The sequence below is a fragment of the Equus quagga genome, chromosome 3, assembly GCF_021613505.1.
Source record: "Equus quagga isolate Etosha38 chromosome 3, UCLA_HA_Equagga_1.0, whole genome shotgun sequence".
Taxonomy (NCBI): Eukaryota; Metazoa; Chordata; class Mammalia; order Perissodactyla; family Equidae; genus Equus; species Equus quagga.
Window position 1 is genome coordinate 149,953,804 of NC_060269.1, and position 70,875 is coordinate 150,024,678.

Consider the following 70,875-nt stretch of genomic DNA (forward strand, 5'->3'; position numbering starts at 1 on the left):
GGAGTTCAGCTCAGCCTTTGCTCTCCTGTACTCCAGCGGAAAGCCGCAGGATGCCAGCGCCATCACACCTCGGGTTCCTGGAAAGGCTGGCGGAGCGCCCGGAGCCTCTGACAGCGGGAGGCAGAGTGGGACCAAGCACGGGAGGGCAGGCAGAAATCCGTGCATGAAGTGGCCAGACCTGGGGTCCCTGACCCCGCTGCTCAGCCGGGCCACCGCCTCCCTGCCCTGGCTGCCCGTGGGAGGTCCCAGAACTGGACATCGGGACACCCATCCCTCCCATGCCACTTCCCTCCCCCAAGGAAACGTTGGGGAAAATATTCCAAACTTCCTAAAAGATCAAGTGCTGAAGGAAAAAGCCACTTGGGGTTAAGAGGCATCGTAAGCTCTGTTCACCGCAGAGGACCAGGTCCAGGTGGCCGGAGAATGAATTCCAAGGAGGACGTGGTAGCAGTCGAGCTGGGCCTGCTCAGCGGAACCCTAGTCCACCTGCAGACCTGAGAGTGTGCGAATAGATTCTGAGGTCGCTGAGTGTGGGTTGCTTCATTGTGCAACAGCCGATTGCTGTTAATCAGCTGAAGCCACAGCCAATTAACACAGAGAAGTTAAGTGACTCACGGAGGGACACACAGCTGTTAAGCAGCAGCCCTGCGACTTCCTTGTCCAGAGCTCCTTCTCTCCCTCGGGCTGGGGCTGGGGAGGAGTAGCAGTAAGCCCCCAGGATGCAGGGCTCAGACTATTTGGGGGTAAAAGGAAGGAATTGTGGCCTTGTGGGCAGCAGTATCCTCATCACACCAGGGAGCAGGGAGCACCAGCCCACGCGGGACTGCTCCTGGCCTGGTCCTGGGAGAGTGCGGGGCTCTGAGGTAGACCCCAAGGTGCATGGGCAAGCTGGAGGGCTGCCCTGGGGAGCTCTTGGGGGCACCCTGCCTCCCCCAAGACCCGCCGGCCTCAGCTTGCTGACGTGACAGCTCTGGGTCTGAGACAGCAAAAACCAGGCACTGGGGCTACACGGAGTCTTTGTGCAGAATCGCAAAAAGATATGCTCCAGGTCATCACAGCCTGCTGGCCTCTGTGTGAACTAAAAGGTGCCACTTCCTCCAGGTAGGAGGCACAGCCTTTTGGCAAAAAGAGCAGGGCTGGATTTCACCCAGCTTTGTCCCTGGGCCAGATGCTTTGTCCAGTACACAACCTGAACAACCAGACACAGCAGACCCTGGAAGAGTGGGGAGGGTGCCTGTTTGGCTCCTGCTGCCTGACAGTGAGCTCCACCGCTCCCATCCCCCAGCAGGCATGCATTGATCCTACTCTGCCCACCTCGCACCAGGACAACAGCATCAGCACACAGTAGGCCCGCAGCAGTTGGTGTGTCCAACGAATAAACCAGCAGTAACGACAGGGAGTTGTCTACTTGAGGCCTCTGGGACTCACCCCATCGGCTTCTGTCTGCAGCCTTCCCCTCATGTGTGTGTGGTGGAGGACGTTGATTCTGGGGTCTGGGCCAGCGTGAGGCAAACACCAGGGCGCCCCAGTCCTCGGAGGGGGATGCAAGAAGCGGCAGCAGCCGCTGCAGGCAGTGAGCACCCAGCTCCCCCAACTGTCCCTCCTCCAGCCTGCACCTGCTTCCTGCCGCCAAAAGGCTCTCAGCCGCCAGCAGACAGAGCTGCTCGTCCTGGAGCTGGGCCCTGGAGGGCTCGGGGGCCCCAGGGAGCGCTTGGCTGAAACTCACAGCGAGGGGAGAACTGATGTGCAGGTGTTGGGGAGGAATGTGGAGGAGGGGGTTGGGAGGAGGAGTGGAGGGCAGTGAGCTTCAGGCAGTAAATGGGGAGATGGGGCCTCCCTGAGCTGCGCAGCGTGGCAGACGGGAGGGCTCTGAAGCATGGCAGAGACGCGCTGGTTCCGAGAGCGTGGCCCCCATGAGCCGAGGAAGCTTCTGCTGGAGCTGAGGCCTCTCCCTGTTCTCATCTGGAAAGGGCGAGTGATGCTGTTCAGCCCAAGGGGCCCCGAGGGGCTCCATGAAGCCAGGCATGGACCCCTGCACAGGGACAGGCAGAGGCCAGCTTTGGACAGATGTTCCTTCCCCTTCCTGAGGTTGTGGAGGTGTGCTGTCAGGGACATGAGTCACCACTTGTCCCCTGATCACGATTTCCCTCAGAGCTGGAAGGAAAGTTCTTCAGATCTGTTTCTTTTTATTGAAAAGTCAGTGCCCTGAAACCCACGTTATTCCCCTTTCACCTTGGCTACCAGGAAGCTCAGACCTCATTTTTCCATTCGATTGTCACAGCTGCCCATAGCCTCAGTGTCCAGCATAATTATTCTCACCTTTCCCCTCTTCAACTACTACTTGACCTTATGTTTTCACTCTTCTGCAATACAGATCTTTTTATTGTGTCTGTGTATTTTATTTTAAGTCTCTTTAACTCCTTCTTGGAAGTAGAGAGGGACCTACATAGGATGCTTGGGGGGATGGATTAAAGGGGTACAGGCGTGAGGCCCTGTGTGCCAGGCACTGGGATTTGAGCTCCAACAGAAAGAAAATTGATTTCAGAGGCAGAGCCAGACAGACTGGGGCCTGACTCCCGGCTCCACAGTCTGGGCATCCGTGAGCCTCAGCTTCCTCAGGTGCAAAACGGGGACAAAGCCCCAGCCCTTGCAGGCTGCTTGGCAAGGAAGCTCAGAGACACAGTACGGTAAAGCCACGCGCGTGCCCAATGCCGGGGGGGCGGGGGGCACTGTGTCCTGGCCTGGGAAGACGGATGCCACCTGTATCAGATTCGTTCACTTAAAAAAGGAGCAAACGAAGTCAAAAGGACTGGCTCGCACAGCAGAAACGAGCTTTCTTCCAGATAAACACACAGGGACTTTAGGAAATGGAAGACCCCCAGCCCAGCGCGCCTCCACGTGGAAGAAGAAACCCTCAAAGGCATGGACAGCTTTTCAGAAGGAGGCAATGAGAGGACCAGGGAGCTTCAGGTACAGAGAAAAGCTCTCACCAGGTTCCTTACAGCCCCTGGAAAGACAGCCTTCGGAGCCTGCGTGCAGTGCCATCGCTTTATCTTAGTCTGTCACCCCACCCTCCTCATGAGTGGCATCCGCCTGAGCAGGGTCCCCGTCCGCGGCCCCAGGCCGCCCGCATTGCTGCTACGGCTCCTTGTCACCTCGCCTTAAGGGACTCTTTTTCATTCTGCTTTTCAGAAAGCACCTGCACGGAGATCCGCAGCAGTAGCCTGTCCCAGGCCCTCTCTGGGGCGCTGCGCGAGTACTAACCTGCTTACTCCTCACAGCCACGCTAGGAGGTCGGTATCCCCACTCTGCAGACTAGGAAACCGAGGCACAGATTAGGACCGACGTGAGGGAAGGGCTGAAACCCAGTGCCACGCAGCGTGTGTGTGCTCAGACCTGCCCAGACCGTGACTGTCCCTCGTTGGGTCAGGAAGCAAATGCCTGTATTTAACTCTGGCCCCCCACTCAGACACCCCCTGGTGAGGGCAGGGCCCCCATCCAGCTATTTCACTGCTTAAAACCACACCGGGCCCACTGTAGGGGCTCAAAAAGTAAAAGCTGAATTGAGTCAACACATCAGAGGGTAGGTGTTGGGGGGACCGTGGGCAACAGGGACCCCCAAGCATTGCAAGTGGGAGCAAAAACTGTACAACCTGGAAATGGGGCGGGGATTGGGGGTGGCCAGGTCCTCTGCTTTGACCCGGCACTTCTCCTTCCAGGAACCCACCGTCAGATGTGTGTACACGCGTGTGAAGAGCTGTGTGTACGAGCATCTCCAGGGCAATACCAGTTTCAACAGCAAAAGCCCAGAAGCAACACAAACGTCCGTTGAAAAGGGACTGGAAAATCCACACAACGGAACACAACGCCACTGTCCAAAAGATGAAGGAGAAGCTACGCTCTGAGGCGGAATGATCAGCAAGATAAACTAGATGAGAAGCGGAGCGGGGGCAGAGCGTGGGTGCCCGTGTGTGCCTGTGCGTGACTGCAGAGGACACAGGACGTCCCTGGGAGGATTCGTAAGAAGCTGGGCCTTTGCCTCTGGGAAGGGAACCGGGAACAGAGTGGGAAGGACTCTGTGCTCCTGGATTCGGAAGAATGAATGTTTGACCGACACTAAAACCACACGAGGAAGTCACAGCGGGATCACGGAAAGAGAGCGCCTTCTGCTCAGGGATTACAGAAAGTCATGGACTTGCACCGCCATTTCCTACCCGTGACCGCACCCCAGGCCTTTGTCCATGTGGTTGCCCCTTCCTGGCTGACCCCTGCTGGTCTCCAGGGCCCATCTCAGTTGGCACTTCCTCCAGGAAGCCCTCCCAGACCCCTCACTGGTCAGTGTCCACTCTGTGCCCCTGGACCCTGTGCTCTCCCTGCCAACCCCTGCTCACACCATGTGCTCTTGGTCTATCTGCCTCTCTAGGAGCCTGGAGGATGGGGACCTGGAGGGAGACCCCTGTGACCCAGCCTGCAGCCCCACCCCTGCCCCGGCAGGACTAGGAGAAGTATCTGCTGAGCAGGCACTCTGCCACACGAGGAACATCCCAGAAGGGCAGGAGCGTGAACCAGGCAGCAGGGAGAGAAACTGCACTGAGCACGCCTACCACCTGGCCACGGGCCAGGCCAACGCTCTCACGTGATCTGCCAGAAAGCCCAGGGGGCCTTTGCGCGGTCATGGGGGTGCATTTACCTTGCTGGGCTCAGGGCTCCCGCTCGCTCCTCAGCGCCTGGTCAGGCGCGACCCCAGGGAAGGCCACCATCGTTGCTCGCTGACAGCCCTCTGACAGATTGGTTTCCGCTGCAGGCCGCTGGGCTGGCCCATCTGGCTGGTCTCCAGGGGCCTGGGGTCACTCGGTGGCATTCCTGGCATGTGGGGCGGCTGCACCCAGCGCCTGCGTGCCGAGTTCTCACCTGCCCCCTCTTGGTCACCCGAGCACGTCCTGTCCTCCACTTGGGAGCATCAGACCAGGCTGGGCCTCGGCTGCACCAGGCCCACGGCGGGGGGTGGCAGGGGAACCCAGTGGCCCCTTCCGAGAGCTGGGGTCTACAGTCAAAGCAAGGAAAACGCCAGAGTCTGCCATGCACTGTCGCAGAAGCGCCCCTGGGGAATCAATGCACAAAGCAACAACCAGCTGAGGCGACCGCTGTGCCGCCCCAGGCGGGGTTCACAGCTTGGGCGAGTAAGTGGTTTCTGGCTTTCGAACCTGATTTATTGTGGAAGCGTCGGGTTACGCTGCAGAGATTGCCTTGGCTGCCTTGCATGGATTTTCCCAGGCCGCCTCTGCGCCAAGGACCAGAAAGTGAGCAGACGCAGGAGGGAGCGCTTAAGTGACAAGATGCCCAGCGTTCTAGCCTGGCGGGAGTGTCCCGAGACCAGAAATGGCCCCGGCTGCACCCAGCGGCTCAGCGCTGAGGCCCCGCTGGCTCTTCACCCCAACATCACCCGGCTCCCGTCCTCTCTTCAGCGTATTCCCAATGCTCAAAGCTAATGGCATTGTCCCCAGATAAAGGAAGAGAAGGGCCAGAGGAGGAGATCACAAACCAATGGTACTGGCCAGCTCTGCAGGATGCCGCACAATTGGCAATTTCGGGGGTGGTTATGGTGGTCGAAATTGCAAAAGCGATGACAGCAGTGGTTTCCAATCTGGGGGGTCCTTGAGCAGTGATGACGGGGCCACAGGGTTTCCGGAAGGTCCTGGATGATGGAGACGGACAGCATCTTCTTTATTCCCGTTTCCCACACTGATCCGAGGACCCGGCACTCACCCGGCCCTTAGTGCTAGATGCTTATTGAACAAATGACTGGATGGGTCCATTGGCAAAGTGTTCCAAAGATACGTGGATGGACACGGTGATGTGGATGGTCACACAGCCCCAGGGGCTCAGGAAGATGGGAGCAGCTCAGCGTGCTGCCACTGGCTCCATCACACGGCTGTTCTTATGAGTCAATGGCCCCGCAGTTTTCCTCAGAATAAATCCATTCATTTCTACCACTGGACTATGGTTAGTGACAGAAGGTGTCAACAGTAGGGGAAGCTGGGTGAAGGGTCTGCGAGGACTCTCTGCACTTTTCATTTCAACATACGCATTAAAACACATTAAAATACAACCTACATGCTCTGCCTATCACCCCAGGAGCCCTTGGCTCCTGTCCTGGCCCCTTCTTATCCTTACATGACAACCCTTCCAGGAGGGAGCAGCATTGGGAAGGAGACCGTGACCTTTCACCCCAGCCCCTCACCAGACCCTACCAAGGGGAGAGATGGTGTCTCTAACTGGTGAGCCTGCACAAAGGTCTGGGCACGGGTGGCCCAAGCCCCCAAGACTCTCCTTCTGGGCATCCTGCCCTCAGGACGGACACATTCTTCTTTCACCCCAGGTGCCCCCCCACTGGTCAGGGCACAGTCTTGCCCTCAGGGGAAGGAAGGGCGCTGGAGGGGGATGAGGCAGGGACCCTGCGGCTGGCTTAGAAGGGGCTGCTTGGCACACTCCTCCTCCAGTGGCACACCCGAAGTTCAGTTTCATGCCTCAGAGCCTTTGCACATGCTGTTCCCTCTGACTTTAACACCCTTCCCCACCTCACTCATGTGTTGAACATCTCTTTGGGCCTGGGGGCCCTGCTCAGCCCTTCCTTCCTGAATGCCTTGCATTCCTGGAAGCCAGGCAGAACCGGCCCTTCCCTTGGTCTCACGTACACGGCACACGGTTATTGTTTACCTGTCTCTCTACTGTTGCCCTGCGAGCTCCCGGGGCAGGAACCAACGTCGACCCACCTCTTTCGCCTTCACATCTTATTGCCTGGCGTATATTGGATGTCACAAATGTTTGTTGAATGAATGGACTTATTAGAAAGCTCGGATTGGTTTTAATGTTTTAAAATGTAAAACATATAATTACTTCAATCAAGCGTTTCATTTGGTAGGCAAAAATCTCTTAAAACATGGGGAGGGGCTCTGGGAGCAGGAAAATAACAAAACGGTCCTCCGTGGCTGACGACACCGGGAGCTGTGAGACGGGCCCAGGGCCTCCAAACCCCGGGCTGCTGCCATGTGGGCTGGGTCATTCTTTGTGGCGGGGGCCATCTCGTGCACTGTAGGATCTTCAACAGCATCCCTGGCCTCTGCCCACTAGATGCCAGGAGCGGCTTCCCAGTTGTGACAACAGAAAATGTCTCCAAGCATTGCCAGTGCTGCCCTGGGAGGGCAAAACCACGCCCCTGGAGACCCGCTGGCCTGGTCGTTCAGTAGGTTTTGGGACAGCAAACATTCCCTCCGCTGCCTCGACACTCACCAGGCCCAGCCCCTCAGAACTCACCCGGGGCGCCTGGGACGTCTCGGAGCTCTGACAACGCGCAGGAAGCCCTGAGCCAAAGGCAAAACCACTTGCCACTGAATGAGGGCTTTGATTGCTACCAATTTCTTAAAGCGCTCTCTGAAGGTTCTGCTTCAAATATTTATGGAGTCTACGAAAGGCCCCGGAGAGGGAGTGATCCTATTAAATTTATAACTCCAGGGGTGATTTATGGACCTGGGAATTGCTGCAAATGCTTTGTCTAAGCTCTTTGTGGAAAGCCAGGATCCTCGCGGGGCTCAGGAGCTCAGAGCACGGTGGGCGGCCGTCGGCTGGGAGGGCGGGACAGGACATTCCATCTTTTTCTTGCAGACCTTGTGCAGGGAGTCCTGGTCGCACAGAGATGGGGCGTGGTCCAGCATCTGGCGTGGGCCCGGAGGGCAGGGGGAGCTGGGGGCAAGAGCATAATGAAATGGTCTCTGCTTCTGCATGTCTATATAGCCCCTCCGATCCCACACTCTGTCCAGGGGAGAGACAACAACGAAAGCCGACATTTACTGAGCACCTTCTGTGCGGGGCACCCAACGCCCCCCCATGCCCTGGCTCACTGCCTCCCCTGGCAGCCCAGTGAGTCACACGCCAGCATCCCCGGGTTAGGGATGAGGAACTGGAGACTGGGTGGGGGGAGGCCCTCGGCCCGTGTCATCCAGCAGGTACCTGACAGCCGCTGATGGGCATCCCCACAGAGTGGATGCCCTCTGTGAATGTCCTTATTCCCAGTGACAAGAGATGGAGACCTTCCCATTGAAAGGATATCAGTGTCTACTGGATGCCCACCTCGCGCCCAGCACTGCTCAGGGCTCTCAGACGTGCTGTCTCACTCGCTTTCACTCCATGCTCCCAACAGGCCATTATCAGGCCCACATTACAGATAAGGAAACATTCACCTGTTTCAATGACCCTAAATAGCTTGCCTAAATCTATGAGGCTCTGAAATGGCTGGCGCAGTCTTCAAACCTGAGCCCAGCTGCATTCAAAGCCCCACTCTGCCTGCATCTCCACCAGCGGCTCTTATACGTGTGTCAGCCCTTCACCAACAGAGTTTATCAAGCCGCTTCCCTGAAGATGATGCTCAGTGACAGGAGTCCCACGGACGCCTGTGCTCGGTCCCCTGGAAGGGTGTGACCAGAGTGTCTGTGCCTCACCAGTCAGAAAAGCGGAACGGACCACACTCCTCCAGTGGTCCCAGGAGGCAGTGACGGCGGGCAGTCCTCAGGTGCAGTGCCCTTGGCCTCACTAGTGGAAGATGGCTGAGAAAGAGGCTGGCAGTGGAGGAGAGGAGCGGATGACCAGGGAGCACCTCCCTGTGAGCCACGCTGGACCAGCGCCTGCCCCTGGCTGCTCCCGATCCAGTGGGAGAGGCGGGCAGACAGACGTGCGATTGCGCTGCAGAGATCAGGCCAGAAGAGGGGCCCACGCAGGTGCCAGTGCAGCCCCCGGGAGGGGAGCACCAGCTGCACACTGAGGAGCCAGGCTCTCTGCACACGTCACTGCATAGAGTCTCGCGTACACAGAATGCCACACCAACTTAAGGAGTCTGTGCTTCACCTTCAGCCAGATGCAACCACTGGCTTTGCAGGGAAGGGAGCACAATATCGGCAGTGTCATGTGGTTCAGCCTGTGACAGTGGACACTGAGCTCTGACGACGGGCCAGGCATCGTTCTAAGCAATTTACACACACTGATTCATTCAGTCTTTAACCCAAAGAGGTACGTCATGTTATTATCCGATGACACAGATGAAGAAACAGAGGCCCAGAGAGGTTAAGTGACTTGCCCAAGCCACACAGCTAATTGGAGGCAGAAACAGGATTCAAACCCAGGCCGCATGGCTCCCAAGCCTGCACTGCTCAGCACTATGGTCTGCAGATGGACACGGGGACAGGTGACGGGTCTCCAGGGGAAGGGTGCTATGCTCAGGCTTACGTGATGGAGGTTGAACACTTCTGTGATTGCTAAGGGCCTACCAGCTTTTTCAGGATATTTTTGTGTATTTTTAGGGTCCCCTCCCCTGTTTTGTCTTCTCTAAGCTCAACTGTAAAGTACTATAATTGTAACATGTGACAAATTTAGTTACCGTCCTTCAAAAATGACCTCATTTCGCTTCTAGGTCACCAATCCCACAGTGCCTTTATTTAACAAGCTCGTTTTCACCAGAGGAAGCTCTTACCCAGAGCCAGCCCAGGCATCCAGCTCACAACCTGGTGCTCCGCTGGGCAGAGGGCGCGGCTCCCCAGCGCCCGTTACCACGGAACCACGGCGGCCAGTGAAAATGCACCGTGCAGACGAGGACCAGGTGCCCACACGACCTTCTAGAGAAACAGCCCAACAGCCCCCCCTCTCATTCTTCATCCAACAAGGCCTTTCTGAAGGCCTCCGTGGGCCGTGTAAAATGTGGGAACAAAAATGTCTAAACTGACGTTCTGCCATCACGCCACAAAGAAACAAAGTCTGCTCTAGACCTGAAATTGTGTTCAATAAAGGGAGAGCTTTCGTCCAGTGGCGTTTGACGTCTGTGGTGGTAACTGAAGGAGGGTGAAGAACAATTGAGAAACTTGGAAGCATAAGAGTATTAGAAGGCGCTCTGGTTCACCGTGCGTTCAGGGCGGGCCCTAACTATTGCCTCAAAGCCTTGCCCTGGGTTTCTGGCCAGTCTCGCCTAGAGCAGACATGCAAGGGTTTTTTTCTTGCTCCAGATTGGAACATCCAGGGAGGCAGGAGGGCCCGCCCTCACCCCCTCAATGAGGGCCCAGCACGATCTGGCCGCGTAATGCCCAGGGTGCCAGCTCCAGGGCCAGGCTGCCCGGGTTGGAAGCCCCGCTCCACCCCTTACAAGCTGTGAGAGCTGGAGTCAGCTAAACTGCATCCATGGGGCTCCTCTGGACCTCTGCTCTTCTCACAGGTGAAGTGGGGCTGATGCTGAGCTCCGTGCCGGGGGCTAGGCGTGAGTACTAGAAAAGCTGGTAAAAGCCCGGCACACAGTAAGCCGTCAAGAACGGGAGAGGGCGTTTTCTTTCTCACTGTTGCCCTAACCCACATCATCATTACGAGCTCCTGCGTCACAGAGGGTGCAGCCGCGGTTAATCGCTGCAGTCCCCCCTACTTCAGGAGCACTCACCCCTCTGTCTTCCCGGGTCTTGTTCCCCTCGTCTAGAACACCTTCTACCTGCTGATGCTAAGGTAGGGCAAAGATCCAACGTTGGGGGTGACATTCCCAGAAAAAGATCACAGCCGGAAAGAAGTTCTTATTACTAGGCAATAAGACTGTAGACAAGTCATTTAAAATGAAAGTCATCAATCAGAAAAAAACTTTACGAAGGTCAGTAACAGTAGCTGTCATTTATCGAATGCCTCCCTGTGCCAGGCAGTAAGATAAGTCCTTCACGTGCATAATGCCACTGAATTGTCCCAGCAACCCTGAGAGGTAAATATTGTCTCCACTTTTTAGATAAAAAAAATGAATGGAAGCATGGAGACAGGAGAGAAACCACCGGGATAAAAGGTGAAAGAAAAATAATAATAGGTTGAGATAAAGTGCCAAGAATAAGCTCGGTCTCCTCCTGAGTCACGGCTGGGTTTCTCTTGAGCACCTCTTACGGCCCAGGCACACCCTCAGCCCCGCTGCCCTGATTTCGCCCAGGAGGCAGGACCAGCCCCATTCTGAGATGCAGAGTCAGGCACAGACGCACTAACGACTTGCCTGACATCAACTGAATTAGGGCTATGACTTGAATTCAGGTCCGTCAGACTCCAAATCTCAGAAGCCAAGTAAGTTTTCTCTGGGAAAACAGAGTGCGGCTCTGGCTCCGACTGAGTAGGACATTTTGGACCAAACTTCCAGTGGGCATGACTAGAAAAGCTGGACAAAATGTGACAAAACATCTTTTTAAACCATCTGAGAGCTGCCGAGATGGTGAGGATTTGTGGGACTAAAACTGAAAAGCGGAGAGAAGCCAGGAGGAGGGGACACAGCCTCTGAGGCCACATTTCCCCTCAAGGCGATGGCAGAGCCTGTGCGTGACAGTGGCAGCTGAGACGTGGAAAGCTGAGCCGAGCTTGGACAGCCTCACGGGGCTGACCGAGACCAAGGGGGAGGGCCTCTGTGGGTACAATGGGCTTTGGGTCTGGACCCTGGAAGGTGACGCCCTAGGAGTAAGAGTGACCAAGATAAAGCAGACCTCGTATGTCCTGAACTCATCTCCCAGTCAGTTCCACGGTGAGGAACGGTCTGCCCTGGGCTAGCTGCCTGCCAGAAGCTGAAGGACATCCGCTCTGCACGGAGACACGGTCAAGCAGAACCTCCAATTACGTCTTCAGGTTTCCACACAATGTCTAGCCCTCAATGAAAAATAACCAGATACGGACCACATGGATAGACCCAAACCACAAATTCAAACACAGACAATAGAAAGAAACCGGGGTGGGGGGAAGCCGGGGGGCCTTCTGGTGTTGGTGATGTTCATTTACTGGTGGTGGATGTGTGTCACCGTGATAATTCATTGAGTCATAAACATAGGAGTTGTACCCTTTTCTGTATGTGTATTACACTTTCATTTAAAAAGTTTATTTAAGAAATTAGGTGACTGACATCCTCTCACCTTCAAAGAATTCGGTCCAGCTGCCTGTGTTGGCTCCTCAGCCGCAGGAATCGGCCAGGACTCTGAACACAATGGTCTTTGGAGGACGCTGTCCATTTCGGGATCCAGGACGCATTTCTGAGCTGGAAGAGAAGATTCCCAGTCAAGCCTCAGCGGAGAAATCTATTCTGAAAATCTACAAGTCTCTGAGCCATGTAATAACCTTCTACATCCTCTTGCTGTTGCCCAGGTCACTCCCAGATCCCCACAGCCCAACACAGGGGTCCACTCGCATGCCGTGGACTCTCCCAGTGCCTCCTCCATGGCCTCTGACGGAACTGTCATGGTCTGGGTGTCTTAGAAGACTGCCTGCCCGCCTCACTTTTCCCTCCCCGGCTGCCAGATCCATTGCACAGGGGCCACCCCCGTGCAAGCTGACTCATCCTGTAAGCCCCACAAGCCAGCCGGGGTCTGGCACCCGGCAGCCTTCCAGAAATGTCGAATGAATAAGTAACTCAATCAGTCTAGTGTGTTTTCTTCTTTTAAAGGGAGCGAGCTGAGCCCAGAGAAGGGAGGAGACCTGCACAAATTAGAGGCCGAAGTGGGACCAGCTAGAATATATGCCTCTCCAACTGTGAAAACAGAGGCCAACACAGGCTGCAGGGGTGGAAGATAAAGTTACAGGGGGAAGGCCCATCCTGACCAGCGAGAGACTGAGGACACATCTCTCTTGTCTATTGACGCCCTATATGTGCCAGGCACTAGACACTCCTGAGAAAGGCAATGTTACTCTCCTTTTAAAGAGTTTTGGGCTCAGAGAGGTTACTTAACTCATCCAAGATCACACAGCTGGTAAGAACAGAATCTAGTAATAAGAGTTGCTAGATGAGCAGATCTCAAGAGCAGCTCACGGGGCTGGCCCAGTGGCCGAGTGGTTAAGTTTGCACACTCCACTTCAGTGGCCCAGGGTTCATCAGTTTGGACCCTGGGCATGGACCTACACACCGCTCATCAGGCCATGCTGAGGCAGCATCCCACACGGGAGAACTAGAATGACCTACAACTAGGATATACAACTATGTACTGGGCTTTGAGGAGGACAAAATAAAGAGGAACATTGGCAACAGACGTTAGCTCAGGGCCAATCTTCCTCACCAAAAAGAAAAGAAACAACAACAGCTCAGTCACCTGAAGGTAACACCACCCATACTTTCTCTTTGTTTTTACTGAGCACCTGAAATGAACACAACCCTAAACAAATCCTTAGGAACCTCACCCCATCCCTGTGCTGATAGTATATTGCACTTGAACAGGGGAATTCCGTCTGGCCAGGTAGCATCTTAATTTTCTTTCTAATAATAATAATAACAGAGCAGGGACTGGCCCCTTGGCATAGTGGTTAAGTCTGGTGCACTCTGCTTTGGTGTTCTGGGTTCGTGGGTTCAGATTCTGGGCACGGACCTACCCCACTCATCAGCCATGCTGTGGTGGCGTCCCACATATAAATTGGAGGAAGATTGGCACAGATGTTAGCTCAGGGCCAATCCTCCTCAGCAAAAAAAAATATATAAATATGTATATAATGGAACAAAAAGGGGAAAAAATATCACCCATGTTACTGTCTTTCTAAGGAACCACTGTTAGTATTTTAGTATCTCTCTAGCCTAAGTTACCAGTCAGACACAGACGTGCATGTACAGTTACATTATTGTGGTCAAACATTTCCTATTTTTTAAATTTAGTAGAATATCATAATTTCCATGCTAGCATATGGTGCTTATCAGCCTCACTTTAAGTAAGTATATAATATTTCATTGAGTATATGGGTTAATTATCAACACTGGAGATTTTCCCCCAAATTTTTCCCTATTATCAGTGCCCTGGCATGAATACCTGGCCACAGAGCTTTTCCACACATACAATGGTTTACTTAGGACAAATCTCCAGGCGTGAAACCACAGGGCTGAGGAATTTGGCCATTTCTGTCATGCAGCATTTTTCCAATGCGTCCTCCCTAAGCTGTGAAGTGAGGAGGCAGCACCCAGTGGGCGGGAGTGGGAGAACGCGGGGTCCCAGTTCCCGATTGTCTGCACCCCGGTCAGGTCATCCTGCCGGCTTGGCCCGTGTGCGAGCTCACAGGCTCTTCCTGAACGAAACTCACACTGACCTCTTACAGCTGCTGTCTTCTCAGACTCGGCATCCAGGTGGTGGCCTGTCTGGAAGAAAGGACATGTCAGCAGTTATTCTGCACGACACAGTGGGAGAAAGCCTTACGCAGACGACTAGCTCAGGAAGGAAGCAGGCCCACCCCGCTCCCTGCAGAAAGCTCACTCCAGGGTCAGACCCTTTCCTCCCCACGAGCGGGAAAACGCGGACAGGACCGCCCTCTGCCCACGAGCCTCAGGGGAGTCAGGATTCGCTCTTAGGGATTAAGGTGCAAGGACACATTTCTGTTTCCTTTACTCAAATTACGCGTCCAAACGGGGGACTGTGATCAATGTGTTTTAGCAACTTCTGTTAAAAGGGGGGAAGGGAGGGCAGCTGGACGGCGAAGGCCCAGGAGAAATTCTCTCCATGAGGTCCCGCCCACGCCGTGCCAGAGCTGGTCACGGAGCTGCACCTGGGCCCTGACTCAGTCACCCAGGAATTCAGGTCGGGCTGGAACCTGACTCCCCTGCACCACCGGGCAGACGAGCCGTCCTCCTGGGTCCTACAGTCTCACCCGGCTTGTAAGAGGGGATGCGGCCAGGGCAACCGAGCGGGGCGGCCCGGTGGCCCCCGATCAGTTGAACAAGTGCAACTGCTGGGGCTTCAAGGACGGTTAGAGTTGACTCCAGCCAGCAGCCCGGATCTTGCTTCCTCTCAGTCACTTCTGGTGGGGAAGGGGCCCTGAGTGCAGCGTCGCTGTGATCTCCCCCTTCCCCATCTCCAGGGCATCCTCCACGGATTTGCACCGGCCACCCCCCTGCCTGGAAGACCCCTGCTCTCTGTTTCTCTCTCCGGTGAACTTCTATGTACACGTCAAGACCTAATTCAACTGCCCCTCCTCTGGGAAGTCTTCCCTGACTCCACCTGGCAGAGTTCAGCCACCTCCTGCTCACATAGCCACTCCGCGCTGCACTGTGACAGCTGGGCTCTGTGACTGTCCCTCTAGAAGGGGTTGATGGCTCCACTGACTAACACACAAAGGCATGGATTATGGCTCAACCCTCTTCTGACACTCGTGCAAGCACACCACCACAACGGGGAGCCTTCCGTACGAGGCGCAGCCCTGCTGTCTTAGAGTACTCTGCATAGATCCCCAGAATACTGTGTCTTCAAGTACCAGGACCGCTCATACCCCCGTGCCTTTGCACATGCTGGTCTCCCAGCCCCGAGGGCCTTCACTCCATCCTTCCAGCTATTAAAACACTTTTCTTTATCCTTCAAGGCCTAGTTTGGCCCCTTCCTCCAGGAAGTCTCCTTCCCACCCACCCCCTCCTCTCTGCTCACCCTGGTGCTTCAGAGCAATACTTTTCCTTGCACCTGGGTTTAGAGTTCGTCTCATTAGCTGCAGACTCCTTCATCCTAAGGATGGGGCGTCACTGACCTCTGTATCCACAGGCAGCCTTATATGCACTAAACTGGCTCCCGGGGGGCACCCCGCATTTAGTGTGTGACGCTGGACCTCATTTACCCCCGGGGAGGCTCAGAGCCGGGATTTCTCAGGGGGAAGCCTGGCTCTGCCGCTTGCTGGTTCCCAGGTCTCAGCCAAGCCCGCTGAGCTCTCTGAGCCTCGCCTCTCCGTCTGCCGAGCGGAGACACTCACACACTCCCTGCGGGGTTGTGTCAGGAGGAGACAAGAACGAATGTCCACTAGATGCTGGCCACGGAGCGGCGGACAGAAAAAGCCTCGCCCAGCACACTCTGCTCCCCCGCCTCTCTCCCCACATAAACTTTTGGGGGAATACTCTAAACTTCACGAAAGGCAGGAGCTAAAGAGAAAATAATTGCCTGGCTCCTTGGGGGCCCGGGCTTGGGGTCGTAATTTAATGAATTAGGGGAGTTCAGGGCTCTGAGCCTCGCTGCTGCTTTTTAAGATGAGATTCCATCTCTGAAGGGCCATCTATAGGCCGGGTTCACTGACACCCGGAGGAGGCAGCATGTTCCAGGAGGTGGAGGGAACAGGAAGGAGCAGGGCGACAGGAGGTGAAACGGGGGCTTCCTTCTGGCTCTCCCGAATCTTCCCGAGGCTGGGGTGCAGACAACTCTCCTGCTGGTACCCCAAGCTCCTGAGGAACAAAAGTTTGGTTTTGCTTAAAGGGCCCCCAAATCGTCTTTGAGCACCTGCACGTGACGGTGCTGTGCCGGGCGTTTGACACGGGGTGTGGTTCAAACCTCGCAGAGCCCTACAGGAGGAAGCACGCCACCCCCCACTCCAGGCCTAGGAGGGCGGGGGCCTACGGAGGTGAAGGCCGAGCTCCAGGCCCAGGCTGGCGATTCTTCCAGACCTGGGGTGTCTTTGTCTGCCGGGTGCAACTCCGAGCCTGGAGAACAGACAGTGACCCTCATGTCCCAGGGCCTCAGCCAGGGCCACCCATCAAGATCTCTGATGGGACCTTCCCTTTGCTGAGCAGACCCCAGGCTGGACCTGGGGGAGGTCGTCCAGTTACGGGCAGGAGGGCGTGCTGCCACGGTAACCAGTGCCGTCTCCAGGTGGGCCCTGGCACCCCCTCCTCCTCCCCGTTGGCACCCCGGCTTCTGCCTCTGCGGAGGGGACGAGATAGCCAAATAGGAGTAACAAAGGAAGGGGCGTCTCTTTCTCAGCTAGTGACTGTCAGCAGCCTCGGTCCAGAAAAAATAGGCCCCCTGGGGCTGGGGTTGGGGAGGCAGCGGACGGGGCCCTGAGCCCTGCCTACTCAAGGCATGTTTGGCGGAAGGAGTGGATGGAGAACCCCCAGAGAGGGTTTAGGAGCCTAAGAACCGAAACAACCCGTCCTCTCCTTGCTCCCACCTCCAGCTAAAGCAAGGAGGGGGCAAGAGCCCCGTGTTTCCAGCTGAGCACAGTGGGGGAGCAGGCCAAGCGGGCCTCGTGGCATTCCCCCCACCCCTAGAACAGATGCCTGAGCTGGAGAGGACGGGCAGAGCTGGAGGAAGGACACCTGGGCGGATGCAAGGACACTGTGGGACGCTGGGGGCCAGAGACGCCGAGGGAAGGGCAACAGGTCAGTGGACGCCAGCAAGGTAGATGGCAGCCCTGAGGACTGGGCAGCCCCTACGTGTCCATCCTGTCCTGCCCAGTGCTAAGCTCTGAAGATCCGTGTCCTTCCGAAATTCACATGCTGAGATCCTAGCCCCCATGCTATGGTGAGGCCTTGCGAGGTGACTAGGTCATGAGGACGGAGCCCCCCGATGGGATCAGTGCCTTTATAAGAAGAGACACAAGAGCTTGCTTCCCTCTCGGCCATGTGAGGACACAGCGAGAAGGTAGCCGTCTACACGCCAGGAAGAGGGCCCTCACCAGAACCCAACCACGTGGGCATCCTGATCTCAGACCTCTGGCCTCCAGAACTGGGAGAAACGAATGTTTGTTGTTTAGGGCCCCAGTCTGTGGCATGCTTGTTCCAGCAGCCTGAACGGACTAAGACACTCAGACACAACCTTGAGGAAGGGCCACAGGAACCCAGCTGACAGGGGCTCCATTCCCATCATCCATCCCCCCACCCAGGGCGAGAAGAAGAAGAAATCAGTGGGAGGTGGTTACTGACCCTGAGTGACCAGCTGTGGGTGCAAGCAAGCACCCTGCTCCTCATAGGACAGGAGCTCAGATGGACCCGGCTCCAAACCCCAGCCTGCCGCCCCCATGTGTGACCTCGACCAGCTCTGACCACTCGGATCCTCAGTCTCCTCCTTGATAAAGTGGGCTGTTGGGAGGATGAAGTGAGTTAACTTGTGGAAAGTGCTGGCCAGGGAAGGGCTCTGTGAGTCTGGCCACCATCACCCCTTCCAGTAAATAAACGAATGGCAGCCGACCCCCGACCCCAGCCCACAGCCTGTCCACGCTCCCTCAGATGTCCTTGGCTAGCGTGAGCCCCTCCCAACAGCAGGGGCCAGAGAACATGAGCCCCCCGGGGTCTCCAGAGATGTTTCTGGGAGGCCTCACCTCGCAGGAATGCCAGCCTCTCTGCCGGCCTCGGTGCCCCCAGGACCCGTCCCTCTCTGCTCTGGCACAGCCCATCTAGGCCCATTAGTGTCCTCCCCAGCCGGCGAGCAGCCCTCCTGGGCTCCACGCCAGAGCCCAGAGCCTCCCTCGGGAGTTCCATCTGCGTCCTCTGAAAGGACAGTCAGCGCCCGTACAACCCACTTCCTGCCAGCTGCCAGCGGGTGCAGCTGCCACCAGCGCCATGAGGGTCTCAGTGCCCGCCCAGGGCTTTTCCCCAAGGCCCGGGCCTCAGGTCTTCATGGCCAAGTCACTGGGCTGTTGAAACAAAGGGGCTGCGACGGGCACGGCCGCCTGGGGCTCTGCTGCTCAGTCTAGTCCACACACAGCTGCAGGTCCGTCTTCCTGAAGCACGTGGATCCTGCTCTGACCCCTCCAGCTCCCCATCGGCTACAGAACCAAGTGCGAATGACGTCCCGTCCAGTACCCCGCCGCTGCTCCCCTCGGGACGCCCACTCCAGCCAGCCCGGAGCCCTCTTGGTTTCTTAAAGACATCACAGGTTTTCTCACTGCCTTATATCTGCACACTGAAGATCGGCCTTCCGGGCACAAGAGGGACTGACTCATCGGGGGCCTGGTACGTGCCCGACCGTGGGCTGCTGCCCACATGCCCGCCAGCGCCGCACAGCACACATTCCTCCCCGCTTCTCACGGGGGTCGTGGTCGCTGTGGCTGTCTGTGTGCAGAATCCGCTGGCAGCTTTAGATCCCAGCTCTGCTGAGCTGAGTGACTTACATGAAAGTCTGAGCTAGAAGGAGCGTCCTTGGGCAAGACTTGCCAGCTCTTTGAGGCTCGGTTTTCTCGTCTGGAAAAGGGGATGATGACAGTGCCTTCCCCATGGGAGGACCACCTGAGTCAGTTACAACAAGCACACAGAATGCCTGCCCTCGGTGGGGCAGGAAGGGGTCCCTGTCAGTGTCCCCTCCAAGGCCGTAGGGCTGGACAGTGGCAGAGGTAAGGTTAGAAACCAGGGATCCCTGACATCAGGGCCCACCCTCTCGACAGCTGCCCACACGAGGACCAGGCTCCTATCATGGGGGGACTCCCTGGCTGCTCTCACGTCTTGAGCGGCCTGGTCCTCCATTTCTCCCCAGGACTCCAGCCTCACCTGGGTCACGGCAGGAGGTGCTCAATAAATATCTGTGGGATGAAATGGCAGAGCCGGGTTTTTGTTGTTTGTGGCAGGAATGGTGAGGGGTCCCCCAGATCATAAAAACAGGGGTGTTCTTGGAAAGCTGAACTGTAAAATCATGCGAAATGAGTCAGAGCAGATGCAAAGTCACCTTAAAAGGAGAGAATGGAAGCTCATAAATGCCCATGGCCTTTCAAAAGGTCTCGGGGAGACAAGACACCGTGGCCCAGGGGGAGGTATGTCCAGGCCTAGGAGCACATCCTTAGAGGGACGGAACGAATCAGGCCAATGGCACCATTAACTCTCCCCAGTCTCATTCCAGGCTCCCAAATGACCTTCGGATTATAAATGTTTATTGACGAACACATGAACAAATGAATGAATGAATGAGTGAACTTGACTCTCCAGACAACTCCACTAAAGGGGGAGGATATGACATTTTTTCATCCATTCCTCCAATCCTTCAGCCTGCACATAGTTCTATTTCTCATAGGAAATTAATAAATGAGCGTTCAGGTTTATACATCAGTCCTGTGAATTTGGTCATTGTAAGTCAGCCTGTCCAATCCCAGTGAACATTTCTGTCCCAGTTTCAGAGCCTGTAAGACTGGTGAGCAGCCCATGGAGGCTGGGCTCTCATTGCTGTGATGTCCTCTCCGCAGACAGCCGGCCAGCCCACCTGGGTGACACCTTCTGCCTCCAACACCCTGGAACTTTGTTTTCAGTCCTGACTCACTCAACACACAGGGACTGTGCCAGGCTCCTGAACAAGGCGCTGACCTCTTTCCTCATCCCTGCTCCTGCTCTGAAGAGGCCTGAACCCCTCAGGCAGAGACGAGCACTGGACTGGGAGTCTGGGACTCCGGATTCCAATTCCAGCTCTGAATCAAGTCACCGTGTGGCCCTGAGCAGACCCCTTGGCCTCCAGGTCTCCATCTCCTTGGCTGTGTGGTGCTCTGGGCCAGGGGACATCTAGGACTCTCTGAAGGCTGAGGAGGAAAAGACGGGACAGAGCAGGTCCCCTGGCAGAGGCCTGGCTCAGGGGCCGAGAAGGGAGGAGCAGAGTTGGTGCGGAGCCCAGACAGCAGAAGCCTGGAGAAGGCCGGCTGCATCTCCAGCACGAGCGGCATCTGCCCTCACACAGCAGGAGCCCAGCTAGTCTGGGGGGCGTTGCTGGCTGGTCCCCAGGAACGGGGTTGCGAGCTCAAGTGTGAGTGTGCATGTGCATGCACGTGTACATGTGAGTATGTGTGTGCGCATGCGTGTGGGCAGGCTCGGCTGAGCACCCATGGGTGCTGCGCACACAGACTCCAGGCACTGCTGTTCAGAGCCAGGCAGAGACCTTTACCAGACCTGGCTCAGAACTGGCATCCATCACCCCAAACTACCTGGGGGCTGTGTGACCTTGAGTGAGCCTCCCAACCTCTCTGAGCCTGTTTCCTCTTTTGTTGACCGTTAGGAGAGGAGATCCTTATTCATTCAGTTCATTATTTCATTCAATCAACAGTATTCTGAGCAGCTTCTCCATACCAGGCACCAGGGAGACAGAGATGGTTATGGAGCAGCTCCAGCCCCAACAGAGAGGCTGACAAACTCCCCCAACAGTAGGGGGAAAATGCCCCCTGTGTGCCACGTCGCGCATGCCCATGTGGCCGGGAGGACAGAGCGGGTGTAGCCAGCTCTGAGGTCCGTGGGACTCAGGGCAGACCCCCTGGGCAAAGTCACACTTGCACTGTGTCCTGAGGATGGACAGGAGGCCGTGGGGCAGACGAGAACCCTGCCAGAGGCAGCAGCACGTGCTGAGGCCCGAGGCGAGCAGGAGGGAGTCGTCTGGTGAAACGACACTGCCGGGCTTTCGGACACTCAGTGAAGGTCGTTGTCAGTGCGTCTGTCTCCAGTATTATGCTGTGAACTCTTTAAGAGTGAGGACGGCGGGGTCGCCTCCCCACACCAGCCCCGAGCACAGACCCTGGCACACAGGAGTGCAGGGCGTGCCCGGGTGAGGTCAGTGGACAGAGGGAGCCAGGGACGGTTCAGGTCAGGCAGGTGGATGGGCGGGTCAGGTGCCCATAGACCCTGCAGGAAGAGGGTCAGGGCTGTCTGGGGAATCTACCTGTGGGACCCCGGGAGCCAGGAAGGTGGCCGCATACTCGGCCAGCGCCACGTCGTTCACCATGCTCTGCGCCGTCTCGGAGAGCAGGCGATCCAGCGCCCCGTGTCTGTGCAGCTCCCGCAGCAGGCGCGTGATCACGTGGTTTCTCTCCCGGCATTTCTGGACCAGAGAAGCCAGCTTGGCCTGAAAGGTGGGAGCGAAGACATAGCCAGGTGGGTGCATGGATGCAGGGCTCCCCCAGGGGCCGAGGGCTGAGCTGGGAGCTGGGGCGACGGCTCCCTGCTCTGCCTCTCCCAGCACCTCCTCAGCTCGGCCGCCTCCCTGTGACCCCTCCCTCCACTCGGCATCCGGAGGCAGCTCTGAAAACAAGGGGCCGCACTGCTGCTAGCCCCAGTGGCTCCCCACTGCCCTCAGATGGGGCCCAGCTTCGGGCAGCAGAAGGTCAAGAGCGTGGACTTGGCCTCCACCGCTGACCAGCTCTGCGACCAAGCTCCTCTCTGCACCTCAACTTGCTCATCTGTGCAGTGGGCGTTGTTAAGGGCCCAAGACAAGAGGAGACGGTGCCGGCACAGCCCTCACACCGGCCAGCCCACGCAGGCCCTCGGACGATGCCGGCCATGACTGCCAGCTGGGTACAGCAGACTCTCAGGCTCGTCCCTGCACCTCTCCTGCCCCGTCCCAAGGACCCTCCTTCTCACTCCTCTTGTTTCAGCCACACGGGCCCATTCCCCACCTCCAACACCCTGGATCTTCCTCATCACTCCTTCGTGTCTCCTACACGTCCAAGTCCAGAAAAGGCTTGGTTAGATCTGTGTAGAAGCCACCCCGGCATCACCTCCCTGGGCAGGCCTCCCTGATGCTCAGGGCTGATGTCCCTCTGTGCCCAGACTTCTGGCTTCCCTCTATTCCAGCATGTGATTTTTATATTTGTGGGTCTGTCTCCCACATCAGCTGGGAGCGTCTCAAGGTCAAGGCTGACCCTCCCCTGGATCCCTGGCACTGTCACTGTGCCATCGCTGGGCACAGCATGGCCCTTGGGAGGTGTAGTTATATGAATGACGTGAGTGAGTGACGCACTTGCCATGAAATGACCTCCCATGTGTGCGCATGTCTGGAGGGGGTGACAGACTCTTGTCATCCTGCAGGTGGCCCTGGGCTGGTTGCTTCCCCCCGTGTGCCCTCCTGCTCTGTCGGAGGAGGGGGTGATGGTCCCTTCCTGCCGGGACTACCTTCCCAGCCCGTCCCAGAGGCTTAGCAATGCTCACATGTCGGTTTCCAGTGGTGCCTGGTGCCCAGGAACGGCAGGTGGGCAGGACGGGAGGGGGTCTGACTGGGAGGCTGGGGCACCCAGCACATCTGGGTGGGGCTCCCCAGACCCCCTGGATCACACTGCCCCAAAACGTCGGGGCCTCATTCCCCCAGCCAGCATTAGATGAACACGTCCTACGTGTGGCTCCCCCCTGAGGAGAAGGCCATTGTTAATGGTGACAATGACTCTACTGGGCTCTTTATAAATCTTACGTCACGAGAGACAGTGTAGCTGAGGCGAAGGTCACAGCCTTGGGCATCAGACAGAGCTGGGCTCAATTCTTGGCCCTGCGACTGAGTAGCTCTGTGGGACTATGGTCAAGTCACTGCATTTTTCTGAGCCTCAGTTTCCCCATCTGTGAAGTGGGGCTCCTGTTCCCCTTGCTGACATGTTGTTGTGGAACTTAAAACAAAATACGTGTGGAGTGCCTGGCCCGTGGCAGGCATTCAGTAGACGGCGGCCATCATGTCACGAGTCCTCACAAAGTCTCCCCTGCCAGGCTAGGAATCCCATTTGTTGATGAGGAAATTGAGGCCTAAGAGGTGAAAGGTCACCCCAAGGAGCGGCTGGACACACCCAGGTCACCGTGGCCGCTCCCCATCCAGTCCCACCTCATCTGGGCCAGGCCTCGCCTCATGTGAACGACGTGGTGCCGGTGCTGTGTTTTCATTTTTATCTCGCATTTGTAACGCACTTTACAGTTTACAAGGGACTATGGTCCTCTTTTAAGCAAATGGTATGCAGCAAATGCTGCAATCGAGGGAGGAGCACGAAAGGCTTGTGTGCGCCAGAGCGTCCCAGTTCCCTCACTGTCCACCGACAGCGTCTGGGGCGCCGCGGAACAGGCTGGGGGAGCAGCCCAGCGGAATCACCACGACTTCATCTCACAGACGCAAACCTGAGGCTCAGGCAGCCGCGGGATTCGGGGCTTAGCGATGGTGTGGCTCACGGCCCCGATTTCACAAGTGAGGAAACTGAGGCTGCGGAGGGGGCGGGACTCGGTGGGCCTGGGATCCTGAGGCTTGACCGTGTCCGTCTAACTCCCAGCCCAGGGCCCTCCCTCTCCACCCGGCCGGGGGATAGAAAGAAAGGGCAGGCCCTGCAGGCCCACATCCCAAATCCAGGCGCCATATGTGGGAGTGAACATGTCATCTCAATCAAACTACGCGACGAACATATCAGCCCCGTGGGCCAGTCACGCCAGGCCTGGGAACTGGTCCCAAAGAAACGTCTAGATATGCAGGGAGAACTTTCTAATAAAAAATTTGCATTGTGGTGTTTTTATACAATAATGTAAAAGAGAGAGAGAGAGAGAGAGGGAGGGAGGGTGGACAGAGACTGGAGCACCAGCAAGTGGGTGGTGGAATCGCATGCTTTATACCCCAGCATGAACAGCAGCTTCAAAGGTTGGTAGAGATGGGACAGCCCTTCCAGGTGACACTCTCAAGAGGAAAGCAGGACACCGACATGTGGAGACACATGTGAGAACATACTGGAAGAAAATACATAGATTCAAATGGGGATCTGGGGTGGTTTTTTGTCTCTTTCATTCTTCTTTTCAGTATTTTTATACAATAGAGATGGATTACACCTGTAATGGGAAAAACACGGAGGTTTTTTTTGAAAGAGACATTTCATATTGATTTCACAAACATATTACCTTCAGAGGAGTCACAGCCAAATTTGCTTCGTGTTGCTTTTTCTGAAGTTCTTCAAGCTGAAAGAGAACCACATTTTTGATAACCCTGGGCCATCGTTTGCACAGCTTGGTGCTTCCCCAGAGAGGCTGGCCCTTGTCTCCTCTCTCCTCCCACAGGGAGTTCTCAGCGCCGGGAACAGGGGCCTTCCCCATCACCTGCTTGGCAGGGTCAGGGCAGGAAGGATGCTGTGAGCACCGGACGATGAGCTCTGCCGGACTGCCCTTGCCAGGCTGGCTCGGTCACCTCTGCCTTCAGGAAGGAAGCCTTCCGGGATTGCCCACACATGTGTGGTGGAGTTTTTTGGTGTGGTGTCAAACCTATGGGTCCCCAGGCCAGACACCCTGGGTCCTAATCCAGCCCAGACACTCACTGGATCTGTGACCTGTGCAAGTCGCTTCTCTCTCTGCCTCAGGTTTCCCTTCTGGAAAGTGGGGTAATATTCCTGCCCACCCGATGCTGAGGATTGTAATGAGGATTCAGTGAAATGATTCCTGTAAAGTGCTTAGAACAAGGCCTGGCATCCAGTCAACACTCAACGGACGTAAACTATCATTACCGTCGGGGTCGGAGGTGCCAAGCGCATGAGCGAAGCCACCGTGGACCTTCCAGCCTGGCCCAGTGCCCAGCTGAGTACCACGGAGTGGTCCCCACTGATGCTCCGCGGAGCAGAACTGCCCAGCCGAGTCCTGCCTGAATCCTGAGCCACCAAATCCTGAGATATAATCCGGTGGGTGTCCTCTGAGTTCCTCCCACTCTCCTGCTCCCTCTGCAGGCAGCACACGAAAGCTACACAGATAAAGGCGTTCTTCCTCTCCCCCAACCTCTTCTGATCTCTAACACCTCTTTCAGCCCTACATACCCGTGATCAGAATGCATATGTGTGTATATCTACATAGGAAACTATGCATACCAAATGTTTTGTCATTTAATTTAAAATCGTGATGTTATTTCCTTATCAACTCATACAAACTGATTGCATTCATTTAAAATCTTGCATATTATTTCATTATGTGGCTGAAAGATGATTTATTTAACCAATCTTTGTTTATGAAAATTTACAGTTCCTGTTCCTTTGTTTTAGAAACAAGGCTTCAATGAACATTTCTATATATCTATTTTGGCATACCTTTCTGAATATATTCAAAGAGTAAGATGCCAGCTCCAAGCAGACTGTCTTATATTTGAAGCCACGCCATAATATCTGCAGGCTTGGAGTAAATCCTCTCTCTGCTTCCGTTTAGGAAAGATCGTGAATATATTGCTGTGAACTGTGTCCTGGGGCATTTGCAATTAAAAAACAAATAAGAAGAAAGTGAAAAGAACAGAATGGGAGAAAGTATTCGCGAGTCGTATATCTAATAAGGGATTTGTATCTAGAATGTATAGCAAACTCTGACAACACGACAACAAAAAACAAGCAACCCAACTGCAGAATGGATTAAGAATCTGAATAGACATTTCTCCAAAGAAGATATATGAATTGCCAACAAGCAAACGAAAAGATGCTCGACGTCATTAGCCACTAGAGAAATGCAAATCAAAGCCACAGCGAGATTCCACTTCATCCTCGCTGGGGTGGGTATCGTCAAAAAGACAGAGAACAGCGAGCGCTGGCGAGGACGCGGAGAAGCTGCACCTTCATCCTCTGCTGGTGCGAAGGTGAAAGGGAGCCATGGAGACAGACCCTAAAGTAACTGATTAAAATGCTCAATAATTACATTCTAAGAATTTCATCCTAGAACTAGAAACTATAAAAAAAATCAAATGGAAATTCTAGGACTGCAAAAGACAGTAACTGCAGTTAAGAACTGAAATAATGGGTTTAAGATCAAATTAGACTCAGCTGAAGAGCATCATGTAACTGAAAGACAGAAATAGCCAAGCAGAAGCACAGAGAGAAAAAAAGAATAAAAATGATAAAAAGCAGACTTAAAATATATTGGATATGGTAGAAAAAAAAAAAAGGCCCCACATGTGTAATTGGAGCTATATTTTTCGCAGATCAGTGACAGACGGGAGGAAAAGTCATAACACCTCCATGCTGGCTGAGGACACAGTGAGAAATACTCCCTCATTCACTGCAGTGGCTTCAGAAGTGGGTGCCAACACTTTGGAAAGCAAATTTGCAATATGTATGAAGAATCAACCATATCCTCACCCTTCAAATCAGTAATCCCAGTTCTCTGAACTATTATATATAAACAGGAATATATCAATTAATTGAAATAACTACAGATCCAAGAATAAGGGAATGGGGATCACACCCACCCAACACATGACTTCACAGCCAAAAGCAGAATGGACACAAAGGCCAGGAAGCAACAAGGACAAAAGATACAAATCTCTATGTATCTCATCCTCGATCACACGGAAAATGCACGGGGAAGGAGTCAGAAATCACATGAAAATGGGGATGGTGTATTTTTCATCCATCAGCTTGTCAAAAAAATGTAAAGTGTGGTATCACTCAGGGCAACAAGTGGGCAAACAAGCACATCCCTTTCTCTCTGGTGAGTGTATAAATGATGCAACCATTTTGGAGGGTAATTTGCCATTATCTATCAGAGTTAATTACGTATGTATCTTTTGACCCAGTAATTCTGGTTTTTTTGTGTGTGTGTGAGGAAAATCAGCCCTGAGATAACATCTGTGCCAATCTTCCTCTATTTTACGTAGGATACGGCCACAGCATGGCTTGATAAACAGTGCTAGGTCCACGCCTGGGATCCTAACCTGTGAACCTCAGGCCGCTGAAGCAGGGTGCACAAACTTAACCACTATGCTACCGGGCCGGCTCCGATCTAGTAATTCTTTTGCTAGGATTTTTCCCTTTGCATATGCGGCAGAAACATATCCCAAGACAGAGGTGTAGAAAGGTCCACTGAAGCCTTGTTTGTAAAGCAAAGAAACAGAAACAATTTCGATTTCCATAAATGAACCATTGGTTAAGTCAGTTACGATTCGGCCTCATGAAGAAATAATATGCAAGATTTTAAAAGAATGAGGTCAGCTTGTATGTGTTGATATGGAAATATCACGAAGATTTTTTATTAGATGGTAAAACCAGGATGCAGGATATTTTTATTTGGTATAATTTCACGTACGTACACACACGCGTACACTGACTGTGGGTAGATTGGGTTGAAAAAAATACTGGGGTCAGAAGGGCTGGGGTTGAGGAGGAGGAATGACTATTTTTAAAAAATTGAGATAATTATAGATTTACAGACAGTCATAAGAAACAATACAGAGAGATCACGCGTATACCTTGCCCGGCTTCCCCCAGTGGGAACTTTTTGTGAAACTACAGTATATTACAACCACAGAATGTCGATTATATTGACCTTGATACGATCTACCAATTTTATTCAGATTTCTCCAGTTTCACTTGTTCTTATTTATGTGTGTGCGTGTGTGCACGTGCGTGTGCATGCCCTAAGCTCCACGCGAATTTATCATCTATGTAGGTTCGCGTCTCCATCACCTCTGACAAGATGCTCAACAGTTTCGGCTCCATGAAGACCTCTCCTGTTGCCCCTTTATCATCACACCCACTTCACTCCTACAGAGGAAGGACTTTCATCTATGTAACATTTGAAAAACCGTTTGACTTTCTAAACAACCGTATACCTGTATTAATATGTTCTGACTTAACCGAGGTCAGCTGGATGGAGGAATTAAAGCCTTGTTTTTCTTCCCTGCACTGTTCTGTGCTTTAGAAATCTAGTAAATCCTAGCAGACTGCTGGAAACGGTCAGCGGGGTCTTGCCTGATTCTTTTTCTGCTCTCAGGACTTCCTGGAGCGGGGGGAGCATCCGTTTACAGGCGGGAAAGGCAGTGCGGCCCACCTACCTGGCCCGTGAGCTCGGCCCGCAGGTGGACGGCCTCATGCAGAGACGCCTGGAGCCCGAGATGTGAGGAGCCCTGGTCCCTGAGCTGGCACCGCAGCGTCCGCACCTGGTGATGGAGCTGTCTGACCTGCAGCCTGAGGGCCTCCTCGGAAGTCTCAGCCTCCAGGTCCTGGAGCTGTGGACATAACAGATTTGAACAAAATTCCTGGGTTATCTTGCAAGTAATTTGCCTTAGCAAACAAACAATACCCGTTTGCCTTCTTAATCTTTTTTCCTGCTTACATTTTTCGCACGGTAAAAAAATTTTAGAAAATAAAGTAAGAGAAATCACCCCAAATTTATTAGCCAGCATAATCATTGTTATTATTCATAGATTTTCTCCCGGCCTTTCTACCGTGCCCTTAGGCACGTGCACACGTGAGCGTGTGGCCTGTGCTGGGTTTCTTGTGGGTAAGAGGAAGTCTAGGAAATCACTGAATAATATTCTAGAATATTATTTTAAAAATATGCAAATGGCATGGCATTCCAGAGTCTGCTCTAATAGGCGTTAGTCGCCATTATACTGAAACACAGCATGATGAATGAAACGTAATGTCCAAATCCAGTTATGACGGTATTATTCCATTAAAGCTTCACATAAAACAGAAGATACTGTATTTTCCCAAACAGCTTTCTTAAATCAGTACAGAAGAGCCGGTGGGATATGAGTGGGCTTCATGTCGACGCCCACAGGGAATTCCTGGGAGGCGGAAGGTGAGGGGAAGAGGCTGACGCAGCCGATTTAGCAGGAAGTGTGGTTGACTGACAGCAATGCTGCTGCCCCCAGTGGTGCTGGAGTCTATAAATTTTTATTTTTTAATAACTTAAATACATACGCAGAGGCATGTGTATATATATATATATATACACATACACACACATATATACCTTTTCTCTATGATATTTAACATACCATACCCATCTTGTGTCTCCTGCTTTGCCCCCTTGACACCACATCAGGGGCATTTTTCCATATCATTAAACAATGTTGAAAGCACCGTCGTTAGGACACACGTAGCATTCCATGGCATGCGGAACGCTCAGATTATTCCAACATTTGGCTGCGATAATTGAGGCTGGATAAAGACCCTTGATAAAGACACATGACGCACCTGATTCTTTCCCTGAGATCATCAGAGGGGGACTCTCTGGGTCAAGGGCCTGAGCACCTATCAGCTCTGGACCCGGCTGGTTCAAGGGGCCTACCAAGGAGCGGCATTGCCAACAGGAAGAGTTCCACGGTGACGAGTCAAAGCCCAGAAACTCAGAGACTTCCTCCCTGTGGGGCAGTCTACCTGTCACTCACGGCAGCCCCCCTGGGAGTTTAAGGCCTGCAGAGATCATGGCTTCCACGTGCTTCTGACCCGGTGTGAGCAGGTGGGAGGAGGAGGCTGAGCTATCCCGTTGGAGAGGAGAGAGAGGATGGAGGGGGTGGGAGGGCAGAGCCAACGTGACTCTGTGGCTGATGAGGCATCCTCCTTGTTAGAAAGAATATGAGAGCAGAACAGGATTTTTTTAATGAACAGAAATGCACAGAGCGTGGGCCCGCAATTGACAGGCTGGGCCCTGTCAAGAACAGATGGGTGCTCCGAATGGTTCCGTAAAACCCAGCTCCGAGACTTGCAAAACAACTTGGCCTTTCAGGGAAGTGTGGCGCCTGTGCTGCCTCCCTCCTCTGCAAAGGTGGGGACAAGGGCTTCGTCCCAAGGGTCCTAAGACAGCGCCCACAGTGGGTTCTGAAGAGAATGAAAGTGTGGGTGGGGACCGGCCCCATCTGCTACATGGGACTGCACCGCACAGCGGCCCCTGTGAATGGCCCCAAGACTCACTTGCTCCCTAACAGACATTAGGAGCATGTGCTCCAGCCACACTGTCCTTCGGCTGGGAGCCATGGTGCACACGGCCCTGGGGAGGTCTGTCCGGTGGGGGAGATTGACAAGAAACAGGTCATTCAACACAGGGTGGTGAGGGGAAGCCAGGAGGCTGCAGGAGACTCAAGGAGGCACTAACCCAGAGACACCATCGCCACCCGGCGGTGTGCTGGAGGATGGGTAAAAATGGCTCTCCAGGCTGAGCGCGGGGCACAGGAATTCGTAGCATTTGCCGATTTCCATGGTGTAAGTGCTCCCACCACGGTCAACTGCAAGCCACCAAAATGGCACGACTGAGTCAGACTTGGGGAGAGACGTGCATAAGCCACCTCTACACTGAACCAGTGGGGGGGATTGGGAGGAGGGCCCCCAAAATGAGACCTCGAGGATGAGAGGCCGTTCCCAGGAGAGAGCTGGGGTGGAGGGAGGGGTGAATCAAGGATGCAGGAGTATTGGGGGAAATGTAACAGCAGCAGCTGAAGCTCCTGAGGGCCGGATTATAACCCACCAAGAAGAATTCGGATTCCACAATAAGTGCAAGAGGAAGATACAGAAGACTTACAAGCCAAATAAAAACACGATCAGGTTTGTGACTTAGGATGTCGGCAAGGGGAAGCTTTCTCTGCCTCCTGTCCATCAACAAATCCCTCTTATTCCAACTCTAGCTTTTGTCTGGAATCTTCTCTTCTTTCAATTCCAAATTTCTCCACTCCACTCTATGTATCGTCTCTTGCTGGTATGACTACAAAATCCTCTCAACTCCTTTTCCAGTATCCACCTGACCCTTTTCCTCCCAGCAGACAGTGATCTTTTTACAATGGAAATTTAACCACATTGTTCTCCCACTTAAAACCCTCCAACACCTTCCCACTGCTTTCCCACATGCCTTCTGAGAGCTGCCCCATGACGACTTTTCCAACCTCATCTCACACCGCGCCCCTTCTTTGCCCACCACGACCCAGCCACTCTGGCTCCTTTCTGGTTTTTCAACAAGGCAGGCTCATTCCCGCCTCGGGGCCTATCACTTGCTTCCCCCTCTGCCTGTATTTCTTTTCATCCATTGCTCCTTTTGACCCTTGAAAATCTCAGCTCAATATTCACCTCCTCAGAGTTTCAGTTCCTATGAGGTCTGACTAGCTTGGATCAGACAAATATAAGATCTGGGGGAAGATAAGTACATCAAAGCAATTCTTTGCAGACATTGAATGGCAGCCAATGCAGGGCTACAATCCTTGAGAAAAAGGACACACGACAAGGTGAGCTCCACATTCTCCCTGGATTTCTCTCTGGAACAGTTTCCAAACCATGGTTCAGAAGTAGAGCTCCCATTGAATGTGGTGGTCCTGCTGGTGAAGGAATCAGAGGCTGGAATTCAGAGATGCTGTGACAGCCGGGGTTTGTGGGACGAAGTAACAGAGAGGAGAGAGCTGCAGAGAAGAAATTCAGACAGCTTCCTAATAATACTCCTTGGGTCCTTGGCTGAATCACAAGCTAGGCAGCACAGTGCAAGACTCAGACCTACCAGAGGACAGCAGCTGGGAAGTCAGATGCTAAAGAGATTTCAGAGGTCCAGCACTGCTACGAAGATGGCAGAGTTCTGACTGAGCCAAAGCACAGAGTCCGTGGTGAAGGCTCCGGGAACTCAGCTGATGCCACTGAAAGGCTGTGCCCCGGGAGCAAGGACCACACTTCAGCAACAAGATCAAGATCTAGGATCAAAACTGAGTTCACCTGCACGGGAACAGCAAGATCTGCTGGTCATTCCACAACCCTCCAGATGAAAACTCACCCGAGATTCTTTAGAGGACACCAATATCAGGAACCTCTACCACAGATCCTACGTAACATCCAACACAAACATTCTTAAAAATTACTAGACACACAAAGAAGCAGGAAAATGGGACTTAACCAAGAAATAAACTAGGCAATAGAAACAGACTGAGAGATGATCCAGATATTGCAGTAAGCAGATAAGACCTTAAAATAACTCTGATTATATATATATATTTAAAAATATAGGCAATATAGACAAAATGGAGGAAAAGATGGAATATTTCAACAGAGAATCAGAATCTCTTTCAAAAGATAAAATGGGCATTCTAGAACTGGAAAATACAATAATTCTGAAATTAAGAACTCATTGGATGGATTTATCAGAAGATAGGCACAGCAGAACACAGAATCAGTGAACGAAAGACAGGTCAGTAGAAGATCCAAACTGATGCACAAAGAGGAAAAAAAGGAGAAACTAGAACAGTTTCCAAAGATGTGGAATGTCGTCAAAAAATCTGAATTTCTAGGCGAGGAGAGAAAAATAGAACAAAATATTGAAGGAAATAATGACCAAGAATTTTCCAAATCTCATAAAAGATATGAATCTAGAATTTCAAGAAGCACAGAGGAAACAAAGAGGATAAACACAAATAAAACCCCACAAGGTGCATCACACTCAAACTGCCCGAACCCAAAGATAAAAAGGAGATCTTAAAAGTAATCAGAGATAAAATGACACCTCATTCAGGAAAAAAAAGACAGAAACAACCAATTTCTGAACAGAAACAATATCAGAAAGTAGAAAATGGAATGAGAGCTTTAAAGTGCCAAAAGAGGAGGAATATCTGCCTACCTAAATTTCTGAATCCAGAGGGAAAAAAAATCTTTTAAAAGTGGAGGTAACTGTTTTCATGAAAAGAAATATGAGAGAACTCATCACCAGCAGGCTCTCACTACAAGAAATAACAAAGGTCTTCAGGCAGAAGTCAAACTTCCTAGAAATGGAAGAAAAAGCGAACAGCACAAGAACACGTAGAGATACGGGTAAATATAAAAGATCCCTGATCGTTTAAAACAATGAGAACAGCAGCGCCTTGTAAGGTACATTACACATAGAAGCAACATACATAACAAAAATAAACAATAAAGAGAAGAAAGGAAATAAACAGAATTAAACTTTGAAAAGATGTTTGCATTATTTGGGACAGGGCAAAGTGCTAAGTAAGGTAAATTTTAATAATTAATAGATACATTTTGAAATTTCTACGGTAACCACTAAAAGAATGATACTAAAATATATAACAAAATAAGCTGATAGAAAAGAAAACGACTAATAGAAAATAGTTTATTAGTACCCAAAAAAGGGCAGGAAAGGAGAAATAAAGAAATAGCAAGAAGGTAGACATCAAGCCAAGTATATCATTACATGTATGAAACGTAAATGGACCAGACATGCCACCTACAAAGCAGAGGTCGTCAAATATAGAGATATGGGTACGGTGCAAGCAGAAAGAAGGACGGTATAAAAAGTTGTACACATGAAAATACTAATGAAGGGAAACTGACGTGGCTCCTTTAAGACATGCACTCCTTGTTTCATTGCACTTTGCTCTACTATGTTTCACAGATACTGAGTTTTTTACAAGACCCTCCACCAGCAAAAAGATTATGACTCGCTGGAGCCTCAGGTGACGGTCAGCATTTTTTAGCAGCAAAGCATTTTTTAACTGAGGTACATCCATTGTTTTTTAAGACATATGCTATTGCACACTGAGTAGACTACACCACAGTGTAAACATAACTTTCACATGCACTGCGAAACCACAAAATTCATGTGACTCATTTTACGTGATATTCATGTTATTTTGGTGGTCTGGAACCGAACCCACAACATCTCCAAGGTACGCCTGCATCAGACAAAGCAGACTTTAGGGCAAGAAGTGTGAGCGATAATGAGAGATATTTCATCATGATAAAGGAGTCAATCCAGCAGGAATACATAATAATGCTAAATCTGCATGTATTCACGTATAATTTCAAAGTATATGAATCAAAACTGACACAGCAAAAAGAAGAAATAAACATACTCAGAGTTGGAGATTTCAAAAGACATTTTGAAAATGACCTAATTAACACTCAACAATCACAGAGTATTCATTCTTTACAATGGCACATAGGATATTTACCAAAAGTGACCATAACATGGTCAATAAAACATATCTCAACAAATCTCCAAAGATTAAAATAGTATGGTGTATGTTTTCTGGCAACAATGAAATAAAACTAGAAATCAATAGCAAAAATTCCACAGATGCTTGGAAATTCAGCGACACCCTTCTAAATAACCCATGGGTCAAGGAGGAAATCACAATGGCAATTAGAAACGACTCTGAACAGAAGAGACACAAAAAGGAGAACATATCAAACATGTGGGATGCAGCCGAAACAGCGCTGACAGAGAAACGCATGGATTTAAACGCACAGATCACAAAAGAAGAACAGCTGAAAGTCAATGATGCAAGCTTGCCACACAAGAAGCAAGAAAAAGAACGGCCAATTCAACCAAAAGAAAGTAGGAGAAACGAAACAATGAAGATATAAACGGAAACCAATGGAATAAAATACAGACATACAATAAAGAAAATCAACAAAACCAAAACAAGATCCTGTGAAATGACTGATAAAATTGTCGAGAGAGGGAGGGAGAGAAGGAGAGACAGAGACAGAAGGGTAAGGATGAGCACGAAGGCCTCAGCAATACACATCCCACAGACATTCACACCAGCGTAAGAATATCACCAGCATCTCGTCCTAGGAGCCCTGAAAGTCTAGTGCTGTCCGCAGATGAGGAAATGACTCAGAGAGGTCCGTGTCTCGGCCCAAAGTCACATTTGTAGTGAGAGCAGAGCTGGATTTCAACCCTGTTTGACGGAGTTCTGAAGCCTGCTGCTCTTTCCGTTGCACCTTTCAGGACCCGAGGTGCAGAACAGCAATGTGGGCTGCTTGAAAAACTCCTCGATCTGAAAATACAAGCTCTGCCCTTAAAGGGTGAACCCCCGCTCCAGGTTCCACCAGACACCAGTTGGAACAGCCTAAGTAGAGGGGCAGGCTCCTGTCTTACATCACAGGTAAGAATGGAGACTCTGGAGCCACCCAGGTGGGAGTCCCAGCGCCAGCCCTCCCAGCTGCTGGACTGTGGGTAAGTCACTGGACTTCTCTGCGCCTGTGTTTTCTCATCTGGTGAATGGGGATGGAGATGGTACCCCCCTGCTAGGGCTGCTGGAGGATTACATGAGTAAAGGGAGCAGTCGGCCCTGTAGAAAGTTAGCAGGGGGATGATGAAGCAGCTATGCAATCAACCTACCTGGGGGCCGTTGCTCGGGGGCCTCAGAGCTGACCCTTGGTCTGCAGAACACCACGGTCTTTTCTCCTCCTGTTCCGGAAGTGCTTCTCTCACCCCCGCTCCATCGGTGTTTCCTTGCAGGCCACTGGATCCCTCGGCGTTTCCCCAGACCAGCGGTGGAGCAGTAGAATCAGCACGGCACCTGGAATTCTCCATGCCCGAGGACAGTCCCGTCCGCTCTCCAGCCAGACCCACTTCCTCCTCCAAGGGCAGCCCGTGCAGTCCTGTGATCAGTGGCCCTGGAAGCTGAGTTACCTGCACTCCCCTTTCTACAGCATTCTCCTTGTCCACCGCCATCTTGCATTTTCCTTGGAGGGGCTCCTGGGCCCTCACCAAGCGCCCCACATCCGTGCTCCTCCCCTTTGTGACTTCCCTCTCCAGGACTTGGATCCTGTGTAGAAGGTGGTCATTCTCCCTCCTTAAGGCCCGGATCATGTCTTCTATCCCCAACACTACGTCCTTTATCAGCTCTTTGTAACTGACCCCAAGCTGGGAAATCAGCGCCTTGAGCTCCCGGTTTTCCCGTGTGACGTGCTCCGTCACGCCTTTGGATGCTCTAAAGCTCTCAGACAGGGCTTTCCCGAGCTGTTCCACACGCACTTTCAGTTTCTCGTTTTCTTCCTCGAGCTCGGAAATTTTGCCGTAACTTTTCCCGTTGCAGTCTTCGAGGTCAGAAATGACCTGCAAACACTGGTCCAGCTCCCTCTTTAAGTGAGCGATGTCTCCCAACAGTGCGCTGTTATCCCGCTCGAGCGCAGATATGTTTTTCACAGTTCGCTCCCTGTCTTTTTCAAGGGCACGCAGCTTTTTACGGCCCCTCTCTTGGTCTCTCTGAAGTGCGATGTCACGTAAAACTCTGCTTCTCTCTTTCTTCAGCCCAGCAATGAGCTGATGAAACCTTCTCCTCACTCTCTCGAGGGCTGTCGGGCGCTCAGAGAGCCAGGTCTGACCCAGCTCAGAGGGCCCCCCTGGGCGCGGACCCACATCGTCCGAATCAGGCACCGTGCCCGGAAGAACTTGGCCGGCTCCCAGGGCCTCGGTCTCTCCCAGCTCAACATCCTCACTGCTCTCAGTGGGATGTGCTTCCATGGCAGAACAAAGATCCAAACTCTGGTTTGCCAAAGCCTGCCGAGCACAGGCGTTCTCCTGGCAGCTGGGCCACCTGCGAGCAAAGCTCCAGTTTTCTCCTGCCAACGTGGGAACTTTCTGCCGACGACCCTCGCTCCCAAGCTTCAGGATGGAGAGCTGCTGGAAACAAGCTTCCACCTCCTTTTCGAATTCCTCTATGGTGAGCACAGACCTGTCCTGCCCTGTGCTCGGAGCCTGTGAGTGGCTGGTGGGTTTGGCCCCCTCGGGCGATAAGGCCAATCTCAGAGACAGTGGCAAACCTCCCTCTTTCACAAAGAGAAGCACTTCGTTGGCCTCACATTCCTCAGAACTAGGCTCCTCCAGGAAACCCCTGCAGCCGGGGCTGGACCCTTCCTGATGGAACGCCTTCTGCTCCTCCTCCTCTTGCCCTTGGTCCCCGGGGCTCTCCTCCTGCAGCAGCCAAGCACTTCCAGACCACACGTGCTTTTCCTCCGTGCCCTGAACTCTCCCGACGGCTCGGCCCTGCTCTGCAAGATGCTGAGCGCCTGCTGGAGACGGGCCTTTGGTGTCGTGAGCCCTGAAGCAGGTGGCTGGGGAGGCCTCTTCCTCCTCCTCTAAGGAAAACCCCCCTGGGAGGTCCCAGACACGCCCTGCCCCCGTGCCCCTCCTGCTCAGGGACTCGGGACCCTCTGTTGACCCTGCAGCCTCCTCCTGCAGAGGAGGCAGTGCAAGCTGCTGCCCGGGCCGGGGGCGGGAGGCAGCGACCCAGGCTTCTGCAGCCCTGTGCCCGCCCTGCACGCCCTCCAGGGCTCCCACCCTGTCCTCCAGGCTCAGGTTCTCACGGCCTTCCTGACTTGGCTGGCGCTTGTCACCGAGGTCTTCCTCCTTCCTGTCCCAAGTCCTCCTCACCTCCTGCTCCTCGGTTCCCCACTCTGGGGCTCCTCCTTCCTCCTTCTGAGAGCCTTTTAGATCCCTGGGGCCTCTCCTGGGTAATGGGGGATTTGAAACGTGGGGGGACTCCCGGCAGAGGGGGGCATCGCGGCCCCTTGCCTGGCGATGGTCCTGGCAGGACTGTCCTCCGGCTCTGGGGGCAGGTGGGGGCCTCACGTCCAGCACCTGCTGGCCTTGGAGTTGTCCCGGGGCGGCCTCCCAGGGCAGCGGTGGTGGTGGCAGGGGAGCTGGGTCCCCGGCCAGTCCCCAGGGAGGGAGTGTGGATGTCTGCACCAGGAGAAAGGACTCCTGGGCCGGCACGGCTGCTGGCTTCTGCTCTGAAACCCAGGCCAGCTCCACGGAGAGGAGTGAGCCATCCACGTTCTGCCCTGGGGGGCAGCCACAGATGAGGAGAAGAGGCTGTGCATCCACTCTGGGCTCAGCCGGAGTAAGCTGGGGAAGAGAAGAGAAGAGAAGCTGTGAAGCAGCCCCTTCCTCCACTCTGACCTCATCTCCTGATATTCTCGGTGCCTCCTCACCCAGCCATACAGGCCTTCATAACATGCCAAGCCTAGTACCACCCCAGGACCTTTGCACCTGCTCTTCCCTCTGCCCAGAATATCTCAGCCCTAGATGCCCTCATGGCTCACTCTCTTGCTTCATCCACATCCCAATTCAAACGTTACTTCCTCAAGATGACCCTCCCTGACACCTACCACTGCTCTCTGTCTATTGGCCCCACTTTATTTCCCTCCACAGCGCCCACCACTCTCTCACATCACATATTTAGGTGTGTATTGTCCAAGTGCGCCTACGGCCCCACGCTGTCCTATGCCGTACCCACAGGCCACATGGGGCTTTCCAAACTTAAAGCAACTACATAAAAGTTAGAATTCAGTTCTGCAGCCACCCAGCCAATTTCAAGCGCTCAGAAGCCACCTGTGGTTCACGGCTGCTATATCGGACAGCACAGTAGAACGTGTCCAACATTGCGGAAGGTTCTAGCGGACAGCACTGGGGTGGACTCCTCCCCGAGGGCAGGGACACTGGGCCTAGAATGATGCCAGGCACACGGGAGGTGTGTCATAGATATTTTTATATTCACTTACTGGAGGCGTTTATCCAGAGAGGGGGACTAGCCCAGCTCACAGGACAGGCCCCTGCTGGGCTGGGGTCCGGGCCTGCTGAAGGGAGGGGCGCCTGGGAGACGAAGTTGGCTTCACCCCCAGGCTTGCTGTGGGCCCTCACACGACCCTGGTCCCACCCCAGCCCCACACCGTGCCCAGCGTCACGGCCTGGTCTTCACCTGGCGGGTCAACCCACCCAGCCCGCCCTTTCACTGCCCGTCCCTGTCGTCCTGTCTGTCTAACTCCATCCCTCTGGGGGGCCAGGTTCTCCAGCTCTCTCCTCCCTCTGGTGTGAGCGGCACACCACGCAGGGGCTCGGAGCAGGACGCGAATGAACACAGAAGCGAAGAAGGCCCCTCTAGGGCTAGAACCACAGACCCACACCAGGGCTGGTGGCTTAGCTCTGGTCCGCGCGCATCTCTGTTCTTTAGTGACAGGAGAACGGAAGCTGAGAAAGGCTGTGCCTTGCTGCGGCCTCAGGGGGAGCCACCGCAGGGCCGGTTGGAACCCAGCTCCTGTCCACAGGGGATAGCGTGGCGCAGAGTGTGGACCATGGACACGGGAGCTCCGGGTCCTGCTCCCGGGCTGTGTGGCCTTGGAAGTCACAGCAGCTCTTGGAGTCCCGTCTTCCCCTCTCTAGAACAGGGTCACGGCTCCCGCCTCACAGGCGGTGGGGAGGTGTCAACGGGATAAAGTGTGCTACGTGGCAGCCGGGCCAGGCACACAGCGGGGCCTCTTCCCGCCCACTCCCCACCATGTCTCAGGGCATTCTATTCCGTCTCCTCAAATCTCCCTCTCAGCCATTTCCAGAAAGTTCTTCCAAACCCAGAGCTTCTTTACCCCTTTCTCCCACCTACTGTGTGGTAACCACACTGTGCAACACACACAGTAGGGCTGATCAGACTCAGATGGTGCCCTGGGTGCGCAGAAAGCCTCTGGCCTCACCTGTGCACGGTCACGTCCTGCAAGCACCCCCAGGAGCTCGGCCGTGGTCTCCAGGCCTGACACCGAATCAGAGGGGCCCCGTCCAGCCCCGATGCAGACCCAGGCGCAGGGACCCTCGGGGGGCTGGCCTGGGAAGGGACAGAACCCCAACAGTTAAAAGACCTTCCTAGAACTTTCCCACAATCACCACCAGCGGGTGTACCACCTGCTGTTAGGATGAGAGAGGACTTCCCGCTGACTCAAGGCCTTTGAGCCCCTGCAGGCAGCCGGGTGCTCACGTCACCCGCCAGGGGAGGAAACTGAGGCTCAGAGATGGGAAATGACCATCCACTGACGGGCAGTGGAACCGGGTCTGGAAGCCACCTCTGCTGACCAATGGACTCACACAGGTGACTAAATCCAGGACACTTCCCTCAGCCTGGCACCGTCATGGTCACACAGGGTCACAATCCCCGCCCCACAGTCGGCATGTGGCCAAGGGAGCTGGCACCCAGGCTTCACCCCCGGGCAAGCGCCGATTCCCTTCTCCAGGACAAGTTTGACCTTGTTTGGCTGGTCAGCTCTGCTCCTCAGAAATGGGACAGAGGGGGACGTCAGCCTTGCTGGTCAGCAGCACCGCTGGGTATAATGACCCCTCATCCGCAAACCGCATTTGACCTTGGAGGACTAAACAGACCACAGACACCCAGGTGGACACTGCAGCCTGGGGCTCCTGAGTGCAGTGAGCTGTGTGCAGGGACCCTGGAAGCCGTGCTGAGACTGTTCAGAGACACTGGTTCCCACTAGGGACGAGTTAGGGACGAAGGGTTCTAGGCCCAGCAGCTCCTGGAGCCACCCCTTCTCACCCCTGGGCTGTCACCGGGGTGGGTGGGGATAGACGAACACCTGGACATCACACGGTCTTCTGCGGGGACGGCTCCCCCGGAGGACACCTGCGGGCACCCTTCTGAGGGCTGAAGGAGGGAACTGAAACGTCCAGCTGAGCCTCAGTCGAGGACATTGTCACGGGCATTGTGGACTCGGATCCCACTTTTTGTGTGACTCTGAGTAAGCGACACTCTCTCTCTGAGCCTCAGCTTCCTGTCTGCAGAGTGGGGCAACCACCCCCTGCGTCATCAGAATGGCATCAGCGAGGTAGCCCGACAGTGGGCATCCACGCAGTGTCCACCTCGTGCCCCATGCACCACGGCCCCACACACCTGCTGAGGCCCTGGGTCCAGGGGCCCCGTGGGAGCGGAGGGTGGTGTGCCGGCCATGGCTTCTGCAGGCATCTGGTGCCTTCTCCCCCGGCAGGGGCTGAGGTCCGTCCTGAACACGGCCTGGGGCCTCCTTGAGGACGACACAAGACGTGGAGAGAGCATGAGTGTCCTTGGCTGAGTTGTTCACTCGGAGACCGTCCCCGCCCCCCGGGCCCTCCCAACAACCCCAGCAGCAAGTCGGATGCCCTCCCCAGGCGAGGAGAGCAGAGGGCACACGGCCTGGCAGCACAGTCCTGGTCCTGCAGGACAAATGGTCTCCTATTAGCACTGAGGCCACACTCAAAGGACAACAAAGAGCTTGTCTGTGCAGCCAGGGTGCCTCTGGGCTCCCCAAGGCGGCACGAAAGGCTCCCAGTCTCCTTTCCTCCCTACCCAGAAGTTCCCTCTGTGTCCCACCAAGGGAGGTGGGTGCCTGCCCAGGGGCTCTGGGCAGTCCTCCTCACCTGTCAACAAGCCCCAAATGCTACAGCCTGGTGTCCTTGGTCGCCTCCCCCCATCGGCCTCTCCCCAAAAGGCAAGCTGGGTGTGCAGCAATGAGCTCCTCCAGGCGGGCCCTTCCCTGCAGAGCATCAGTCAGAGGCCGCCTTCACGGCTGCTGCTGCAGTGGAGCTGCGGGGCTGGCCCAGCAGCTCGGCTCTCACCACCGTCCACACGGGGCTGGGGACGGGCCCGAGCAGCTCGGCTCTCACCCCTGTCCACGCAGGGCTGGGGACGGGCCCTCCAGGTTCCCACTGCCCCGGCTACTTCTAACTGGGTGCTGTTTGCTTCCCACCTGCTCCCCCACCAGACCGTGAGGTCCTTCAGGAGGGGACTAGGCGTTGTTCAGTCTGCACTCTCACAGTGGCCTGGCACACAGTGGGTGCTTAATAAATGCTTGATAGCTGGATGGACAGACAGAACCTGCAGAAAGGCAGATGTTCCAGAATGACTACTGCACTTATGCAAACATTTATCAGGATCCTACTACGTGTGAGGTGCCCTTCCAGGTGAGGGGGAAGGGACATGGACAGGTGATGCCCCGTCTACCCCTACCTGTCCCCAGTTCCTCACCTGCTCTCAGCAGACCCGGCCCTGACTCCTAGTTGGGCCTCCCGTTTCCCCTCCCATCCTGCTTACAGCCTCCAGGGAGACCCCTCTAACTGCACACTCTGAATTGCAAGCCTGCCCTCGGCTCCGCTCAGGCCACAGATCGGTTCCAATATTGGAATCAGGCACTGGGGGCTGTCCACAGGCTGCCACGGCCACCCAACACTCCCCACCCTGGCTTCCGCCACAGCGGCCACCTTCCCTCCCCGAGGCCCCCATCAGTCCTGGCTCTGGCCTGCCTCGGCACCTCTGCATACGCTGTTCCTTCTGCCTGTCCAGCACGTCCTCCTGGGAAGGGTATTCGTCACCTGCTGCTCACTGGGCAGAGCCCCCACTGCGTCTTACCCTCGGCCCCTCCCTTCCGCAGCCCCTCGGCATCTAGTGATGGCACGGCAGGAAAACGGATCAGGGGTTCTCCTGTCCGCGGCCCTCCCAGGCTCCCCACTGCCCCGAAAGATAACCCCCCGCCCACCCAGCCGCACTGCCCCCACCCCATCTCCGCTCCCTGAACGGACCCTTCCCTCTCCTGCCTCAGCGCCGTGCACCCCCAGTGCCTCTGCCTGCACCTCTCTTCCCACCCCCACTGCCCCAATAACCTGCTCCCCTCTGGGCTCAGCTTAAAGGCCAAATCCCTAATGAGGCCTTCGGGGGCCCCTCCCTAGATCCAGTCCCCGTCCCTGCTCGCAGCATCTCCTGCTCACAGCCCAGGCCTGTGACGGTCTCGACATCTGGGTGATGGTCGTGTCATGTCAATTCCCCACACAGACCAGGGATCTCAAGCCTGGCCACAGCTGAGAATCACCCAGAAGCTTTCAACAAGTGCCAAGGCGGGGCCAGCCCAGATCAATGAGCACCCAAGGGCCTGGCCCATCGTTGTGCTCTGCAGTCAGCGGGCCGGGCCCCGCCGCGGCTGCCAGCTGCTCACAGCCCCCCTGAGCTGCCTCCTGTGTTTGCCCATTCGCTTCCCACCTGACCAGAATTAGACATTTTTGTCAACAGTTGAAAATCACCACTGGAACCAGGGGGAGAAAAGGCACTGAAGGAGAGAGAAAAGACAGAAGAGAAAGGAAGAGAGAGAAAGAAAAGAGCGGGAATAGGATGTAGAGAGAGACAGAAACTCAAAGACGTGAGAGGACACGAGAGAGGGTGGAAGGGAAGAGAAGGGAGCAGACAGACAGAGGAGGCGGGAAGGTGGGGAAGGCCGCCGTTGTTGGCAGTTTATTTCTATTTGGATTTTGTTCCAATACCCAAGTTGACTTCCATTCAGCTCAACAAATACCTGCTGGGTGCCTTCTATGTGGCAGCCCCAATGTGGAGCTGGGGACACAGCCATGGACAAAACACACAGGGACACCTGCCTCCAGGAGGCTCCAGCCAGCGGGACAGTTCCCAGGAGACGATGCTACACCCCCTTCATTTCACAAGTGATGAACTCAACACTCAGAGAGGGAGAGTGACTTGTCCAAGGTCACACAGCACACACCATGGGAGAAGAGGACCAGAGCTCACGTCTCCGAACATGATCCAAGTTTTCTCTCCCCGTTCCCACGCCCGTCTGCTCAGCCGTGTCCATCCTTCCTGCTTTTCAACACTCAAGGCAGCATTTGCCCCAAACTGCATGTGGCTTGAGCTTTAATTTGTAACTATTTTGAAAGGTAATCCAAAAGAAGAAACAGAATTCAGTGACATCCAGACACAAACATTATTAATGTGTTAGAATATATCTTTCTGGGCTTTTTTTTCCCCCTAAGCTTAGACATTCAAATTCTTCCAAAAGTCTGTTCCTGCAAAAAGCCCATTTTGCTCTGGGTGTTCTGACTTGGCACCATCAGAGGACAGTTTCCGCACAGCTTCTCCTGCGGCGCGGGGTTCGTGGCCGCCTGACAGCGTCTGACGCACGGAATGCCTCAGCTGACTGAGCCAGCTCCCTCTTCTCCGACATTAGGCTGCTTCCACTCTCACCGACTATAAACAGCGCTGAGGTGCTTTTCATCCTTGACAAATATTCAGGATAAAATGGAATCTTGAGGTTTTGCTGACTTGTATTTATAATTAACGGAACTGACCTTTTTGGGTAAGATTACTGGCCGTCTGTATTTCCTTTCATATTATTTGTGTGTTCATGGCTTTCGTCTATTTTTTTTACGTTATTGACACTTTGTTTTAAAGCCTGGCTTGCTGCCGGAGTGAGTTAACAAATGCTTAATATGCTTCTTCTGCACAAACACAAGCGTGGAGCAGGGAGGGGCTGCCGGAACTGCCTGAACAAGGAGAAGATTCTCGTCACTGCCACCAGGGGTCGCTCTACTCACACTGCCGGGGCCGGGAGGCTGGCCGGAGCACCCAGCACTCCTGATGCCACTGTCACCTGGACTGTGATCTCAGCTGTGGGACGACAGCCTGCCCTGACACTTTTAAGAGCATAACTTTTAATCTCTCTGTATGCGCCTCCCTGCTCCCCTCCAGGCCAGGCCGCAGCCCCTGGGCTGTCCCTGCCGTGGCCATCAACGGCCCACGTCGCCACTGTCTGTACCTGTCTGCTCCCCTGTAAGCTTTGAAGAGCAGGGTGCCTGCTCCAGCCCCAGTGCCCGGCACGGTGCCTGGGACCCAGCAGGTGCCCAGCACACACTCGCCAACAAGCATTCAGACACCTCAGCAGACAGGCCTCGCTTCCCTTGCAAACCACAGTCCTTTTAAATTTCCTTTTATCAGGTACCCTGAGCAGAAGACCCCTCCCCAAACTCTTCCCCCCGCTCCAGGTCAGGGTTTGTCCTTGCAGTGGCCTGTTCCTTCGTTCCTTTGGGGACCTGGGCTCCAAGCGACTGGCTCTAGAAACCGTGAACTGTGTGTTCCCAGACAAAGCACGTGCCTTCTCTGGACTGTGGGGCTGCGGACAGGGACACCCATCCCCGTGCCTCGTTTGGGAAAGTACCTCGTCAATATGAAGTAAGTACAAGAAGGCCTGCTCTGGCCATCATTCACACGCGATGCCGCAGGCACATCAGATACCAAGGGGCCATTCAGGGCGCTGGCCCCTAACAATTTGTGATGATTTTCTATGTGATGGTCACAGCCCCGGGGCCACACCCTCCCGCTAGTTTCCAATCTCTAGACCTCACCGCCCAGCATTCCCATCTTGAAGTGGTCCCTTCAGCTGGGAGTTTCCATGTCCCATGGGCAGTGGAAAAAAAATCTTACAATCGTTCATTCACTGAGTCACTGACTCACCAATCGTCTCCCAGCCCACAGCCAGGGGCCGAGATTCAGGGCTGAGTCGGACCCAGGTGGTGATGACGAGGAAGGCACAGAAGCGGGGGGTGGGCAGCCAGGCCTGGCACAGGGAGAATTAGGCCCCCAGAGAGGGGTCCTGTCGCTACGGGGCCACCGAGGACGGAATGAGCTGACTCCAGGTCAGGGAAGTCTTCTTGGAGGAAGTGACATTCCCACCAAATGGAGAGAAAGTAACAGGAGTTTATTGAGTGGCAGTAGAAGCCTCTAGAAGCAGGGAAGGTGCACAGGCTGGAAGATCCATATTCAGGGACCTGCAGGAGCTCAGGGTGGCCGGGGCAGAGTCGGGGAGGCAGGCACACTGAGCCTGGAGCACCAGGCTGGGCATCAGGGGCCTCGAATGCCATTGTTACGAGGTGGAGTTTGATCCGCAGGTGTTGGGAACCAGGGGGTTTATAAAGGGAGATCCTTTGGGGGTTACCAGTTATCCAGAAAAGGCCAGTGAAGACCTGCCTGGGGGTCTTAGCCCGTCTGGGTCCCGGCCCCCTTGGAAATGCACTGTCGACTCTGGGAAATCACACAGGCGTGCAGCGCTCTCTGAACTCTGAGTATGACCTCATCTGTGCGCAGAGACCGCCACGGGCCAGTGAGGTGGGTGCAGTTGCAGACCAAGACCCCAGAGGGCAACATCTGGCTTTGTGGTTTCCTTATCAATAGGTTCCAGCATTTTAACTTTAAAATCTCAGGCCGCACTCTCCTCAGAGCTGTGACTGGCTGGCACCTGTTGTCCCCAGGGCCCTCGCCGGGGACTTCTTCCTCTCAAGGCAGCCCTTCCCAACTCCAAGATGCCCCAGGTCTGGGCCATCCCATGCCCTCTGAGAATAGGACCGAGCCTGGCAGACTCTGTCACGCCCCGTGGCCTGGGTCCTGCCCCCATTCTGAATAGCAGGGTCCCCACAGTGACCCACAGACCATCAGGCCCCTTCCTCTGCCTCCACCCCTTCACAGGCGGTCCTGTCATCCTGTGCAGGCAGGGGTCTTCTCTTATGTCCTTCCCAGCCCCCGCACCAAGCTCAGGCCCCAGCCGAGCGTAGGCACCAAGTGGACACCCATTAAATATTGATTACTGAGCCACTGACCACTGTTTCCAGCAGGAGCAGATACGGGTCCACACGCATAGCTCGTGGTCAGCACGCTGGGGTGCCAACCCTTAATATCTGTGAGACCCTGGGCCGCTCGATGCCTCCACTTCCTCGTCTGTAGAAGGGGGATAACAGGGCCCCCTCTGCAGGCTGTTGAGGGACTAAATGAGTCGACAACAGACAAAGAGCCTGGAAACAGTGCCTGGTGCAAAGATGCCCTAATAAATGTCAGGGGTCGTTTATATCCACCCACGCAAAGCCGGCGAGGAAGCACATGCGGGAACCGGATCCGGCAGTTTTACCATCTCGGGGGCCTCACAACAGTTCACCCAGAGGCGCGCTTGTTATGGGTTGAACTGTGTCCCCTCGAGATTCCTCTGTTGAAGGCCTAGCTCCCCAGTTCCTCACAATGTGCCCTTATTGGGAGAGAGGGTCATCGCAGATGGAATCAGTTAAGATGAGGTCATTAGCGTGAGCACTAGTCCAATATGACTGAGGTCCTTATAAAAAGGGGACGTTAGGACACAGAGACAGACACGCAGAGGGAAGATCACGCACAGAGACACAGGGAGAAGACAGCCGTTCACGAGCAAAGAGAGGCCTGGGACGGACCCTTCCCCTGGCCTGGGAGGGAACCAACCCTGCTGACACCTTGATTCTGGACTCCAAGCCTCCAGAGTTGTTGTTTAACCCCGGTTGCCCGTCCTTTGTCACAACAGCCCCAGGAAACCAATATGGTACTTATGTCCCTATTTGATCCACAAGGAAATCGAGGCTAAGAAGTGAAATGCCTTCAGAGCTCACAGGAATCCCAGGGGCAGGGCCAGGCTCCTGGCCCACCTGCCTCCATCCGGGGGACTTGGTAACGTCTGCCCGTAGCAAGAAGCTGGTCCCCCTGGTGCCAAGTCCCCCTGAAAGGATCATCAGCAAAGGGGATGAGAGTCCATCTCCCTGAGAAGTTAGAGCAAGCAACGCAAGAAATACACAAACGACCACAAAATGGACATAGACAGATGGCCAGAGCAAGCCCCTTGCTGATAAAATTCTCCCAACCTGGTTTTTCACAGGCTATGGTCGGTTTTAGGTTGCCGAAAGCCGGAACTGGCGATGGCCTGATGATATTTTATGCTGAAAATGTTCCCGACATTCGCTCCGCCTTTAAAGGCTCTTGCTTCCACACTCCCATGGGCGGTTCACTCCAACGCCACTCAGTAGATAGTGCGACTACCCGATCGTCCAGCAGAAATCCACAGGGGCTGCAGGACATCCCGAGTTCACGGGGTCATAAACGGGCCAGGAACCCAAATCGTCTGATCCTCAGCCTCACGGCGCTGACGGGGGCCTGAACCGGCCCAGGGGCTCCAGTCGTCAAAAACTGGTCGTGTCCCCCTCCCTCCTTGCACTTGAAGAATATTTCCCGAGCTCCTTCCCTGCCAAGTGCTGTGCTAGGGCTGGGACGCGACAGAAAATAAAGAGAACCATGCCTGGCCTCAAAGACTCTGCATCTTGGCGGAAGGAAGCAGGGAATAAACGAATAAATGAGTATGCGGCATGTCAGGTGAAACATGAGGCGGGAGAGGGACGGACAGCGTTTTACACAGGGCGGGGTCGATGCATTTGCACAACCACAAGAGGGAGACACCGGTCCAGAGATGCTTTCCTGGGCTCGTCACCATGACGACCCCCTGTGCACATGGGCCTTTGGGGGATGACGACGGAGGCGGCCCGAGGCAGCCTCGCCCTCGCCAGCCTTCACTGGATGGTTCACCCGCACTTGCCCCCCGGAGGCTCCCTCTGGTGCTGATGACAGTGCCCCGTCGGGGCCCGAGAAGGGCAGCCCAGGGGCCCTGGGAGGCCGGAAGTGGGAGGACTACCTGGAGGAGGCGAGCAGGAGGAGGAGGTGAGACCACAGCCATCACCCGCCACATAACCGTGTGTTGAGGGCTGAATCGTGTCTCCCTAAAAGACACGTTCAGTCCTAACGGCCCCCCTCCAGTACCCGTGATGCGACCTTATTTGGAAGTAGGGCCTTTGCAGATGCAAATTAAGATGAGGTCATTCTGGGGCAGGCTGGGGCGCGCCCACCTCACCTGCCCCTGCAGACCAACCAACCTCTACCTCCACAGCCAGGCAGAGGGTCTCAGCCCCCGGGCCAGGAGGGCCACACCTGGGGACAGCCCGCCCCAGAGAGCCACTGCCGTGCTCTCCATCCCCCTTGGCTCATCACAGGCCACCGTGATGGGGAGCTGGTGACCTCAGGCCCCGTTCACTTCAGGGCCCTGGCAGCCTGTGCTTCCCCCAGCCATCCCCACAGATCAGTGGAGAGACAAATCAGCCACATTTGACCTGCTCCAGCAAGGACGAGCCCTCTGCACGAACAAATAAAAAGAGAAGAGAGAGGAAACTGTCGTGGAAGTAGTGTGCCTGCATCTGCCCGACAGTCACCCGGGCAACACAGACCAGGAAGAGATGATGGGAAAGATGACAATGTGATGGTGACAGTGATGGTGACAGAAGCCAATGTGAGTGGCCACTCACACTGTCCCAGGCACGGCGCTGACAGCCTTCCCTGTACGCCCTCATTTCATCCCCACGATCAGACCTGGCAGCAGGTCTCAGTACCACCCCTAGTTCCCCCGCGGGACATCGAGGCACAGAAACCCACCCAAAGGTCTCCCAGCTGGTAAGAGACAGAGCTGCGCTGGACTCGCTGGTGCCTCTGTCCACCCGGGTCCAGCCTGCTCTAGCAGTGTGAGCACCTTGCCCACTGCGTGTGGCTCCAGCATCTAAGAATCAGCAGCTTCTTTTCCCGGGTCCCTAACCAGCAGCCCCGCCCGCTCTGCCACCAAGCTGGCGAGGGGCTGGCTTCTCCCAGGGCCAGAGGCAGAACTGGCTGGGGACCACGCTTTAGGGCCACTTAGGGAACTTTCAAGAGAATTTTGACTGTGCAACATCCAGCAAAGTCTTGAGAGCATGTGCCCCATGGGAGATGCATCTCCCCTGCGGTGCTGGAACTTTTAAATGACACGGCCTGAAACCTCCAAGAGGTCACAGACACATGTTGACAAGGGGCTTGTGAACGGATGGCACACAAGCCACTGACTCCAGCCAGCGACACTGCCCCAAACTCCTCAAGAACAGACTCCGGCCTGGGCATCTCGAGGGCAGCAGCTTGGAGTCACGGCTCTGATCTGGCCTGCGTCCCCTTGCTGGCCCTGCCACTTTGTAGCTGGGTGCCCACGGTCAAGTCACTTAATCTCCTGGGTCTCATTTTCCCTATCTATTCAGCGGGATAACAGCACCTGGCTTTCGAGGCTGTCCTGAGGATTAAATGAGACAAGAACACCAAGCGTACAAGATGTTAGTGGGAGTCTCTTAAGTATTTCGGTCTTTACTCTCCTTCCGAGAATAAAGAAAGAGCGAGTGGCAGTGTACGGGAAGATAGAGAGGGTGGGAGAATGGGACTTGAGCCGACAGCCTAAACGGAAGTCTTATGTTTAGGACAATTACAGAAAGGATTCTAAATGACGATTTCCATCTAGACATGATTTATTTTCCAAAGTTACAGTGAGGTGACAATATTAAATGTACAGTTTTCCTTTCATCTGACGAACACACGGGAGGAAAAACCAACAGGACGTGTGGAAGAGCGACAACAGGCGGATAAAGTAGTAAAAAGATAATCTACGACCACAGGCAAACTCTGTTAAAACGATCTAGGCAGGATACATGTCATCATCCTGAGAAAAGGCAGCGCGTTTAAAGTTCCAGTTAATTTGAAATAGATGGTCTGGGTCAGAAGATAAACTTGATTTTTTTAACAAGCAATCTTCTGGCGAAGGCTGCTCACTGACTTTTCCTGAAATGCGGATTCACCCAATGGCCAGAAGCAGAGATCCGGATCTCTCAAGAGAGCTGGGTGAACGCTCTCTTTTCAGAGAGGCAGCCAGGTGCAGGAGAAACAACACACTTTGGACTCACGTCAAATTTGGCTCCAAATCCAGTTCTGCCTCTTACCAGCTGTGTGACAACAGGTCAACGAACTCCCTCTCTGAGCCTTAGCCTCCTCGTATGTGGAGTGGGAATGGTAATAGTACCCGCCTCACAGTCTTCACGAGAATTAAAGGAAATAATGCCTTTGAAAACACCCAGTAGGGTGCCCAGCACATGGCAGGAGCGCATCACACCTAAGTTTTTACTCTGCCATCAGTCAAATGAATTAATTTGGCCTCCAGAGCTTAAGAAACTTGCCCGAGGTCACACAGCCAGTCAACAGGACAACCAGAAAGGGACCCAGGCCTGTGTGCTTTCTACTGCACAGTCCCGGGGACCTCCCGGTGCTGCTGGGTGGGGGCTGCAAAGACGCAGCAGAGCTGGACCCTGCCCGCGAGGAGCTCACAGTCTGAGGAGGAGAAAGGCAGATGCGCACAGCACTGCGCGCAGGGAGCCGGCGTCACCGCTGGAGCCGTGAGGGAGGTTGGAAAGGGCCACTGCCCTCAGGGAGGGGGTGCAGCAGGGGAGACTTCCCGGGCACGTGACAGTTACGTAATACCGCACGGGGCAGTTCACCTGGGATAGGGCCAGACACGCAGGGCCCATTCAGTGTTGGCTGGAAGGACGGACAGGCGGGAACAGACGATGGGGGATAAAGGCGGCTGGTTGGCTCCCTGGAGAGTGGTTGAGCGGAGAGATGGACAAGTAGGTGGTGGGGCAAAGGATGATGCAGCGTGGGTAGACAAGTGGGTGGGTGAGTAAACAAGCAGTGGCTAAGCGGGGGGGACAGGTGGATGGGTGGACGAAGGGGTGGAGGGCGGGGTAGTGAGGCGGCTGCATTGCTGAGCGGGTGGGTGAAGCTGGACAGGTGGATGGCTAGGACTGGCTGAGCAGACGGGTGGGCAGATGACTGCAGGAATGAAGGACGGACAGAAGGTTGGGGCCGGCTGGCTCGGATGAGCGGATGAAGAGGAAGACTGGGGAACGAAGGAGTTGACTTCACCAGTGGCTGTACAAGACAGAGAAAATCGAAAACTCACTCTTGCCCTGCGGTGCGGCCACTTACCAGGCTGCCGTGACCATCAGGGGCCGTGCTGCGCGCGCTGTCCCCGGGGGCCTGGCCTCCCAGCTTCTCTCGCAGGCTCCTGTTTTGCTCGGCGAGGTCCTCCACCTGGCCCTGCAGGCCGATCTCCGACAGCTGCAGCTCGTAGACGCGGCAGCGCAGCTCCTCCAGCTGCGCGCGGAGCCGGCGCTCAGTGGCGCGCTGGTCCCGCAGCCGGCGCGCCGCCTCCTCCCGCTCGCGCTCGCCGCGCTCGGCCCTCGCCTGCAGGGCGCGCAGCTCCGCGGCCTCCTGGGGGGCGCTCCGGGGGTCGGCGGGGCCCGGGGATCGGGGGCTGCGTGGGGCCGGGACGTCCAGCTCGGCCAGCAGGAGGCCCGCGGCGCGGCAGAGGCGCCGCACGTCCGCCTCCAGACGCTGCACCTGCGCCCGCAGGACGCGCTCCTGCTCGCGCACCAGGCCGAGCTGGCGCCGCTGGGTCCGCCGGGCGCGCTCCAGGGCCGCCGCCTGCCGCGCCAGCGCCTAGTCCTTGCGCCGCAGCCGCTCCCGCAGCCGCCGCAGCCGCCACCGCTGCCGCCGGGCCGCGCGCTCCTTCTCCAGGACCTACAGGTTGGCGGTGGATGAGGGCGTGAGGAGGCAAGCCCGGGGCCGCAGGGCCGCTCGCGCTGATCCTGCCTGTATCTTAGATTTCGATATTTTGTTCATCCTGGATTTTTTGCATTTAATTAGTGCATCAAAATATTATTTATCTTGACTATTGAGTTTTTTGCCCTCCCTAAAATCTTACGCGGAAGCGGAGTGCCTCACTCAGTCACCCTGGGAGGAGCCCTGCACCCCGTGAGCTCCCTGAGTCCTTGGAAGGAAGCTGTGCAGAGGGCGGGATGGGCCACTCCAGTGGTTCCAGGATTGATACCTCCACTCCAGTCTGTAAGGAGCCGCCACGGGAGCCCGTGATGTCCCCGCTTCCCCCCAGCACCTGCCAGACCTCTCCGTTTCCCAAGGCCTAAAGAGTTAGTTAATGCCTGGCCCAGCAAGGGTCAGGTGACCGTGGCCTCTGGCTGGTGAGATAGGACCCCCAGTGTCACGGCAGCTGTTCATTACTGCAAATACACCCCCGCCCCCCAGTGGAGCTAGGGACTGTTACTATCCCCCTGGGACACTCAGAAGTGACTTGCATAATATTACACAACTAACAGTCACTGCGGCCGGGGATTTCAACGTCTGCGTAGCTGACCTTTTCTCCCTCCACTTGCCGCCTGCCTGTCTGGAGTGCACATCTCCCTGTTCCGAAACCCTGCCCTCCCCCCACCCATGAGCTGTGAGCTGGACTGCGAGGACCCAGCCACTGCCAAAATGGGAGTCCTTGCCTCATTTTCAGAAGTGATTTAAGCCAACGGGTGAAACCACCCAGGGGTATAAGCCTTCTTTCACGGCTGGTGCCCACCTGCCGCCACCCGGCCAGGAGAGCTCGCAGGAGACAAAACAAAGGAGCGAGCACAAACGTGGGAGGGAGCCTGGGGGCAGCTCCAGGCTTCAGGGGATGTTGGGGGGACATGGGGCGGGTAAAACCAGAGTCCCTGGGAGGCAAACCCGCTCCCGAGTGCCGGATGGTGTGAGGTCGGTGCTCCATTTCCCGAGAGTCTGCCTTTATCAGCTTTCAGAACGACCACAGGCCACTAGAGAAGGGAGGCGACTGTGTACACAAATGCTTGCTGGGACTATGGAGGGCAACAGGGCGAGACTGACACCCAGCAGATCCCAGGTGCAAAGGGCAGAGAGGACTCGTCCACACACTCGACACAACGTACTCGGAAATGCAGGCACTTCGGAGAGAGACTGAGGGTCAGAGGGTCCCCTCTGGGTTGCCCCTCACCACTCTGAACTTCCGCTCCTCATCCAGAAATGAGGTTTCGTGACAGGACTTTCCCAGGAGCATACAGACCACACGAGACCATAATAAAGAGACGTGTGTAGAAACAGGCGTGGTGTCCTACAGAGCCAGGGTGGCGGTGCCTCTGGGCCCCGACAGCACTGCCCCTGCTGGTCACCCTCATGGCTGTGACATCTCTCGAATGCAGGGCAGGGGCTGGTTCACCTTGGAACTCCCATGTGTATACAGGGCATGGCTCAAAAATATTTATTACAGTGCCTTCCACGGAGAGATTACGTTCTCGATGGTGAAATCCCACACACCATCACTAGATCTCGTGTGAAAAACTCCCCCTGGGATGCTGAGGACGGTGTGCTAGGAACCAAGGAGAATTACCCCCACTTTCTGCACCTGAAGTTCAACGTAAAGGGGAAAAATGCCACTCGCCTGTCTCCCTGGTGTCTCAAAGACTAATTCAATGTCACTGAGCCCCCGATCTTCCCACGCTTCCCTTCTGTCTCAGCTCACGGCTGAGCCAGTGGTTTTCAAACTTTTGGGGCTGCTTCCCACTGTAAGAAACACGTTGTAAGAACGTGCCCCGTTATACACATGCGCACATGTGCAACCGACAAAGAAGTTTCAAGAAACAGCACTCCTGTTCGAACATCAGATGGCCCCTTCGTATCTCCCAGCTGATCCCACAGCCCACTGACAAGTGTCAGCCTTCAGTTTGCCAGGCTCTGGGCCTCACTGTAAGTAGCCGTCGGCGGAGAAGGATGCCTCTGGGGGTCTGTGGGACCCCCCGCAGCTGCCCTCCCAGGCTTGTCATTTCTGCCCCTGCAGCATCTCCTAAATGTGTCCTACCCCCCAGCCTTCACCATCTCCCCCCAGAATATTTCAATAAAAGCTAGTAATTATGAAAACAGCTAGCGTTATTTAAATGCCTGCCGTGGTAAGCGTTTTACACATATTAACTCACGCAACAGTCCAAGGGGGTTGGTACATCATTCCCCTCTCACAGATGAGGAAACGGAGGCCCAGAGAGGTTAGGCCACCTGCCCTAGGTCACACAACTAGTGAGTGGCAGAGCTGGGATTTGCAGAGGCGTCTGCCTCCAGGGTCCGCCCCTTAACCGCCCACTCCTTCTCCAACAGTACTCTAACTTGTCCCCCGGCCCCCACCATCTCTCTCTACCGTGCAATTAGACTCATATCCCCCAAACCCTGACCCCTGCTTGAGTCCTCGAAAGCTGCTCTCGTTGCCTTCAGCATTCCGTTCACCCCGTGGCCCTGGCGATCTCTGGAACTCTCCTGTCTCACCACTCCCTCTCCCTGCCCACACCCTCTGCTCTGGTCTCAGAGTGTTCTTCCACACCTCCATGTCTTTGCTCATGCTGTTCCCCATGCCTCGCATGCCCTTCCCGCAGGGCCCGACTCACACGGCCCAGTCCTCTGTAGCTTCTCCCCCACCACACACACTGTGCCCGCACCTCCCTCACGGCACCCAGCGTCCAGCTTCCGAGTTGCTTGTCTCTCATCTGTGTCCCCACCTGCAAACACCTCCTGAGGGTAGAGACCCCGCACAGTCATCCTGTCCGAATCCCACAGCTGGCTGCCCTGAGGTCAGGCACAAAGGCCGCAGAAAGGCCCCTCTCACCAGAGCCCCGGCGAGCACACAGCCCGAAGGGCACCCAGCACTCTCACACCCCCGGGGGACCCCAGCGGGAGGAGCCTTGGGAGGGAGCAGGCCAGGATGGGGATCCCACTTTACAGACGGGGCAGCTGGGGCCCAGAGAGGCTGGTGACCTTGCCCAGGGCCCCAGCCCCTGGCCACACCCTTGGAATCAGGGTCCCTCCAACCCCTCCGGCCTGGGCTTTCCCAGGCTGCCCCCCCTGTCTGCTCAACTGCAGCGGCCGCGGCACCCAGACAGGTGGAGTCCCCCTGCTGGGACGTGGAACCAGTGCTGGAAAGAGGGCGGGATGGTACCTGGTGGGCCAGCTCCCCCCGCAGTGCCTGCAGCTCCTCGTGGGCCCGCAGAGAGGCGCGGCGCTCCTGGAGCACGCGGGCACCCAGCTCGTCCACCCTCCGCAAGAGGCTCCTCTCCGACAGCTCCAGCTCCCGGATTCTGCGCAGTGAAGCGAGGCACTTAGGAGGCCTAAATGGCCCAAGGTTGTCCCAGACCTTTTGTTTTTGTCATTTGGTCAATTTACTACTCTGATAAAATTACATCTTGTAAAACATTCATACATGTCTTTTAAAAGATGATCTAAAATGCTTCAAAGACCACTTTTGGACAATAAGGCACCATGAATCAGGAATTGGAACAGTGTTCTCATCCCTGAACCGGTAATCCGGAAACCAGCAAAGACTGAGCCAGAACCAGACGTCTGCATTGTCTCAATTAATCCTCACATTACCAGCCCTTGGGGGGGTTCTGTTCTGCCTACTTCACGCACAAGGAAACTGAGGATCAGAGAGGCAGGGCCACTTGCCCAAGGTCACACAGCATTTTAGAGTCTAGACTGTCTGACTTCCAAACTCATGCTTTTTACCCTGTGCTCTGTTGCCTCCCGTTCGAGCTACATCCCTGCAAATCTCTTCTAAAGAAATTATTGAAATGAAGAAAAAGGTGTCTACAATTAAAAACTTTCATGTCTGTATTACTCACAGAAGTGAGAAGCTGGAAATGGCCTAACTGTGACGTTTGGGGGCGGCTCAGCCACAGGACGGCTTTTTTATCATCCCGGGAAGTGTTGAGGTTGTGTCACATGCAAACTAATCCCCAGACTGGAGGTGAACCCCGACCCCGCAGCTCTAGAAAGCAGAAGTGTGAACGGAGGGGAGCCCAGGGGGAGAGCAGGAAGCGCAAGGACCTGCTGGTCCCCTGTGCGCAGTATCCGAGGCCCGGGAAGGCGCTGATCTTACAGCAGACACCAGGAAACACGCGAAAAGTGCCCCCCATCCCACGGGGCCAAGCTCTGCGCAGCCTCGCTCCCTCACCCAAGTCCACGCAGGTGACCTGCTCCCCAGGGACAGACTGCTTCCCTGGGTGATGGACCACATAGCTCTGCCTCCCTGCTCTGCCACTTACCAGTCATGGGGCTTAGACTGGGCTCATTCACCACTATGACCCTCAGTATCTTTATCTGTGAAACAGAGGTCATCGCACCTTGCTCAGAAGGTCGATGTGAAGATTAAGTTAAACGGTGCCTTATTATTAACAATAAGGTAAGCGTGCCCTGCTCTACTCTAGTTCTGAGGCCCTGGACGAGGGTCTGGAAAGTGACAGAAGGGAGTGTGCCCTCTTGTGTGGATTACAGTCAAGTTTCTTCCAGACTGAACCAGAGGAGTAACCTCAGTTCATCAGTCAGAGAGTCAGGCTGAGTACCTCTGAGTGCTTATAACACGTGGCGATATCTGACAGGGACGAGAAATGCCTTTCTTTGTAGTTTTTGACCAACCCGACACATTAAACATGAGACAATATTTAATTCTGATGTTGTCCTTACACTTAAAGTAAGCAGAAAATGACTGACGTCACCATGGCAGGCTGAATAACAGCCCCAAACATATCCAACCGAGAATCCCAGGTGACCAATGTCACCCTACAATGCAAAAGAGACCAGAGCTGAGATGACGTTAAGATCTCAAGATGGGAGATCATCCCGGGTTATCTGGGTGGGCCCTGACTGCCAGCGCAAGGGAGGCAGAGGGATACTGACACAGAGGGCAAAGGCCGTGCCACCGCTGCAGCAACGGGCCCACAGCAAGGCGCTCGGTGGCTGGCTCTGCAGATGCAGGAAGTGGGAAGGGGCCTGGAGCCACGGAATGCAGCTCTAGAGGGCGGAGAAAGGACAGGAAAGAGATGGCCCTACAGCCTCTGGAGGGCGCAGCGCCCTGCCCGCACCGGACTTCGGCCCGGGGAGACTGATGCCAGACTCGTGCCTGCAGAGCTGTCGACACCGAACGTGTGCTATTTGAAGCCGCTGAGTTTGTGCTAAGCTGTTACAGCAGCCACAGGAAGTGCAGACACTCACAAACAAGAAATAGACAATGAAGCACCATTGTTCACAAATTAACGACAAGTTAGAAATACTAACATGCAGGGCTGCAAAGAGTGCCCTGAAACTAGGAGACTCCATCAGGGAGCGGGATGAATTCTGGGAGGCGGCCTGGGTTCAAGTCCCAGTTCCAGCACGTGGCTGGAGGTGTGACCTTGGAGAAATCACAACATACACTTAGTGACCCTGGATGATGTCTTTCATCCTCCAGCCTCTGTTTCCTCATCTGGAAAGGGGGATCACATCACTCTGTGTGTCACAGGGTTCAGGGAGCGATGGGGGGCATGTGTGGGAGGCCAGCACGGAGTGCACACCACCAGCGCATTGCTGCGTAAACGGTAACTCCCTTTCCTCCTCCACCCCGGCCACGGATCCGGCCTCCCCTCCCGCCCCGCTCCTGCAGGACGGTGCATCTGGCCTCCAGAGAACAGAGGACACAGCCCACCGTTCCCCGTGGGCAGGTCCAGGATGCCCTGCTGTCCCAGCTCTCAGCCCCCAGGACTCACGACACGTGCTGAATGTGTCTCCCCAAATTCCTGTGCTGAAGTCCTAACCCCAGTGCCTCAGAATGTGACCATATATGGAGACAGGGTCTTCACAAAGGTGATTAAAGTAAAATGAGGTCACTGGGTGGGTTCTAATGCAATCTGACTGGTGTCCTTATAGACATACACAGAGGGACAACCATGTGAGGACGCAGGGAGAAGACGGCCCCAAGGAGAGAGGCCTCAGAGGAAACCCACCTGCCCACACCTGGATCTCAGACGTCAGCCTTCAGGACTGGGAGAGAACACATCTTTGCTGTTTAAGCCCCCGGTCCACAGCACGTTGTGGTGGCAGCCTGAGCAGACTGATACAACTTAGTATGTGGTTCTTCGGGGGTAAGTGTGGGTTGCAGAATGAGTAAATGAATGAATGAATGGAGGGATGGATGGATGAATGAATGGATAGACACAGAGAGTGATACATAGAGTAACAAAATAATTTTTCTGATATGTGAATTTCTTCATGTGAAAAGTTTTACAAAGAGAGAGAAAAAAAGTAAAGCACATGTAAATACACATTTAATGACTTGCCTTTATTAAAACAAAGGAGAATACAAGAAAATGGTGACATGTCAGACAAATCTAAAACTCTTGGCTGCTGGGATGTTGGGAAACCCATCAGAATTGACCCCAGCCATAACGGCACTGCATGTCCACACTGGGTTTCTCCTCTGCTATATGTGCATGGCCCCTCCTCATTCTGCTGGCCTAGGGATCAAAGAATGATCCAGAAAGAGCATGGGCTCTGGAGAAAGGCCTGGATTCCCAGCCTCTGGACCATGTCGGTTCCATCAGGAAAACAGAGCCCACGCCCAGAACTCCAGAAGTGAGAAACAAACACAGAGAATCTGTTATAAAGAAGTTGGATGAGCTAAAAGGCCGCACAGAGATAACAGGCATCCCAGACATTAGCACCTGCCAGGGGCCCCCTCCTGCCCCTTGGGCTGGATGGATGCATGAGAAGGAGGTGGTGACACCGGGGCCCAGGAGCCAGGCCACCGGGCATGAGCAGGACCACAGAGAAAGCCGAAAGCATGACTGAGTTGCAGCCGCTGTCGGAGATCCACCCTGAGCAGAAGAGAGGGGAGAAATGCCCTGCTTCTCCCCTCCTCTCCCTTCAGTGCCTACCAGTGGCTGGGCGCAGGCGGAAGCCAGTGAGCGAGGGAGCAGGCAGCCTTGTGCAGCCCCAGCCCCAGTGATGGGGAGCAGAGGACGGAAAGACAGGACTGAGAGCCAGGGATGGCCGCGGGCAGGTTATGTGACATGGGTGAGCCTGCTTCCTCGGCCGTATAAACAATTCAACACACCATTCTAACATGACTGTGATGCCCCAGGGTTCTTTAAATACACAAAGAAAAGGTCCGAATGGCATATTTACCTGGTCCTCAGCCTGGACTCCGACATCATGTGCTTGTCCACGGCTGCCAACAGCTTCTGCTCTGAGCATTCCAGCTGCTTCCCGAGCGTCCCTGTGTCCACGTCTGGGCTGCTGGCTGCTCCGTCCGGAAGATAGCCGTGCTCCTCACCACCGTCCTCTGCGTCCTGGAATATCCAGGACGTGTCGATCTTCACATCGACGTTCATCACATCAAACCCATCACTGCTGGGGGCTCTGACAACGTAGCTGAAACTTTTTTCAGTCCGTGCTTTAGCTGTCGGCTCCATCCCGTGTGTCGTTGACGGGTCAAGACTTCATAAAATTAAGTGAATTTGCAACACTGACTTTCTGGAGATTTCGAGGTGGCTGCAGCGCCTTCAGATGGGGCAGGAAAACATCCTTTGAGGAGGACAAGAAAAGGTGGATTATTTATGAGCGGGGACTTGGGTTTCATCAGCACGAATGTCATATGAGATGAATGAAAGCCTCTCGCTTTACAGGCCGGCGTGCCAGAACTCCCCAAAGCAAGAAAAAGGCACAGGACAACCACTGGGGATTAAAAGCTTAATAATGTGGTCAAAGAGGTAAAACAGGATTTCCAGGCAGGACCTGGAACGTTATAAATTCTCAGTATTTCACCCCGTAATGAATGAAGCTCTACACTTCCTCTCTGAGTACCATCAAGGACCTAGAATCTGCTCGGCGAGGGGATGGGGAACCCGTGCTGCACTGGCCCTCTCACCTTACCTGGTCCAGATCTCCCGGCAACCCTACAAGGCGGGCGTGATCATGACCATTTTACAGATGATGGAACAGGGGCTCTGGAAGGTGGAGGAGCTTGTCCAGGCCCACAGACGGGAAGTGGCAGAGTCAGGACTCAAAGCTGGGTCTGACTCCAAAACCTGAGAGGTAAGGAATGCACCAAGACCCCAGATGGGAGAAAACGCGTCCTGGAGGAGGGAGGCAGAGGCTGGAGAGATGGCGGAGGAAGGATGGGTGCCCTACAGCAGAGTTGGGCAGGTGAAGGCAATGGGAGTGGTCTGGGTTTGGCCGGCCTCGTGGACACACAGAATGGGGAATGAGGCCCGAGGACAGAAGGTGGCCTGGGGCCATATCCGTGTGGGCCTTAAGCTCCAGGACGAGGACTTTGGCACTCTCTGTGGGCAGTGGGGGGTCCCTGGAGGATGCAGAGCCAGGCAGGAGCCTGGTCAGATGTAACTCTGAGGATGGAGCACCCTGGGGCTTGCAGGCGGCGAGAACGGAGGCCGCCAGCATGGAGGAGGAGCTGGTGCAGCAGGCCTGGAATGGCGTGGTGCAAGGACAAATAGAAATTAAAACTCAGAGGCTTCATTCTCCCCATTAAAAATAATGGAAGAGATTTCCCCTCTCTTTTCTTAGAGCATGTACTTTGGAAAACTTGCAAGTTGTTTCTTCATCTCTTTGAAATATATGTAAATCCTTTTAAAAGCTAAATGAGCCTTTGCCAGCTTTCTGACCAGAAATATCTTTCTGAAGGACCTGGGAACCATCTCTCTGGAATGTAGACATACAAGGAAAATAACACCCCTCTCTCCCAGTTCCTGCAGGGGGACGGGAGCCGGACTTCAATGCGTGCCATCTCCTGCCATAGAGATGGGAGAAGTTTAGTTTTCCTTTGCATAAGACAAATTAACAAACACAGAGGGCCACCCCAGTGGCCAGGTGGGTTAGGGTGACCCACGTGTAATAAACAGTGCTGTCGAGTCCTCTTATTTGAAGACGAGTTACTGTTTATCCTGAGAATGCGTGCGGAATGGGCTCTATCTACTCGCTAATAAGGGGATGAGATTTCTCTCTGTCTTTGCAGATCTCTTAGGGGATTGCCTGCGACGCGCATCCCATTCTGGAGTGATGTTCATTCGATAATGAAATCATGTTCTTTCTCTTCTACCTTTGTGGGGAGAGTTTCTGGGCTGGGAGGAGATTTTTGGCTTTACTCCTATTTCCCCAACAGTGGCCAGTGTGCTGGGGTGGCCAGAGGGCTTGCAGTGGACACGGAGCAGTCAGAGCAGCTGGGCCGGGTCAGCCGAGAGGAGGGAAGCGGTAGTGGAGCAACTCAGACCTCAGGCGCCGGGCCAGGCGGCCTGGGTTCGTACCCTGACTCTATCGCTGCTCAGATGGGATCCTGGACAAATTCCCTAACTGCTCACGAGGGGAGCCGTTGAGGAATAAACGCGTTGATCTACACAGAGCACTCCGCCCGCCACGTGGCAAACGCAGCGTGCTGGCTCTTTGCCGGTGGGCAGAGCCAATGTCATGAGGTTCCCAGACCTGCCGCACGGGCTGTGTCCAACTTTGCCGCTTACTTGCCGCAGCATCAGGCAGTTAACTCAGCCCCTTGCAAAATGAGACTGACAGCAGCCCCTCCCTGCTGTGTGGGGTCACTGAGCTCACAAACTCCTGCACAGTGAGCCTCGGGGGACGTTAGCCGTGAGGAGCATCCTGGAGCAGGAGTGACTGACAGCTGCATGCGGCAGAGCAACCAACTGGAAAATCACTGTGCAGCCTGCGAGGAGGAAACAGATGCTGTAGCCCCTTCTTAGGGGAGCACCCCCGACGGAAGGTGCATCCTTCCTCCTCCCCCAGGACAGGAAAGTCCCAGGGCCTCTGCCTGGGGAAGTGTCTTCAGGCTCTTTTTGGACAAGTAATAAGACTTTGAGCTTCATTGGGAACGAACCCTCTGGGTCTGGGGAGATGGAAAGAAGCGTGGCCTGCCCGTGGATTATCAACCAACACCTGTGGGCTTCTCAGACCTGGGTGGTGGGGACAGATTACCAAGGGGCAGCCGTAAGGATGGGGCCCTGCACCCCTGGGAGACTCAGTGAGGCTGGTCACAGGAAGGACTCAGGCCCTGGCTAAGATCAGGGAGTGGAGTCCGCATTTCAGAGGGAACAGCAGCCCCAGAGAGATGGTGGAGGGAGGCGGGAGGGGGGCCCAGCCATCTGAAGACCACAGCTCCCATCAGGACCAAAGAGCTGGAATCTGGGGGGCATAGTTAGGGGTCTGCAGAAGCCCCCAAGAGTTCTTAGACAACCTCGAGGAGAGGAGCACCCCAAATTGGCTGGTTGGGATCTCACGCCCAATTTGGCTTCTAGCAGGTTCTGGTTAAGTGTGAGAAAATAAACAAAAACAAACACGCCACTGTTTGTCCTTGGAGCATGAGGCAGGATTCCTGCTGCCCACAGACTGGTTACTGAAGGTGAGAGAAAAGAGCCTGAGATGTCTCAGCCTGCGGGAGGGCGGGTGGAGAAGACAGGAGGCGGGAGTGGCCGATGGAAGGAAAGATAACGAATTTGCTTAGAAAGGTATTGAGCTCAGGTTAAAGGACAGTGTTCAGCTCTCCCAGGTGACCCTGGTCCCCGGAGGAGAGGCAGGGCATGCGTGCCCAGGGCACCCGTGGCTCCCCCAGCCAGGGCCTGGCACAGTGCTGGGCGCGGTCAGTAAATCCCGGGCCTTTGGGCGAGCTGCCTCTGGAAGCATCAGCTCAGCGCACACACCCCACCATCTGCATTTCACAAAAGTCAAACTCAGCATGTGCCTCGGAGTGAAACCATCCACGGCCAGCGGGGGACCAAAAGTGAAGCGGGGCCAGCGAGAAAGGCCTTGTAGCCGTAGGGGACCACACGTCCTGGTTTGCTGGGGACTTTCCTCATTTTAAAACTGGAAGTCCCACGTCCCAGGCAAACCAGGATGGCTCACAAAGCTGCCAGAATGGCAGTGACAGGACAGTCTGAACCCTGGACTTCTCTGCCCAGCTCCTGGCTGGTTGCTGCTGGCGCACAGAGGACGGGGGCATCAGGATGAGGAGAAGGAAGTCACACATTTAAGCTGCACCGTGTGGCCCACCCTGCGCCAGGAACTTGACGCGGGCTCTCCCTTCATGCTCCCAGGAGATCTGTGAGGAGCGTGGTGCTGAAGGGCAGACCCAGCCCTTCTCCTCTCTGCATGAGAAGTTGACCTTGGCCTCAGCTGACCTTGGAGCTCTGCTCCCCTGAAACCACACACATGGAATGTGGGCTGCGTCACTAAGCAACAACCACAACCACCACCCTGAGGGGTGCACCTCACCTGGGGGCAGAGGGATGTGGGTGAAATCTAGGTATGCACCTGGTGGGCCTCCAGGGCTCAGGCCCCCTGAGTCTAGTGGCTCTTGGCACCAGGCCTGTCCCTGGCAGGGACCTTGGGAGCAATGCCTGGGAGTGTCACAAGAAATACTGGCTCATACAGGGGACTTTGGGCTTCTAAGCCAGAGCAGCTCCCATACCTGCCCGTGTCAGCCTCGTTCCCTCGCACCTGAGCTCTTTCAGAGAATTGCTCCTGGTCCGCCGTAGGCTATATGGTCTCCTTTGAGGACGATTCCCACGGAGGCGGCAGCGGATGCTGCCTGCTGTGTCTCTTGCCAGGATCCTGGAGCCCTGTGTCTAGTTTTGCTCGAAGAAGATCTCCTGTGAGGAGCTGTGTGGGAACTATCACCCCCATCCCACAGACGGAGAAATTAAGACTCAGAGCAGCAAGTCCTTTGCCAGTATCTGCCGCAGGAAAGTGGTCAGGGATGGGTCTGACTTCAAAGCCAACACCATTCCTGCCCCGTTGTCTGATTGGGAGAGCCGAGCAGAGAGAAGGAAGAGGACAGGAGGCCATGAGGACCACGCTCCTGCAGGCTCCTGCAGTGGAGAGAAGACAGACACTCAGGGCCGTAGGAATGTCTTCCCAGGGACCCACGCGTGTCTCCCGAACTTCTGCCCACAGATGTTAGCAGAGCAGTGCTTCTCTGCTTCCTCGGCCCAGAGAACCCAGATGTGCTTTTCATTCCCCCTCACTGCGTGGTTCCACAATCCCATTGCCACCTGGAGTGCTCAGAGGCCTGGCTTTTCAAGCAAAGACATCAGCTTGTTCCCATTTGGTCACCAAATATTGGCAAGTCATGGGGGCTGGTGTAGCAGGTGCTTTGGGTTAAGATTTCAAAAGAGAAGGGTCACTTCTCAGCTGTCCTGGTGTGTGATTGCTTAGAGTCCCCAGTCCTTTGATTTGGTTTGAACATCCCTCCCCATCTGGCTGGGGAGCCCCTTCTGTCCCAATCACAATGTCCTTCTCTTGGATTTGCCTTCTGAGAAATTTTAGCTCCCTGTCAGGTTTCCTCCCCCACTGACTCCCTCAGTGGCCTGAACATCAGTCATTTTTGTTTTCTCCAAAGGTTCTTCTCACTAGAAATCGCAGGATTGCTCTTGCAGTCCAACACAGACCAGTGGATCTTCTCATCCTTAGGGTCAACCCATCCTTGCCTTCTGCCAGTTCTTCCAACACTGACGTACTTGTCCTTTGCTTTGCATTCATCACCTATTTCCCTTGATTTATTCTGATTCCAAATGTCTTCCTTCCAAAGGGAGGACAGTCCTGCGAGCAGATGCTTCTGGAGATGCTCCCCCACCCCAACCCTAAAATAACAGCATCAGAAAGTAACTTCCCTTCTCTGGGATTCCCTCCTGGGCTTGACGCTCACCAACCGGTGTCCCGCCCTCCTCAGCTGCCCCACTCCATCCATCTCCTGGGAGGCTTGATTCAGGGGCCAGTCTCCTGCAATCAGGAAGGGCTGCCTCCTTCTCTATGGTTGTAAGAGAGTGGACCTGGGCTCAGACCACAGTGAAGGAGCCCAGTTCGCCAAGGATGCTCCAGCTCGCAGCATTCCTTCCTCGGCAGCCCCTTGTAAATGACGACCAAGATGCAAGACAGCCCGAGCATGGGTTGTGTCTACCCTCTCGGTCCTCCTTCCACATGGCCTCAGGCATAGTCATGTTCTGAGACTTTCACCGTGTTACACCCAGGAGAATGATGGAGCCAGTGCCTTCGCCCTTTGAGAATCTGAGGTCCCTGGGGTCCGCCCTCTGCAGCGGGCGAGGCTCCAGCCTCCCCAGCCTCTGGCTGCTGGCTGCTGAGTCCAGCTGCACACGGATCTGGAGGGTTTTGCTGACTGGGACTTGACTTTGGGTTCAGATCATGGGGACATTTACAAGTCACTCTGGCTGAGAGATTGTGGACGCGCAGGGCACAGTTCACGGAGACATATGTACACAGGTCTGCGCTCAGCCGGGCCCTCACTCTGCAGCCAGGGGAGGCACGCGGTGCAAGGACAGGACTCGGCCCGTCCGCAGACAACGCGGCGGCTCCCGTCACTCGGCTTCCGGTAATTGCACTTAGTTTCCCGGTATTCGGGTCTCTGCCCCTCGGGCTCTTGAAGGTGCTACAGTAGGGACTCAGACGTGGCCCCAAGCTTGACAAGATCCCCATCGTCCCTGCAGAACTCCTACAGCTCGGCCCAGCCAGGACCCAGCCAGGGACCCGAGCTGCCGCCAAGTGTATATGAATTCCGGTTTCAGTCTCTGGGCTTGAATAGCTTGTTTTGCTGTTGAATTTTGGTTTGAGTGGGGTTGGGGTTGCCATGGGGACTCAGTTTATTCCATAAGCTCTTTTTCTATCCTGTAGAATTGAAAATAAGTTGAAATGACACAAGAACCAAAGGTTAAAATGGTTGGAGAAGCCCCTGGCTTATCTGCCCCCACTGTGTCCTGAACTGCCGGCTGAGCTCACTGAGGGATCCTCCCCGATAGTCCGGGGGAGGAGGAAACAGCACTTGGATCGCCTGTCCTCCGGCCCCCACCCTCACCCCCACCCCCACTCCCAATCTGATGAGACCTGGGGTCCTTCCTTTCTTGCTGCACAAACTCTGAGTGAACTTCGCCCATGTGCCAAGTGCTGGCCTAGGCCCCAGGACACAGAAGATGCAAGACCAAGCCCTGTGTGCAAGGGTCAGGCTCAGGGCATCCCTGAGGACATGGGGAAGGACCAGAGCTCTGCCTGGGGGTCCATGCAGCTAGTGGGCTGCAGGCATCCCCAGAGGTCACAGGATTCCCGGCCCAGGTTGGATTCAGGCACAGATCTCTAGGCTCACGGGGCCCTGGGAGACCCCCTAGTCCCAAGGAAGACCCTCAGAACAAGGAGCGTGGGGAAAGACCTGGATGCCAAAGCAGGAACTCAGGGTAAGAGCTGGGTCCTGGGGACACCCGGGGCCCGGTGATCAGAGTGGGACGAGCTGCCAGGATGACTTCCGTCTGGAGGGCCCTGAGCACAGCACAGGCATCAAAGCCAGGCTTGGGGGTCAAGGTTGGGGGTGGGGCAGGAGCTGGAGGGTCTTCGAATAGGCTTGCTGGGCACTTTGTACACAGTCACAGCCTTGCCCATCAGCTTCCTGCTCCCGCAGGGCCCTGATGCAGGACGCCACTGTGGTCTGGCCCCTGTGGTGAATTTACTGGTCCACAGGCAATAGAGAGCACCAGAAATGGAAAGAACCATTGGAAATAAACCACAAAGCCCCTTTTTAAGGTGAAATGCAACAGGGGGCAACCAGGTCCCCGTCATCCATCCTCGTTTACAGTGAGCTCTCCAATCTTACCCCCAGGGTGGGACTCGTCAGTGACCCTGACCCAGTGAGCCTGAGCGCCGAGGGAGGGATCTACCACAAGGCCACGGTCCCCGGTGCCTCGCCTCTCAGGAATGGGCATCGTCAGAGTCGGGAGGCATTCTCACTGTTAGAAAATCAATTTTGTCAGTGAAAATGAAGGGATACCCACCCGAGTTCTTGGCTCACGGAAGTCATCAAGGCCACAGAATGAATGCTAGTGAGAAAAACAAAAAAAGGAACAAAAACTATAACATAAGACCAAAAGAAAATGAGGAAAAAAAAAAAAGAAAAGAAAAAAAGATGTAAGATATGTAGTATGGAATTCCATGGCAGTATTTCACAAGAACGGCGCAGTGGCATTAGGCTTGGAGAGAGCGACGGGACGAGGCAGGCTCCAGGGTCGAGTCCACCTGGGAAGCCAAGCCCTGCAACTCCACACTGGGGCGGGTTACCCCAACCTCCTCCCCAGACCTCAGGCTAATTCAGATGGGGGAGCCTGACACCGTGGACCAGGGCTTTCTGACTTTCTGGTGCTGAGATGTGGCTTTCTTGCAGGACTTTGGCAGGATACTTTATATATATATATTTTTTCACTTGAGGAAGATTAGCCCTCAGCTAACATCCGTGCCAATCCTCCTCTACTTTGTTTGTGGGACACCGCCACAGCATGGCTGACGAGTGGTGTAGGTCTGCGCCCGGGATCCAAACCCATGAACCCGGGCCACCAAAGTGGAGTGCGCGAACTTAACCACTATGTCATGGGGCCAGCCCCAGGACACTTTATAATCTGAAGAAGGACCCTCCGATGGTCACAGCTGGTGGCTCCCACCAAAGGGCCGGGCGTGACGCTGAGCACAAGGATCCAGCGAGTTTCCACCACAGGACACAGGCCACCCAGTCCCGCCTGCGGGACAGAGCCCGCCCCACACCATCCCTGCCAGGGCCCACTCTTCCGAGAGAGTTACTGTTTTCAACCTTGTGTGCCCTGTGATTTGTCTACTTTCAAAAGAAAAACTAGCAGGAAAAACAAATGGCCTTAAAGAAAGGAAAAATTATACAGGTCAGTTTGAAAGTAGACTTTTTCAAATTAACTTATGCACGACTTGCTTGGTTCAGAAAGATGGCTGGTCATTAGGGGAAACATATCTGAATATCATCTGGGGCTTTTGAAGATAATTCCTTCCCCCCCCCCCAAAAAAACCCCCCCCCCCCCCCCAAAAAATAATAGCTCCCCTAAATTATTTGTTGAAAACATTAAAATCCAAACAGACAGCCACAACTTTTTAAACAAGGTTTGGAATCACGAAAAGTTAGAGATAGAAGGGGCCTTTGGAATCACCTAGCTGTTCATTTTTTACTTGGGGAAATTGAGGCCCGGGGAGGGGGAAGGACTTGCCAGGACCACCCAGTGGGGTGTGGCAGGCAAAGGGCTCCTGACAGTGAGCCCCTGAGGGTGGCGGGAGTTGCTTTTCCACCAGCCCAGGCCACAGTGCCCTGGGGAAAGGACGCTGACACGCACGCATCTTGGAGCGCTTCTGGTCTTACAGCCCTAACCAAGACGCCAGCCTTGGCAAGCCCTTTCTGTGACAAAAGGAGACAGATCAACCCACGAACATTTGTTCTCAAAAAAGGGTAAAAAAGAGCCAGAAAGAGGACTCAAACATTTCCCGGTCATTCCCCCTCCTCCATGTTACTTTATGTGCGTGCCCATCCCACCTGCTCTTTAATTCTAATCACGATGATGAGCATGGCCTGGTTTCAGTTTGGCAGCCCACCGGCCTTGTCTGGGCCTTGAGCTCAGAACTTGACATCCTCAACCTCGCTTAATCCTCACAACCTCCCAGGAGATGGGGGTACCATTCCAGAGGCAGAGAACGCCCAGGTATGGAGCGGGGGTAAACCCCCAGGCTCTCGGGACCCCCCAAGGGCACAGCCAGGAGTGGGGCCCAGACACACCTGCCTGCAGAGCCAGCTTATCCCCGATAAACTCTTGAACTGAATTATACTCGAGATCCCCTCGGGTCCTCAGAATAACCCCAGAAGGTTGAGAGGGTGTGGACATCTGGCAGATGGGGAACCCTGGGAATCTGCCTAAACCCGAATTCCCACAGGGGCTGGCAGGTTGCCGGCAGCCTCGGCCGACCCCTGAGCTCGGACCCTCCAGCCTCAGCCCTCTGCTGCCGCCCTGTGGATGCCGCCGGTTGTGCAGGCCAGGAGGCCCCGAGGCTGCAGGTGGAGATGGAGGGTGCCAGGAAGGTGATGGAACCTGCACAAAAGCTGACTTTCACCTGAGAAAGGAGAGGAAACTTTGAAAACTGGCGCAGGCTCTGAAGAGCTGTCCATCTCTTTGGGCACACTGTGTTTGACAGCCTCCAGGACAGAGGGGGCTGTCACCCCCTTTCAGATAGCGCTGAAATCTGCCTTCTAGTCGCCCTGACTTTGGCCCTATTTTGTCCAAGGAGCAGTCAGCTTCCTCTCTCAAGGCCTGCCTCAGACAGCTGAAGCCCAGACACGCCCTTTCTCGCTCTTCTTCCCCTGGGTGACTGCACGTCGTCCTTCACGTTCAGCCTGGCTCCCCTCCTCGGGCATGTTGTCCCCGACAGGCCCCCCAGACAGGGTTAGAGTGCTGCACCATGCTCCCACATGTGAGCCTACCTCCGCGATCTAGAAAGTGCAGTTACGGGTTTTCTATCTACTCATCTATTACGCACCCTGCAAAGATCTTGTGGAGCCCTGTTCTGTGGCTAGCACCGTCTTGGATGAAGATGTGAATAAAAGCTGGTCCCTGAGCTCAAGGAATTCGGGCCACCAGGTGCACGTACAGGAGGCGGTCAGGGCCATGCCAAAGATGCTGCACACACATGCTTCTGAACAGGACTCGCTTGTCTGCCCGGACCAACAGTGAGCGTGAGGTGGAGGGGCGGGTGGGTGGCTGCGACACCCCTGGGGACCCCAGCTATCCCTTCCCAGCTGTGGGATCAGGGACAAGGTCTGACTCTTCCCCAGGTTCAGTTTCCTCCCCCATGAAATGATAAAAATTGTAGGGAGACAAATGTGGCTAGGTGTCCACCTGTGATGGGCCAGCCTCGCTTCCTTCCAGGAGGGACGGGACTCCAAGAACACACGACTGGTTTCTGGCATATAGAAGTCATTTAAGGTGAATGAGTCCATGAGCAACAACCAAAACAGAGGGTCACCTCGTCCCTCCTCGTGAGGTAGTTTCAGAGGGGTGCAGCAAAGGCCTTTGTGAGAAAAAAGACATCTCCCCACTCCCCCTACACACAAAGTCAATCCCAGAATGCACTTTTCTTCCCTAGAGAAGTGCTTGAAGGAGCCCCCTATGTCTCGGACGTGCTGACTTGGGGGGAATGGGGCAGAGAAGGGAGGGCCAGAGCAGGGCCCGTTCCCTGGGCATCGTGAAACTGACAGAACAGGAAAGACCCCACACCGACGTCCGTGGAAAGAAACCAGCAGGTGCTGGCGCTCAGCCCCGTACCTTTTCCTCCAGCTCCTTCAGGTGCCGTCTCTGGACCTCCAGCTTATCCTCCAGTTCTCGGATTCTCTGAAACACATTACATTACGGATCAGAAGAAGTAGAATTTCCAGGTAAAGCCTTATTCCTCATCGTTTGTCGTGGTGTGGCTCTAGGCAGCAGAGCATCCAGATGCTAAGTGAGTGGCTCGACTGACTTCCTGCACAGGCCTGAGTCCCGACCCCCACGTCCAGCCCCAGGAGGCTGCCTCGGGCCCCGAAGTAACTGTTCTGACCTCCATCACTAAAGACTGCTTTTGCCTGTTCTTGGAGTGTGAGGAAATAGAATCACACAGCGTGGACTCTTAAGACAGGATCTCTTTAAAGCATGGACCTCGAGACTGGACCAGGACACGGAGGCGCCCTGGGCAGGATCATGGCATCAAATTACAGTCATGAATCGCTTAACGAAGGGGATGCCTTCTGAGAAATGCATCGTTAGGCGATTTCCTTGTTGCATAGATATCACAGCGAGTACTTACACAGACCCAGATGGTGTAGCCTGCTACACACCAAGGCTCTGTGGTGCTAATATTATGGGACCCCTGTTGTATATGCGGTCTGCTGTTGACTGAAATGCCCATATGCAGCACGTGACTGTTCCTACTTTTGTTTAGCTGGAGCCTAAGATTTGTTTAGCTGGAGCCTGGTTGCTGGGGCAGAGGAAGCGAATGGGGTAGGCGTCGCTGCAGCGTCCACCCCAGCCTCTCCCACTTAGCACTAGATGCCGGGATGACCAACTGTCCCGGTCTGCCTGGGGATGCTCCTGGTTTTAGCACTGGAAGTCTGGAGTCCCAGGAAACCCTTCCGTCCAGGGCAAAC

At 54.7% G+C, this 70,875-nt stretch overlaps 2 protein-coding genes across 2 annotated transcripts in view; both read right to left on the reverse strand.

Annotated features, from left to right (window-relative positions):
- Positions 1-7,500: 7,500 nt before the first annotated feature.
- Positions 7,501-59,314, reverse strand: C3H4orf50 (chromosome 3 C4orf50 homolog). The gene is given in 12 exon segments (XM_046655786.1): positions 7,501-7,740; positions 11,949-12,070; positions 14,095-14,143; positions 21,372-21,554; positions 24,341-24,397; positions 28,233-28,406; positions 35,279-37,789; positions 39,409-39,536; positions 40,608-40,737; positions 51,183-51,776; positions 55,030-55,168; positions 59,028-59,314. Coding segments are annotated over 12 exon segments (4,614 nt in total).
- Positions 59,315-66,716: 7,402 nt separating this feature from the next.
- The window catches only part of JAKMIP1 (janus kinase and microtubule interacting protein 1), a 146,436-nt gene continuing 142,277 nt past the window's right edge, over positions 66,717-70,875 (reverse strand). Inside the window, exons 20-21 of the mRNA XM_046656784.1 lie at positions 70,019-70,084; positions 66,717-66,767 (exon numbers count right to left, since the gene is read on the reverse strand). Coding sequence (XP_046512740.1) covers positions 66,717-66,767; positions 70,019-70,084 — 117 coding nt within the window. The remainder of the gene's footprint in view (positions 66,768-70,018; positions 70,085-70,875) is intronic.